This window comes from Salvelinus alpinus, chromosome 28, assembly GCF_045679555.1.
Source record: "Salvelinus alpinus chromosome 28, SLU_Salpinus.1, whole genome shotgun sequence".
Taxonomy (NCBI): Eukaryota; Metazoa; Chordata; class Actinopteri; order Salmoniformes; family Salmonidae; genus Salvelinus; species Salvelinus alpinus.
Window position 1 is genome coordinate 4,059,596 of NC_092113.1, and position 60,948 is coordinate 4,120,543.

General features: G+C 43.5%; 3 protein-coding genes and 2 pseudogenes across 11 annotated transcripts; 2 read left to right on the forward strand and 3 right to left on the reverse strand.

The window, feature by feature from the left end:
- Positions 1–11,845: 11,845 nt before the first annotated feature.
- On the forward strand, positions 11,846–31,932 carry cdh26.2 (cadherin 26, tandem duplicate 2). Of its 2 annotated transcripts, XM_071371180.1 has the most exons (17): positions 11,846–12,004; positions 14,223–14,345; positions 14,555–14,704; positions 23,930–24,074; positions 24,725–24,900; positions 24,985–25,116; positions 25,258–25,443; positions 25,731–26,053; positions 26,400–26,542; positions 26,660–26,887; positions 28,781–29,002; positions 29,167–29,288; positions 29,373–29,450; positions 29,563–29,679; positions 29,784–29,825; positions 29,970–30,074; positions 30,228–31,932. In XM_071371180.1, the coding sequence occupies exons 1-17, from the start codon at positions 11,969–11,971 to the stop codon at positions 30,435–30,437; spliced, it is 2,538 nt and encodes an 845-aa protein (XP_071227281.1). In that variant the 5' UTR covers positions 11,846–11,968; the 3' UTR covers positions 30,438–31,932. The 2 variants fall into 2 exon arrangements, with proteins under 2 accessions (XP_071227281.1, XP_071227282.1); XM_071371181.1 differs by lacking the exon at positions 29,784–29,825.
- Positions 31,933–32,001: 69 nt separating this feature from the next.
- Positions 32,002–35,148, reverse strand: LOC139556973 (uncharacterized protein SCO4629-like; annotated as a pseudogene).
- Positions 35,149–35,859: 711 nt separating this feature from the next.
- On the reverse strand, positions 35,860–37,312 carry LOC139556972 (mitochondrial ribosome-associated GTPase 2-like; annotated as a pseudogene).
- A 5,613-nt stretch (positions 37,313–42,925) lies between these two features.
- Positions 42,926–57,533, reverse strand: LOC139556979 (calcium-responsive transactivator-like). Of its 8 annotated transcripts, none has more exons than XM_071371202.1 (11): positions 57,205–57,533; positions 56,001–56,077; positions 55,731–55,815; positions 55,417–55,564; positions 54,520–54,750; positions 49,661–49,834; positions 47,870–47,971; positions 47,179–47,271; positions 46,815–46,934; positions 46,422–46,549; positions 42,926–46,200 (listed from the first exon to the last, which is right to left on the reverse strand). In XM_071371202.1, exons 1-11 carry the CDS (start codon positions 57,271–57,273, stop codon positions 46,174–46,176), a joined length of 1,254 nt encoding a protein of 417 aa, XP_071227303.1. In that variant the 5' UTR covers positions 57,274–57,533; the 3' UTR covers positions 42,926–46,173. The 8 variants fall into 8 exon arrangements, with proteins under 8 accessions (XP_071227303.1, XP_071227298.1, XP_071227299.1 ...); XM_071371197.1 differs by having other exon boundaries at positions 46,357–46,549; XM_071371198.1 differs by having other exon boundaries at positions 46,357–46,549; positions 55,954–56,077; positions 57,205–57,275.
- A 73-nt stretch (positions 57,534–57,606) lies between these two features.
- Positions 57,607–59,824, forward strand: LOC139556980 (proteasome subunit alpha type-7-B-like). Its single transcript, XM_071371206.1, has 7 exons — positions 57,607–57,924; positions 58,071–58,197; positions 58,471–58,595; positions 58,667–58,789; positions 58,943–59,062; positions 59,187–59,249; positions 59,357–59,824. Exons 1-7 carry the CDS (start codon positions 57,829–57,831, stop codon positions 59,444–59,446), a joined length of 744 nt encoding a protein of 247 aa, XP_071227307.1. The 5' UTR covers positions 57,607–57,828; the 3' UTR covers positions 59,447–59,824.
- The last annotated feature ends 1,124 nt before the right edge of the window (positions 59,825–60,948 follow it).

The following is a 60,948-nucleotide window of genomic DNA, read 5'->3' on the forward strand; positions in this document are numbered from 1 at the left end:
TGCTTTCGTTTAAGGAACTTTTTTAACAGAATCGGCACAATGAAAACACGCCTGATCCATGAGCCTCCTACGTCAATGTACCCAGAGGAGGACAGAAGCTAGCTGTCCTCCGGCTACACAATGGTGCCACTCTACAGAGAGCTGCTGAGGCTACTGTGGACCTGCATTGCAAAACAGAGTGTTTTAATCAATTATTTGGTGAGTATAGTATACTATACTCTATACTATGTTTAGTATAGTTTTTTTATGTTTCACTCTTTTTATTTTTATGAAATTCACTGAGGAGGATGGTCGACCTCTTCCTCTTCTGAGGAGCCTCCACTGGATGGGATGCTATTGTGAACTTTAACATTTGTAACAAGCATGCTATCAAGCATTCATTGTAACATCTTTGTAATTACAGTAAAGTACATATGTAATTTCACTGTAATTAGAACCCCTTCAAATTAAGTGTTACCAAATTGCCTTTCCATTTCAGCATCAGAGCCTCCTAATTCTCACTTGAAACATATTGTTTTGTGTTTAATAGGCCAAATTACACACTGTAAAAAAAAAAATGACCCCAGAAGGATTTGTTCTTGCAATTTGTAGTCTATGACATTTCAGATTTAGATATGATATGTTTTGTCACGGCCGTCTGAAGAAGAGGGAGTGGGCCAAAGCGCAGCGTGGTAAGTGTTCATGCCTTTTTTTATTAAAAACTGAACACTGAGAAAAAATATCAAAAATAGAACACGAAACAGTTCTGTCTGGTGCAGACACAAAACAGAAAACAACTACCCACAAAAACCATGTGGGAAAAAGATACCTAAGTATGGTTCTCAATCAGAGACAACGATAGACAGCTGCCTCTGATTGAGAACCACACCCGGCCAAACAACAAAGAAATACAAAACATAGAAAATGAACATAGAATGCCCACCCAAATCACACCCTGACCAAACCAAAATAGAGACATAAAAAGCTCTCTACGGTCAGGGCGGGACACGTTTTCACGAAGTACAGTAGCTTGGATGTAGTGAACTACTTTTTCAAAGTAGCTTTAGTTAAATAAACTGTATTTTTTCTGAAGGGTAGATTTCGTGTAGCTTAACTTCTTCCAGTGTCAAGTAATTAGCAGTTTGGTAAACTATGATTTCAGAGTAGTTTCCCCAACACTGGTATCCACCACCTACTGTAAATGACATGGGAGATGAATTCGCCTCCCATACAGTCAACAACCTTGTTGGTTTTGTTCATGAATGGAGAATGTGATTCAACTGGTTGACGGAGGGGTGGGTCCTTCACTCCTTTCGTTAATAATGGATTGTACTGACATATACACTTTTTCTCATGTTATGGCAAGCTATGCATTATTGGAAAAAAATGAACTGCAGCAATAGAGACAAACAGCATGGGCTTAGCTTGGGCATTTATCAAGTCTTTCATTGTCTACTTAGGGGCGTTGTGAAGAAGAAGGTTATGCTACTGTAACAGATTGGAATAGGGTTTCAGTACAGAAGATGATAGGGGTCAGTGCTGGACATTTGAGACTGAAAGAGTTACGGATCAATAGGCAACAGGTAATTATAGACAAGATAACAGGCAATGATTTACGTCAGTCAGTAACAACCAGAGAACTGCCATAGCTGTACCTGCTATGCTTCACTGCATAGAGGTCCTCCCTCTCCAAAAATGCTGCTGTGTAACTTTGTTCACTTTGACCATTTCCAGTCTTTACCCTCCCACATTTTCTGTTAGTAGCACCAACTTGGCATACTGTAGTATCTATCTATATTTGTTTTGTTCTTGAATGCTTGAACACAAGGATTTTGATTTGTTTTCTGGTTACTACGTGATTCCATATGTGTTATTTCATAGTTTTGATATATTTTTTACAATGTAGAAAATAGTAAAATAAAGAAAAACCCTGGAATGAGTAGGTGTGTCCAAACTTGTGACTTGTACTGTATATGGCAGTATAGTAGTGGCCTGAGGGCACACAATGGGTTGTGAAATCTGTTGTAAATTTATTGTAATGTTTTTAAAATTGTATAACTGCCTTAATTTTGCTGTCACGCCCTGACCTGAGATATCTCTGTTTTCTTTATATTTTGTCAGGGTGTGACTAGGGTGGGTACGTTAGTTTTTGTATTGTCTAGGGTTTTTGTATGTCAAGGGTTGTTGTAGGTCTAGGTGATTTGTATGTCTATGGTGGCCTGATATGGTTCCCAATCAGAGGCAGCTGTTTATCATTGTCTCTGATTGGGGATCATATTTAGGTAGCCATTTTCCCTTTGTGTTTGTGGGTTCTTGTTCTATGTTTAGTTGCCTGTCTGCACTACTCGTATTAGCTTCACGGTTCGTTTTGTTATTTTGTTTGTTTGTTCAGTGTTCGTTCTTATAATAAAGAAGAATGTACGCTTACCACACTGCGCCTTGGTCTCTTCCTTACAACGGCCGTGACATTTGCTCCGTTACCGAAATCTGTGATGAGTATTATTTTTTACCTGTCAGGGTGTCACGATTTCCGCCGAAGTTGGTCCCTCTCCTTGTTCGGGCGGCGTTCGGCGTCACAGGTTTTCTAGTCACCACCGATCCACGTTTCATTTTTGATTTGTTTTGTCTTCATTGTACACACCTGGTTTACATTCCATAACCATTGTTCCCTATTTAACCCTCTGGTTTCCCCCTTGGTTTTGTGCGTGTTTGTTCTTGTCAAGTTGTCTCGTTTTGTGACCTGGATTATTCATGGAATATTGTTTTTGAGTAAAGTTACGGTTATTACTCATCTCTGTCCTGCGCCTGACTACGCCTTACCCGCATCACCTAGACTTTTGACACAGGGACAGATTGTAACAAGACGCTGCAATGACTATCCTTGTGTTTGCGTATCAGATCACCACTGATATGCAAATTATTCTTCACAGACACCTGCAGCTCACAGTCCGCTCTGGCCTTGTCGTTAAGCGTATGTCGACAGACGATGTTTGACACAAAAAAAGAGAGTGTGTAAATAAAGTACAATACAGTCATGTATGTTGGATGTTGGATGTAGCCATGTGACTTGATCAACCTAGCAACAGGGCCGCATGTTAAAATGTTGTCCCAATCACTGCAATGAAAAGGGAGCCTTTATGATGCATGTGTAGCGTTGTAGTCATAACCATTCTACGATCTGAATCACTGTAACGGCAGTCTAGCTCTTCCTCCTCCGACGAGGAGAGGCGAGAAGGATCGGAGGACCAATGTGCAGCGTGGTAAGTTTCCATGATTTAATATGCACGAAAACAATATACAATTACAAAATAACTAACCGTAACAGTCCCGTGTGGCACAAACACTGACACAGGAAACAACCACCCACAAATCCTCAACACAAAACAAGCCACCTATATATGATTCTCAATCAGGGACAACGATTGACAGCTGCCTCTGATTGAGAACCATATTAGGCCGAACACAGAAACAGACAAACTAGACACACAACATAGAATGCCCACCCAGCTCACGTCCTGACCAACACTAAAACAAGCAACACACATAAGAACCATGGTCAGGACGTGACAGTGCCCCCCTCCTGAGGTGCGGACTCCGAACGCACCCCTAAAACTCAAGGGGAGGGTCTGGGTGGGCATCTGTCCGCGGTGGCGGCTCCGGCGCGGGACGAGGACACCACTCCACCATTGTCTTTGTCCCCCTCCTTAGCGTCCTTTGAGTGGCGACCCTCGCCCCCGACCTTGGTCTAGGAATCCTCACCAAGGTCCCCACTAAATTTAGGAGACAGCTCAGGACAGAGAGGTAGCTCAGGACAGGGAGGTAGCTCAGGACAGGGAGGTAGCTCAGGACAGGGAGGTAGCTCAGGACAGGGAGGTAGCTCAGGACAGAGAGGTAGCTCAGGACAGAGAGGTAGCTCAGGACAGAGAGGTAGCTCAGGACAGAGAGGTAGCTCAGGACAGAGAGGTAGCTCAGGACAGAGAGGTAGCTCAGGACAGAGAGGTAGCTCAGGACAGAGAGGTAGCTCAGGACAGAGAGGTAGCTCAGGACAGAGAGGTAGCTCAGGACAGAGAGGTAGCTCAGGACAGAGAGGTAGCTCAAGGTAGCTCAGGACAGAGAGGTAGCTCAGGACAGAGAGGTGGCTCAGGACAGAGAGGTGGCTCAGGACAGAGAGGTGGCTCAGGACAGAGAGGTGGCTCAGGACAGAGAGGTGGCTCAGGACAGAGAGGCGGCTCAGGACAGAGGGGCGGCTCAGGACAGAGGGGCGGCTCAGGACAGAGGGGCGGCTCAGGACAGAGGGGCGGCTCAGGACAGAGGGGCGGCTCAGGACAGAGGGGCGGCTCAGGACAGAGGGGCGGCTCATGACTGGCGGGCGGCTCATGACTGGCGGGCGGCTCTGACGGCTCCTGACTGGCTGGCGGCTCCTGACTGGCGGGCGGCTCTGGCGGCTCCTGACTGGCGGGCGGCTCCTGTCTGGCGGGCGGCTCTGGCGGCTCCTGACTGACGGACGGCTCTGGCGGCTCCTGACTGACGGACGGCTCTAATGGCTCGGGACAGACGGGCGGCTCCTGACTGACGGACGGCTCTAATGGCTCGGGACAGACGGGCGGCTCGGGACAGACGGGCGACTGACGGCTCGGGACAGACGGATGGCTCAGATGGCGCTGGGCAGACGGATGGTTCAGATGGCGCTGGGCAGACGGATGGCTCAGATGGCGCTGGGCAGGCAGGCAGTGCAGACGGCGCTGGGCAGACGAGCAGTGCAGGCGGCGTTGGGCAGACGGCCGACTCTGACCTGCTGAGGCGCACAGTAGGCCTGGTGCGTGGTTCCGGAACTGGTGGTACCGGGCTGAGGGCACGCACCTCAGGGCGAATGCGGGGAGCAGGAACAGGGCACACTGTACTCTCGAGGCGCACTATAGGCCTGGTGCGTGGTACCGGCACTGGTGGTACCGGGCTGAGGGCACGCACCTCAGGGCGAGTGCGGGGAGAAGGAACAGTGCATACAGGGCTCTGGAGACGCACAGGAGGCTTGGTGCGTGGTGTCGGAACTGGAGGTACTGGGCTGGAGACACGCACCACAGGGAGAGTGCGTGGAGGAGGAACAGAGTTCTGGAGACGCACTGGAAGCCTGGTGCGTGGTGTAGGCACTGGTGGTACTGGGCTGGGGCGGGAAGGTGGCGCCGGATATACCGGACCGTGCAGGCGTACTGGCTCCCTTGAGCACCGAGCCTGCCCAACCTTACCTGGTTGAATGCTCCCCGTAGCCCGACCAGTGCGGGGAGGTGGAATAACCCGCACTGGGCTGTGTTGGCGAACCGGGGACACCATGCGTAAGGCTGGTGCCATGTATGCCGGCCCGAGGAGACGCACTGGAGACCAGACGCGTTGAGCCGGCTTCATGGCACCTGGCTCAATGCTCAATCTAGCCCGGCCAGTGCGGGGAGGTGGAATAACCCGCACTGGGCGATATTCTCCAATGTGAGCCCAGTGTCCTTTTCCCTCCAAAATTTCCTCCCATGTCCAGGAGTCCTGTGTAGTTGGCCGCTGCTGTCACTGCCCGTAGCCACGCTGCTTGGTCCGAGTTTGGTGGGTGGTTCTGTAACGGCAGTCTAGCTCTTCCTCCTCCTCGGACGAGGAGAGGCGAGAAGGATCGGAGGACCAATGTGCAGCGTGGTAAGTTTCCATGATTTAATATGCACGAAAACAATATACAATTACAAAATAACAAAATAACTAACCGTAACAGTCCCGTGTGGCACAAACACTGACACAGGAAACAACCACCCACAAATCCCCAACACAAAACAAGCCACCTATATATGATTCTCAATCAGGGACAACGATTGACAGCTGCCTCTGATTGAGAACCATATTAGGCCGAACACAGAAACAGACAAACTAGACACACAACATAGAATGCCCACCCAGCTCACGTCCTGACCAACACTAAAACAAGCAACACACATAAGAACCATGGTCAGGACGTGACAATCACATTTTGACAATTGTCAAAAAAAGTGTATTGCTTACTTAGTTATCTTCATCCCGGGTGCAACATAAGGTCGCAACAATCTTCAGACACTGGAGTCTGTCTTTGGCCACAGCTTGTGCCCTGAGAGACCTCTTCTAGCCAAGCCACCACTGTTTGTCACCATGCTGTTTTTTGGCCTGCCTTGATTATGCATCTTCCGGACGGAACATACGTGTATAAAAAAGTGTATAGTTGTGTAAAATATGTGTTACTCTATGCCTGCATAAATGGACAGCACCTGTCTTGTCTTCTCAATCAAATATTATACCATCATATCACCCTCCCTATCCAACCCACATAATCATAGCACAATAGCTGAAATCAAAATAATGTAGAATGTTTACAACCCTCCGGGTTCGAGGAAGTTCCTCTGTCATAACACATCTGTTTTCTGATCTGATACTGACTCACGGTGGCTTCCTGTCTTAGTGTTTGTTTAACAGATTGATGCTTCCTGTGTGATGGGAATGGGTATAGGTGGAGAAAGGTGTTGAAATGGCTCCTGGGAAAGTATCAGACATATGCTCTGTATTGGCTCCCATGGCTTTCATCAGGATACATGTGCAACGGTCATCAAAGATACTCCAAACTTTGAGAATTGTTGTAATTTATCCAATATCTACTGAATTACAGCACAGAAAACATTTGACTGACATTGACAAATAATTAAGAACGATCCAGGTATTCAATTTCTTGTCAAATGTATCTTCTTGGAATGCACTCATATACCACTGAACAAAAATATAAACGCAACATGCAACCATTTCAAAGATTTTACTGAGTTACAGTTCATAGAAGGAAATCAGTCAATTGAAATAAATTCGTTAGGCCATCATTTATGGATTTCACATGACTCGGAATACAGACGTGCATCTGTTGGTAGGGGGCGTGGATCAGAAAACCAGTCGGTATCTGATGTGACCGCCATTTGCCTCATGCAGCCTGACACATCTCCTTTGCATAGTGTTGATCAGGCTGTTGATTGTAGCCTGGGAATTTAGTTCCACGCCTCTTCAATGGCTGTGCAAACATGCTCAATGCGTGACATGTCTAGTGAGTATGCAGGCCAGCTCCTAGGAATTTCTGTGTGTACAGATCCTTGTGACATTGGGCAGTGCATTATCATGCTGAAACATGAGGTGTGAATGACGGATGAATGCTACGACAATGGGCCTCAGGATCTCGTCATGGTATCTCTGTGCATATTGCCATCGATAAAATGCAATTGTGTTCGTGGTCCGTAGCTTATGCCTGCCCATACCATAACCTCCACCATGGGACACTCTGTTCACATCAGCAAACTGCACACGCTGTCTGCCATCTGCCCGGTACAGTTGAAACCGGGATTCACACTTCTCCAGCGTGCCAGTGGCCATCGAAGGTCAGCCTTTGCCTACTGAAGTTGGTTACAACGCTGAACTGCAGTCAGGTCAAGACCCTGGTGAGGACAATGAGCACACAGATGAGTTTCTCTGAGACGGTTTCTGACATTTTCTTCAGAAATTCTTCAGTTGTGCAAACCCAGTTTTATCAGCTGTCCGGGTGGCTGGTCTCAGACAATCCCGTAGGTGAAGAAGCCAGATGTGGAGGTCGTGGGCTGGCGTGGTTATACATGCTGTGGTTATGAGGCCGGTTGGATGTACTGCCAAATTCTCTAAAATGGCATTGGTAGAGAACATTAAATTCTCTGGCATCAGCTCTGTTGGACATTCCTGCAGTCAACATGCAAATTGCATACTCCCTCAAAACTTGAGACATCTGTGGCATTGTGTTGTGTTTAGAGTGGCCTTTTAATGTCCCCAGCACAAGGTGCACCTGTGTAATGATCATGCTGTTTAATCAGCTTCTTGATATGCCACACCTGTCAGGTGGATGGATTATATTTGCAAAGGAGAAATGCTCACTAAAAGGGATGTTAACAAATTTTTAGAGAAATAAACATTTTGTGCATATGGAACATTTCTGGGATCTTTTATTTCAGCTCATGAAACATGCAACCAATACTTAACATGTTGCGTTTGTGTTTTTCTTCAGTGTATGTGTTACAGTATTGTAAGATTTGTCACGCCCTGACCTTAGAGATCATTTTTATGTCTCTATTTTTGGTTTGGTCAGGGCGTGAGTTGGGGTGGGCATTCTATGTTGTGTGTTATATGTTTTCTTTTTCTGTGTGTTTGGCCGGGTGTGGTTCTCAATCAGAGGCAGCTGTCTATCATTGTCTCTGATTGAGAACCATACTTAGGTAGCTCTTGCCCACATGGGTTTTGTGGGTAGTTGTTTTCTGTTTTGTGTTGCTGCACCTTACAGGACTGTTTCGTTTCGTTCACTCTCTTTGTTGTTTTTGTTGTTTCAGTGTTCAGTTTATTTATTACTCTTACCACGCTGCGTCTTGGTCCAATGCTTCCTCCTCATCCGACGAAGACGAATATCGTGACAAGATTTTATTTTCTATCACCACACAGTCACAACAAACACCCTGGCAGACGGGTGGAATCTTTCTCAAGTCAACCAATATCCTTTTAAGGTGTGGACCTTGCAGTAAAAAGCAGCAGACAGTCATTACGCAATGCATTGTGCATGTTCACTGGTGTCTTACAGGGAAAACTTACATCGCTGGGGCTGAGCTCCCTGCCATCAAGGACCTCTATACCAGACAGTGTCAGAGGGAGACCCCGACAATTGTCAAAGACTCCAGCCGCCCAAGCCATAGACTGTTCTCTCTGCTACTGCAAGGAAAGCGATACACTCTTCGAGGGTTACAAAGGGTTACAAAGGAGTTCTTTGCTGGAGATAGGGTTCTACCAAGAACAGTTTTGATCAGAATAAAAAAATGTAGCAGGAAAGGGTTCTTTAATGATTCTTTGGATGGCAAGAAGGATTCTTTGAAAGGCAAGAATGGTTCTATAAAGAACCATATATTGCAGGGAGATGTTCTGAAATGTTGATTTACTGTTATATCTGTTGTTTTTGCATTGATTGGTTGATTAATTTTATGCTACACAAAGATAAATAACATACCGTTTTCTGAATTAATCCAAGTAATTGGATTTACTGCACCCATTACTGAGATGGTTATTCCAGTTTAGATGATTGAGCTAGTCTCAGTATTCAATCTTCCCTACCCTGGCAGTCATTCTGAATGCAGGTTGAGGGTGATTAACAATTCCACTTGTTGGATATTCTAGCTCAGTCTGAATTCCAAAATGAATTACACGTTACTTTGCAGGCCAGCATAATGTTACTTGCAGACCTGATGTGGCCTGTAAACCAGGAGATTCCTAACACCCCTGTGTTACGGTATAACAAGACCCTGAAAGAAAGGCCTTGGTATATGTCGTGTATTGTCATAAATCATTACATTTTAAATGGTAATAAGGCTGGTGGAACCGTGCATAGAGGGTTCAAGGACGAACCCTCCAAAGATAAAAGGGTTCTCGGTAGAGCCCTTCATAGACGGTTCTAGGAAGGACCTATGGATGATGAAATGGTTCTTGGTAGAACCCTTCATGGAGGGTTTTAGGCAGAACCATATACAGGGGGTTATTTGAAGAACCCTACATAGAGGGTTTTAGATAGAACCCTCTGCAAAGGGTTCTACCCAGCACCAAAAAGGGGTTCTGCTATAAGGACAAACTGAAGAACCCTGTATGGTTCTACTTAACATCTTTTTTTCTAAGAGTGTACCAGTCCACCAAGTCTGGAACCAATAGGACCCTGAACAGTTTTTACCCCCATAGCTACCTCACTTATTTTGTAGCCCTGCACATCGACTCGCTACTGGTACTCCCTGTATATTGCCGTGTTATTACTGTGTGTGTCACTAGAGGCTCATTGTAATGTCTGGACTGGAATGAATGGAATGGAATGGAACACATGAAACATATGTACATCCACGTTTGACTCCGTTCCGTTTAAGCAATTACAATGACCCCGTCCTCCTATAGCTCCTCCCACCAGCCTCATCTGGTGTGTGCGTGTATGCGTGTGTGCGTGCGTGCGTGTGTGTTTATGCCCGTGCAGACGTGCGTGCGGTTGTAAGTGAAAGCGAAAGCAAATTGAGTGATAGTATCAGAAATCCAAAAGCTTTTAGTGTGAGCTAGCACACACACGCAGCTGTCTTACCATACTTCTGAGGACCTTTTGAGCACCAGCAATTTATTTCCATTCAAAATCATATTCTTCTTAACCCCTAAACCTAACACTAATCCTTAACCTAACCTTAACCCCTAACCTGAAACCTAACCTTAATTCTAACCCTAACCCTAAACCTAACCCCTAAGTCTAAAATATCATTTTAACAAGTGAGTACTGACACAATGTCCTCACTTCTCTGAATTTTAGTTGGTTTATTATTTTTGTGAGGACTTCTGGTACTCACAAGTATAGTAAAAAGTACACACGCACGCAAGCACACACGCACACACACACACACACACACACACACACAAGAACAGCTCAAATAATCTAAGATCAACGACAGGATGATTTTAAGACATGACATTACCTCTTCTGCAGAGGATAAGTTCATTCAAGTGCAGTTAACTTGAATGAACTTATCCTCTGCAGAAGAGGTAACTTCATGTCTTAAAATCATCCTGTCGTTGATCTTTGATTATTTGAGCTGTTCTTGCCATAATATGAACTTTGTGTTTTGCCAAATAGAGCTATCTTTTGTATACCACCAATACCTTGTCACAATACAACTGATTGGCTCAAACACATTAAGAAGGCAAGAAATTCCACTATTTAACTTTTAACAAGGCACACCTGTTAATTGAAATGCATTCCAGGTGACTACCTCATGAGGCTGGTTGAGAGGAATGCATTTCAATTAACAGGTGTGCCTTGTTAAAAATTAAATAGTGGAATTTCTTGCCTTAATGTGTTTGAGCCAATCAGTTGTATTGTGACATGGTAACATTCATTTTATATTTGAGATTCTTCAATGTAGCCACCCTTCAAAGGTGTGCAAAGCTCTCATCAAGGCAAAGGTGTGCAAAGCTCTCATCAAGGCAAAGGGTGGCTACATTGAAGAATCTCAAATATAAAATGAATGTTGATTTGTTTTCTGGTTAACTACATGAATCCATATGTGTTATTTCATCGTTTTGATGTCTTCACTATTATTCTACAATGTAGAAAATAGTAAAATAAAGAAAAACCCTGGAATGAGTAGGTGTGTCTAAACATTTGACTAGTGCTGTATGTAGTAGTAGAGTAGTGGCCTGAGGGCACACACTTAATGTGTTGTCAAATCTGTTGTGAATGAATTGTAATGGTTTTAAAAATGTATAACTGCCTTCATTTTGCTGGACCCCAGGAAGAGTAACTGCTGCCTTGGCAGCAGCTAATGGGGATCCATAATAAATGCAAATACAAATACAAATACATACACACGGCAGGTAGGGCAGCAGGTAGCCTAGCTGTTAGAGCGTTGGGGCCAGTATCCGAAAGGTCACTAGTATGAATCCCTGAACCGACAAGGTAAAAAAATTGTTGATGTGCCCTTGACTAAGGCACTTAACCCTAATTCCTGCAAGGTTGCTGTTGATAATGGCTGGCCATGACCAACCTCTGAGGGTGTCTCAGTGGGGATATGGAAAAAAGCAATTTTCCATTTCACACATACGTACTGTACTGTATAGCACACTTGAACATTTGTGAAATAGGACAATTAAATGCACCCACCAAATTCGTATTACACACATCTTTCTGCCTAAAACCAGGTGTCAGCTTGCACCCACCTACTGCAGGGTTTTTGAATTGCTCAGCTATGTATGACATCACCCATTTCAGCCTGCGCTTGCCCTCCCGCCCATAAATGCTGTAGCCGAAGCCAGGACACGTCTCTTCAGCTGTGTTTCCACCTCAGGTGGACTGAGTCTGTACTGTATTTAGGGACAAGCCTACACTCTGTGGCATTGGAGTACCATATCAGCTCACACATCTGGATACGATATGGGGACTAGAAGTACCTGTCTGCTCATGACACTGGTAAGGTTTGATGTTTGAAGTCAATCATCTGTTGAATAGAGGGTCAATGGACTGATGTGCAGACAGACACAGTGGCTTATCATGCTCAACCATTTACTTGGATACGGTTTGGGATGGGACTTTGTGTTCATTCAGACTAGGATTTGAATAGCATATTTAAATCAAATGTATCATACTGATTAAGTAACCAGAGTTTAAGCATTTCTTGTTGAATATATAGTGCTTTAGATCTTTGGGTCTGGAAGGTGGGCGAAATCTGGAATTGTGATATTGTTTTTAGCATGGTTTAGTAACCAATATACAGTCTTACACTCATGTGCTCCTTCTCTGGTTCAGGCTGTTGAAGAGCTCCAGACTGCTTTTCAGTCACCACAGGCCTCCGTTTATGGTCTTAAACTGTTCTTGAATGTACAAAAAAACTAAATGCATGACTTTTACCACATCTGGTGGCTTATGCATTGAAAAAGTGTAATCCTACAAATACAGGTTAAGTCGGAAGTTTACATACACCGTAGCCAAATAAATGTAAACTCAGTATTTCACAAATCCTGACATTTAATCCTAGTAAAAATTCCCTGTCTTAGGTCAGTTAGGATCACCACTTCATTTTAAAAATGTGAAATGTCAGAATAATAGTAGAGAGAATGATTTATTTCATCTTTTATTTATTTCATCACATTCCCAGGGGGTTAGAAGTTTACATACACTCAATTAGTATTTGGTAGCATTGCCTTTAAATTGTTTAACCTGGGTCAAACATTTGGGTAGCCTTCCACAAGCTTCCCACAATAAGTTGGGTGAATTGTGGCCCATTCCTCCTGACAGTGCTGTTGTAACTGAATCCGGTTTGTAGGCCTCCTTGCTCGCACATGCTATTTCAGTTCTGCCCACACATTATCTATGGGATTGAGGTCAGGGCTTTGTGATGGCCACTCCAATACCTTGACTTTATTGTCCTTAAGCCATTTGGCCACAACTTTGGAAGTATGCTTGGGGTCATTGTCCATTTGGAAGACCCATTTGCGACCAAGCTTTAACTTCCTGATTGATGTCTTGAGATGTTGCTTCAATATAACCACACAATTTGCATTCCTCATGATGCCATCTATTTTGTGAAGTGCACCAGTCCCTCCTGCAGCAAAGCACCCCCACAACATGATGCTGCCACCCCTGTGCTTCACAGATGGGATGGAGTTCTTCGGCTTGCAAGAAAAGTGCGATCTTTGTCCCCATGTGCAGTTGCAAACTGTAGTCTGGCTTTTTATGACGGTTTTGGAGCAGTGGCTTCTTAGTTGCTGAGCGGCCTTTCAGGTTATGTCGATATAGTACTCGTTTTACTGTGGATATAGATACTTTTGTACCTGTTTCCTCCAGCATCTTCACAAGGTCCTTTGCATTTGTTCTGGGATTAATTTGCACTTTTTGCACCAAAGTACGTTCATCTCTAGGAGACAGAATGCTTCTCCTTCCTGAGCGGTATGACGGCTGCACGGTCCCATGGTGCTTATACTGTGTGTAATGTTGTACGAGATCTTCAGTTTCTTGGCAATTTCTCACATGGAATAGCCTTCATTTTTCAGAACAAGCATAGACTGACGAGTTTCAAAAGAAAGTTATTCGTTTCTTGCCATTTTGAGCCTGTAATCAAACCCACAAAACCCACAAATCTAAAGAAGGCCAGTTTTATTTCTTCTGTAATCAGCACAACAGTTTTCAGCTGTGCTAACATAATTACAAAAGAGTTTTCTGATGATCAATTAGCCTCTTAAAATTATAAACTAACACAACGTGCCATTGGAACACAGGAGTGATGGTTACAGATAATGGGCCTCTGTACGCCTACATACAGCCGTTTCAAGCTACAATGATCATTTTCAACATCAACAATGTCAAATACAGTGTATTTCTGATCAATTTGATGTTATTTTAATGGACAAAAAGATGTGCTTTTCTTTCAAAAACAAGGACATTTCTAAGTGACGCTAAACTTTTGAACAGTAGTGTATATAAATGTGTATATATATAGAGAATGAGATGGAGAGATGAGCTCAGCTAAATGTCTTTATGTTCCCATGGCTTTCAGTCCCGTTCATTCTTATGTACACTTTAACCGTACCGTACCTTTAACCGTACCCTTCTCACAATAGAGACAGGCTCACCTTTCAAGGAAATACCTTTTTTAACCAATGCATCTGTTCCTGTCTGGTTTGCTCTGCAGTGTCTGGGGATTCTCAGTGTGTCCTCTGAAGAGTTACTGCATCGGCAGAAGAGAACCTGGATTGTAGACTCTTTTAAGATAGAAGAGGCGAGACCCGGACCTTATCCTTATGCACTGGGGAAAGTAAGTAAAGATCACACTCTTTTGTCGAGAGGGAGATGCCTCGTTTTTCTTTGTAATCACATGTGCATTGATTCGAACAGACACACACACACGGTCGAACAAGTAGGCGGACGGACAGACACGGGTGCGTGCACATGCACACACATGCGTGCACGTGCACGCATACGCAAACACACAAAGTCATGCACTGAATGGATGTTTTGTTTCAGATTCAGGTTGAGAAGGCGTTCCGTGTGGGTTTCCATCTACAAGGTCAAGGGGTTGATCTGGACCCCAAAGGAAAACTGTCTATCAATACAGACACTGGAGATATCCTAGTTCATGGAGAACTAGACTACGAGCTTTACCAGAAGCTTAAGGTGGGAAAGAATGGAACTCATTGACCATAAAAAAAGACAATTCAAATATATTTTTTAATAACATTTACAATTGGCCAAATCATTTATTTGAAACAATTCTAATTCTATACATTTTAATTACACTGAACATAATATAAACGCAACATGTAAGGTGTTAATCCGATGTTTCATGAGCTGCAATAACAAATCCCAGAAATGTTTCATATGCACAAAAAGCTTATTTCTCTACATATTTTGTGCATATCAAGAAGCTGATTAAACAGCATGAAATTACACATTTCAGTGGGTTAACTGCCTTGTTCAGGAGTAGAACGACAGATTTTTACCTTTTCAGCTCAGGGATTCGATCTTGCAACCTTTCGGTAACTAGTCCAACACTCTAACCACTAGGCTACCTGCTGCCGCATATCCTAGTCCAGATCAAAACAATCTTGAAGCATGGATTCCGATAGGTCAGCCCAGCGTTGAATAATACCTTAGCACCGGTACTTCCTGTTTGAGGTTCTGCCTATAGGAAGGGAGGAGAAAAATGTAGTCGTGATCTGATTTGCTGAAAGAAGGGGAGGGCCTTGTAGCCATCTCAGAAGAGGGAGTAACAGTGCTTGAGTGTTTTTGCCGCAAGAGTACTACCGTCAATGTGTTGATAGGTAGCGTTTTCCTCAAATTTACTTTGTTAAAATCCCCAGCTACAAAAAAATGCGGCCTCAGTACATCTCCTTCCAGAGAGATATCAGGGACTGTAACATACTCTGTTTCACAGAATCATGGCTCTCTCCGGATATACTGTCCCCGTCCATACAGCCAGCTGGGTTCTCAGTACATCGCGCAGACAGGAATAAAGAGCTCTCCAGGAAGAACAAAGACAGTGGTGTATGTTTAATGATTAACTACTCGTGGTGTTTTAACCCTCGCAAGGCTGCCAGCCCAGACAGCATCACTAGCCGCGTCCTCAGAGCATGTGCAGACCAGCTGGCTGGAGTGTTTACGGACATATTCAATCTCTCCCTATCCCACTCTGCTGTCCCCACTTGCTTCAAGATGACCACCATTGTTCCTGTACCCAAGAAAGCAAAGGTCACTGAACTAAATGACTATGCCCCACAGCACTCACTTCTGTCATTACGAAGTGCTTTGAGAGGCTAGTTAAGGATCATATCACCTTCCCTGACAACCTACCTTCCCTGACAACCCTTTGATTTGCATCAGGCCCCAATAGATCCATAGACAATGCAATCCCTATCGCACTGCACACTGCCCTATACCATCTGTACAAGAGAAATACCTATGTAAGAATGCTGTTCATTGAATATAGCTCAGCCTTCAACACCACAATACCCTCCAAGCTCATCATTAAGCTCGGGGCCCTAGGTCTGAACCCCTCCCTGTGCAACTGGGTCCTGGACTGCCTGACGGGCCGCCCCCAGGAGTTGAAGGTAGGATACAACACCTCCACTACACTGATCCTCAACACGGGGGCCCCACAAGGGTGTGTGCTCAGCCCCCTCCTGTACTCCCTGTTCACCCATGACTGCGTGGACACGCAAGCCTCCAACACAATCATCAAGTTTGAAGACGACACAACAGCAGTAGGCCTGATTACCAACAATGATGAGACAGCCTACAGGGAGGAGGTGAGGGCCCTGGTGGAGTGGTGTCAGGAAAATAACCTCTTCCTCAACGTCAACAAAAAGAAGGAGCTGATCGTGGACTTCAGGAAACAGCAGAGGTAACATGCCCCTATCGACATCGACGGGACTGCAGTGGAGAAGGTGAAAAGCTTCAAGCTTCTCTGCGTACACATCACTGACAATCTCAAATTGTCCACACACAGAAGCAGTGTGATGAAGAAGGCACAACAGCGCCTCTTCAACCTCAGGAGGCTGAAGAAATTTGGCTTGGCCCCTAAGACCCTCACAAACTTTTACAGATGCACAATTGAGAGGCATCCTGTCGGGCTGTATCATCACCTGGTACGGCAACTGCACCACCTGCAACCGCAGGGCTCTCCAGAGGGTGGTGCCCAAAGCATCACCGAGGGCACAACACCTGCCCTCCAGGACACCTGCAGCACCCGAAGTCACAGGAAGGACATCAACCACCCAAGCCACGGCCTGTTAACCACACTATCATCCAGAAGGCGAGGTCAGTACAGATGCATCAAAGCTGGGACCGAGAGACTGAAAAACAACTTCTCTCTCAAGGCCATCAGACTGTTAAATAGCCATCACTAGCTGGCTACCACCCGGTTACTCAATCCTGCACCTTAGAGGCTGCTGCACTATGTACATAGACATGGAATCACTGTTCACTTTAATAATGGAACACTAGTCACTTTCATAATGTTTACATACAACTTTACTAATTTAATATGTATATGCTTGATTCTATTCTAATGTATTTTAGTCAATGCCACTCCGGCATTGCTCCTCCTAATATTTATATATTTCTAGATTTGTGTGTAATTGTGTGTAATTTGTGTGTGATTACTAGATTTGTGTGTATTGTTGTGACTTGTCAGATACTACTGCACTGTTGGAGCTATAACACAAGCATTTCGCTACACCCGCAATAACATCTGCTAAATATGTGTATGTGACCAGTAAAATTGTATTTTATTTGATGTCTCAAAGTTTGAGGGAGTGTGCAATTGGCATGCTGACTGCAGGAATGTTCACCAGAGCTGTTGCCAGAAAATTGAAAGTTAATTTCAATACGTCACAGTAGGCCAACGTCATTTTAGAGAATATGGCAGTACGTCCAACCAGCCTCACAACTGCAGACCACGTGTAACCAAGTCAACCCAGGACCTACATCCGGCTAATTCACCTGCGGGATCGTCTGAGACCAGCAACCTGGACAGCTGATGAAACTGTGGGTTTGCACTACCGAAGAACTTCCGCACAAACTGTCAGAAACCATCTCAGGGAAGCTCATCTGAGTACTCGTCGTCCTCAACAGGGTCTTGACCTGACTGCAGTTAGGCGTCGTAGCCTACTTCAGTGGGCAAAGGCTGACCTTCGATGGCCACTGGCACGCTGGAGAAGTGTGCTCTTCACAGATGAATCCCGGTTTCACCTGTACTGGGCAGATGGCAGACAGCATTGGGAACATAGTTCCCCATGGTGGTGGGGGTGGGGTTATGGTATGGGCAGGCATAAGCTACGGGCAACAAACACAATTGCATTTTACCAATGGCAATTTGAATGCACAGAGATACCGTGATGTGATCCTGAGGCCCATTGTCGTGCCGTTCATCTGCCACCATCACCTCATGTTTCAGCATGATATTGCACGTCCCCACGTCTGTACACAATTCCTGAAAGCTGGAAATGTCCCAGTTCTTTCATGGCCTGCATACTCACCAGACGTGTTACCCATTGAGCATTTTTGGGATGCTCTGGATCGACTTGTACGACAGCATGTTCCAGTTCCCGCCAATATCCAGCAACTTTGCACAGCCATTGAAGAGGAGTGGGACAACATTCCACAGGCCACAATCAACAGCCTGATCAACTCACGCTAGATGAGGCAATGGTGGTTACACCAGATGCTGACTGGTTTTCTGATCCACAGCACAACTTTTTTTTAAGGTACAGTTTTCGTGACCAACAGATGACTGTATTCCCAGTCAAAGATTAATGGATTTCTTTCAATTGACTGATTTCCTTATATGAACTGTAACTCAAATCTTTGAAATTGTGACATGTTGTGTTTATATTTGTGTTCAGTGTACATTCCAATGTATATTACGGAATGTATTTAAAATGAATATATAAATGTATGTAAAATGTATATCACAATATATTTTAAATACATTGGAAAATGTTTTTAATATATTTCAAAATACATTCTTAGCAATATATTTTACATATATTCCAACATGCATTTAAATGTAGTTATTATTCAAATGCATGGCAAATACAATACATTTGCCGAATCTTATTGTAACAAAATGGTGACTGTCTTTACAATTCAACTTTAGTAGGCCATTTTAATTGCAGAACACATAACACATTAACAGGCATGACAATCAGGTCTCATGGGAGGCCAAAAAGCATGAAGCCAAAGCTACGACCCCAGCCAGCCACGCCCCCAACCAGCCACACCTCCAAGTATTTTAATAGGCTACCGCCACTACAAAATATTTGGTCAAAATGACTACGAAATGATTACAAACATTAGGTCATGTAGTGACACCATGTCTTTCATGTGCACATGACAACTAAACAAAAAAACTTGACGAGAGCATTGCAACCAAAGTCCAACTGGCAGAACTTAACGTGCACTGGGTCTTTCCACGAAATGAGTCCCTTTAATGTGTTAAATAGAAATACTGCAACAATATTGCATTTTAAAAGCCTGTTATGTTACATGAAGTGCCGTTTAATATAGACCACATGGGGAATTAAATAAATCAGATTCTCAATGTGAATAAAGACTTACTAAAGTATTTAAAATTCTGCATTTTGACATCCCTCTGTACACCCTTTATTTTTTTTATTTCCCCTTTATTTAACCAGGTAGGCTAGTTGAGAACAAGTTCTCATTTGCAACATTTGCAACCCTCTGTGACACCTAGGAAGAATTTAACCCACTAACCTCCCAAAATACAATTATATAAAATATTTCATTGCTTTGACAAAGTTATTTCTGAAGATTATTTTATGTGATTAGTGAATAATTTACATCTGTCCTTCATTTTAAGGTCAACCTCTTTCATTTTAATATGGTGAAACTATTCGTTTTTAAATATTTCTCTCAAAAGAAACATTGAACATCTAATAGTCACACCATAGTGTGAAAGCAGGTGAGCAGGTTCTACTCTGTTTGGCCATTTTCTGTTGCTTTGTCATGAAAAACTGAGCGAGTCGAACATAACGCGTCAAACCTGTAACCCATAGATAGACAGGCTAGAAATGTTTTAACAAGTGAATTTTGCATTCAAATGACCCTCCCTGTTGCAAACAACAAGCTTCCATTCCCCATCACAAGGTGATTCATGGATGATTTAACTAGTAAATACCAGTTGGAGGGCCATTCAAGTGGGTTTTTTCCACTTGGTTACGAACACAGCACACCGTAACACCGCTAACCATCCACTGTATAACAATATTAATTTGAAACACAAGACCTAGACCTATACATTGACATATTGTGGAATGTTGTACGGTGTATAGTTCTTGTTTCAATCGATAAAAATGTAAATAAAAATATAGAAAAACAGTGCCCAATCTCTCATTACTTAATTCAACTGAAGAGAGACACTGGAAGAGTTGAATTCCAAAACACCAGCGGTGGAAAAAGTACTCGATTGTCATAATAGAGTAAAAGTAAAGATACCTTAATAGAAAATGACACAAGTGAAAGTGAAAGTCACCCAGTAAAATGCTACTTGGTTTTAAATATACTTAAGTATCAAACGTAAATGGAATTGCTAAAATGTACTTAAGTGTCAAAAGTAAAAGTATAAATCATTTCAAATTCCTTTTATTAAGCAAACCAGACGGCACAATTTTATTTAATTTTTTTATTTACGGATAGCCAGGGGCACACTCCAACACTCAGACATTTACAAACTAAGCATTTGTGTTTAATGAGTCTGCCAGGTCAGACGAAGTAGGGATGACCAGGGATGTTCTCTTGATAAGTGTGTGAATGGGACCATTTTCCTGTCAAAATGTACTTTTGGGTGTCAGGGAAAATGTATGGAGTAAAGTTATTTTCTTTAGGAACGTAGTGAAGTGAAACAAAAAATATATACATAGTAAAGTACAGATACCCCAAAAAACTACTTAAGTAGTACTTTAAAATAGTTTTACTTAAGTACTTTACACCACTGCAAAACACTATATATCCATTTTCAGAAATGTTGGTAAATTTGCTTTAATTGTTTAAATAAATTCTTAAAGAAATTGGTATCTTTTTGCTGTTGTTCTGGGATTGATTTGCACTTTTCGCACCAAAGTACGTTCATCTCTAGGAGACAGAACGTGTCTTCTTCCTGAGCGGTATGACGGTTGTGTGGTCCCATGGTGTTTAAACTTGTGTACTATTGTTTGTACAGATGAACATGGTATCTTCAGGCGTTTGGAAATTGCTCCCAAGGATGAAACAGACTTGTGGAAGTCTACCATTTTTTTCTAAAGTCTTGGCTGATTTCTTTTGATTTTCCCATGATGTCAAGCAAAGAGGCACTGAGTTTGAAGGTAGGCCTTGAAATACATCCACAGGTACACCTCCAATTGACTCAAATTATGTCAATTAGCCTATCAGAAGCGTCTAAAGCCATGACATCATATTCTGGAATTTTCCAAGCTGTTTAAAGGCAGAGTCAACTTAGTGTATGTAAACTTCTGACCCACTGGAATTGCGATACAGTGAATTATAAGTGAAATAATCTATCTGTCAACAATCGTTGGAAAAATGACTTGTATCAAAGTAGAAGTCCTAACCGACTTGCAAAAAACTGTAGTTTGTTAACAAGAAATTTGTGGAGTGGTTGAAAAAACGAGTTTTAATGACTCCAACCTAAGTGTATGTAAACTTCCCGACTTCAACTGTATCTAGTTTAATTATGACCTCGTACCCCTGCACAATGACTCGGCACTGGTACCCCGTGTATATAGCCAAGTTAAAGGTGCTGCATGGCCAATTCGACATCTGCATTCATACTTCTTGCACTTCACGGAGCGGCGCAGCGCTGTTGTGAAAGATGTTGTCAAGGAAGTGAGTTTGTGTTTATACAGGACCTCCTGCCCCCACCTACCGTCGACCAATCATGTAAATGCAAAACTAGTGCAAAACTTCCACATTGTAAAAAAAAATAAGGAGCTACACGGTGATGCAGTACGCAGCTAAACTTAGCCTATGCATGCCTCCGGAGGCTCCTTAATTGCGTCACACCCTCCATACGGAACCTCCGACCACATTTTCGGATCACGCATAAATGTCTCTTATCGTTACTCGTTGTGTATTTATCATTACATTTATTATTCCATGTTTTACTTTTCTATTATTTCTCAATGTTATATCTCTCTGCATTGTTGGCAAGGGCCCATAAGTAAGCATTTCACTGTTAGTATAAACCTGTTGTTTACAAAGCATGTGACAAATAACATAATATTTTTGGGGCCTTCCTCTGACACCACCTTGTATATAGGTCCTGAATGGCAGGAAGCTTGGCCCCAGGGATGTACTGGGCCGTACGAACAACCCTCTGTAGAGCCTGGGGACCCATGAAAAATCTTTTCAGTCTCCTGAGGAGGAAAATGTGTTGTCGTTACCTCTTCACAGCTGTCTTTGGGCCATGATAGTTTGTTGGTGATGTGGACACTAAGGAACTTAACTCTCGACCCGCTCCACTACAGCCCCGTCGATGTTAATGGGGGCCTGTTCGGCCCTCCTTTCCCTATAGTCCACGATCAGCTCCTTTGTCTTGCTCACATTGAGGGAGAGGTTGTTGTCCTGGCACCACACTGCCAGGTCTCTGACCTCCTCCCTATAGGCTGTCTCATCATTGTTGGTGAAGGCCTACTACTGTTGTGTCGTCAGCAAACTTAATGATGGTGTAGGAGTCGTGCTTGACCACGCAGTTGTAGGTGAACAGGGAGTACAGGAGGGGACTAAGCACGCACCCCTGAGGGGCCCCAGTGTTGACGATCAGTGTGGCAGATGTGTTGTTGCCTACACTTACCACCTGGTGGCGGCCTGTCAGGAAGTCCAGGATTCAGTTGCAGAGGGAGGTGTTTAGTTCCATGGTCCTTAGCTTAGTGATAGGTTGAGGGCACTATGGTGTTGAACGCTGAGCTGTAGTCAATGAACAGCATTCTCACATAGGTGTTCCTTTTGTCTGGTAGGGAAATGGGATGTGTGGAGTGTGATTGAGATTGCATCATCTGTGGATCTGTTGAGGCGGTATGCGAATTGGAATGGGTCTAGGGTTTCCGGCATGATGGTGTTGATGGTGTTGATGTGAGCCATGACCAGCCTTTCAAAGCACTTCATGGTTACCGACATGAGTGCTATGGGGCGGTAATCATTTAGGCAGGTTATCTTCCCTAACTTGGGCACAGGGACTATGGTGGTCTGTTTGAAACATGTAGGTATTACAGACTTGGTCAGGGAGAGGTTAAAAATGTCAGTGAAGACACTTGCCAGTTGGTCACGCATGCTTTGAGTACATGTCCTGGAAATCCGTATTTGTGAATGTTGAACTGTTTAAAGGTCTTGCTCACATCGGATAGCGTGATCGCACAGTTGTCCGGAACAGCTGGTGCTCTAATGCGTGCTTCAGTGTTGCTTGCCTCAAAGTGAGCAACAAAGGCATTTAGCTCGTCTAGTAGGCTCGCGTTACTGGCCATCTTGTGACTGGGTTTCCCTTTGTAGTCCGTAATAGTTTTCAAGCCCTGTCACCTCAGACGAGCGTCAGTGCCGATGTAGTAGGATTCAATCTTAGTCCTGTATTGATGCTTTGCCTGTTTGATGGTTCGTCTGAGGGCAAAGCGGGATTTCTTATAAGCGTCCGGATTAGTGTCCAGCTCCTTGAAAGCGGCAGCTCTAGCCTTCAGCTCCGTGCGGATTTTGCCTGTAATCCATGGCTTCTGGTTGGGATATGTACGTACGGTCACTGTGGGGATGACGTCGTCAATGCACTTAATGAGGAAGCCGGTGACTGAGGTGGTATACTCCTCAATGCCATTGGATGAATCCCAGAACATATTCCAGTCTGTGCTGAAAAGCAAAACAGTACTGTAGCGTATCATCCGCGTTATCTGACCTCTTCTATATTGAGAGAGTCACTGGTACTTCCTGCTTTAGTTTTTGCTTGTAAGCAGGAATCAGGAGGATAGAATTCTGGTCAGATTTGCCAAATGGAGGGCGAAGGAGAGTTTTGTATGCGTCTCCGTGTGTGGAGTAAAGGTGGTCTAGAGTTTGTTTTCCGCTTCTGTGCCGCTTCTGTTTGAGCATTTTCTTTTTTGCTTATGGCCCAAATGTATCTACATGTATTGGAAATACATTTTACATGACATTAAATATATTGAAATGTATTTTTTTCTGTATGGGTATTGCGTTGTGTTATTTTAGTTTGGTTAAGTTTAGTTTTTATTAAATGTATTGCTTGATTGCTTGATAGTTTGCTTGATGTATTGATTGGTGGATGTATTGATTGGTTGGTTGGTTGATTGGTGGATTGATTCACATCTTCCTTATCACATGGGACTACAGCTGACATTTGAGGCCAGAGATACATCCAATAATGCATTGGACACCCGACTGGGAGTGGAGGTGGAGATTCTAGACATCAATGACAACCCACCGGTTTTCCAAAAGAACACTTACATCGTCAACCTGAAAGAGTCTACTTCACAAGGTAAAATATTTGATTTGTTTGTGTCTTTCTTTCTTTCTTTCTTTTCTTTCTTTCTTTCTTTTTTCTTTTATTCTTGCCGCCTTCATTTTATTTATTGCCGATAAAGGAAAACCACATTTGTGTGTGTTCACTCAGAATGTTTACGATGTATTGTTAAAGTAACTGTGAAGTGTTTCCAGTGTTCTTTGAAATATGAACTATAATGATTTACAATATGAGGGAAATAGCTTTCATTTTTGAAGTATGTTAAAAAAGCAACTGTTCTGTGTTGGAATGGTGTGGACGTACCCCAACAACAGAATGGTGTGGACGTACCCCAACAACAGAATGGTGTGGGCGTACCCCAACAACAGAATGGTGTGGGCGTACCCCAACAACAGAATGGTGTGGGCGTACCCCAACAACAGAATGGTGTGGATGTACCCCAACAACAGAATGGTGTGGGCGTATGCTGGTCATTAAATATGGAGGATGACATCAACCTCTATGAGGAAATAACAAGCATTTTTGAAACAGTCTGTTTTAGATGTTTTTTTAAGTGTTTTTAAGAGTAAACATTTTGAGTGAACCTGTGGTGTGGTTGTCCTTTAACTATGACTGGTTGAATTGGGGCCTCTGAAACCATAACTCTCTGTTTCCTCTCATATCAGGAGATTTCGTGACAGCTGTAGTGGCAACAGATAAAGATCAAAGCAGGACAAACAACGGCACATTTGACCTGAAGATGGTCTCCATCACCCCTACACCCCCAGACACCCTGGAGTTCTTCCTTGAGCAAAGTGGTTCGACTGGAATCATCAAATTCAAAGGGTGTCTGGAGCACGAGGTAAGAGGTGCCTCTATTTATGTCTATCATTTTTATTTCGTTAACTTTCATCTATAGTGTGATTGTTTCAATCATCCACTTCAGAAATCAGAGAAATACACCATCCTGGTGGAGGCTAAAGATCGTGGAGAGGTGGTTCAGCTCTCCAGCACCTGTACAAACATCATCAATATAGAGGACGGAAACAACCATTTGCCTGTCTTCACTGGGCAAACGGTGGGCAAAATAATTCTATCCTCTTCACTTCATCACAAGATGTGGTGGAGGTATTTGTTCAAATATGCTAATGAATCTCCGGAACCACAACTATATCCCTCTTATAATGTTCCATCCTCCTGGGATATTATATTATTTCAGGGTGCAGGAAGCATCAAGGAGAGAGACAGCGGTGATGTGCCAATTCTTCGGCTCCAGGTTTCAGACCAAGATACCAAAGGTACTGAAGCCTGGAAGGCCAAATACACTATCCACGGAGACAAGGACCAGAACTTCAGAATCACCACTGATCCAGACACAAATGAAGGAGTCTTGTTTGTTGAAAAGGTCTGTTACCTTTCAAATAAGTTAATGCCTCCTAAATAAGATCATGTATGTCATGTGAGACTTTCAGATTATCTGCAATTTACATTTTTACTGTTGTTCTATTAATCATATTTTTGTTGCTGTTGTCGCAACCAAACTAATAGCAGACCTGTAGTATTAGTTGTAGTAGAATCTGATGAACTATGCTCATAGATGTGGTTGCAATAATCATAGCCCTGTATCCATTTGTTTGACTGAACACTAAATCATCCTTCCGTAACCCACATTCTCCCTCTGTCTCCTGGTAGCCTCTGGACTACGAGGATGGCTCTCAGAGGAACCTGTCAGTCAGTGTAGAGAACGAGGCGCCCTACTTCTCTTGTAAGGTCAAAGGTCGTCCTGCCACGGACCTGTGGGATGTGGTCACCACAGGTGGGGCATCTTTGACGGGCCTCAAACCGCCCCTGCTGCCCACCCGCCAGGTGACGGTCACGGTGGAGGACGTCAACGACCCGCCCATCTTCCCCTACGCCATCAAAAACGTGACGGTGGAGGAGAATGTGGAGGTGGGCTGGTACCTGGAGACGTTCACTGCCATCGATCTGGACAGGAGCCATGCCAACACCTTCAAGTAAGACTGGGGATGCATTTAACCCACCCTTCAGTGGGACTTCTGTTCTATCTCCTACTGTACTGTTCTGCAGCACCTCCTACTGTTTATCAAGCTAGGCTGGGAATTTAGCCCAGTTCTCCATGACAATTCTTTTGACAGTTCATTACCAGTTTATTACTCAAATTAATTTGACCTCAAACCACAGATCCTTCTTGATTTTTATAAAAATTCAACTAAAAGTCTCATACCTAGATCATATGTTGTGATGATGCACGCTCTTGAAGCCAATCAGGCCAACCAAGCCAACCTTTTGCTAGACTTGTAGCCGAAATTACATCTTACATGCCCAAACCATGTCTTGTAGGTACGTGAAAGGAAAGGACCCTTGTGACTGTGTGGCAGTAGACGCAATGACTGGCAAAATAACCACAACTAAGATCTTAGACCGAGAGTCACCTTATGTGAAGGACAATGTCTATCAAGTGACAGTGTTTGCTATTGATGATGGTAAGAACTATAAAAAGTACTATTCCAATACAGTAAATTATACCAAAATCAGTGAAATAACACTGTCATCCACAGTACCACCAGCATGTGTCAGTTGAGAGTTTCTCTGATTGACAGGCCAGCCTCCCATGACCGGAACTGGAACGCTCAACATCCACCTAAAGGACCAGAATGACAACCTTCCGGAGCTTGAGATGGCCACCATGGACATGTGTCTTTCAGATGAGCACAGCGAGGTCAACATCACAGCCTACGACCTGGATGGAGAACCCTACAGCGGACCATTCTACTTCCAACTCCAAGGGGACGATGTCAAGGGCAAGTGGAGGATTGACCCCGACAGCGGTGAGGTTTTCCTCCTCATAAATGTCTCGTACACTCTATCTGACCTCTCATTCATAATACGTTATTACATATAGCCCATATGGAACTCTCTACATACCTACAGTTGAAGTCGGAAGTTTACATACACCTTAGCCAAATACATTTCAACCGTTGTTCACAATTCCTGACATTTAATCCTAGTAAAAATTCCCTGTCTAAGGTCAGTTAGGATCACCACTTTGTTTTAAGAATGTGAAATGTCAAAATAATAGTAGAGAGGGACTCCCAGGGAGTCAGAAGTTTACATACACTCAATTAGTATTTGGTAGCATTGCCTTAAATAGTTTAACTCGGTCAAACATTTCGGGTAGCCTTCCACAAGCTTCTCATAATAAGTTGGGTGAATTTTGGCCCATTCCTCCTGACAGAGCTGGTGTAACGGAGTCAGGTTTGCTCGCACACGCTTTTTCAGTTCTGCCAACAAATTTTCTATAGGATTGAGGTCAGAGCTTTGTGATGGCCACTCCAATACCTTGACTTTGTTGTCTTTAAGCCATTTTGTCACAACTTTGGAAGTATGCTTGGGGTCATTGTCCATTTGGAAGACCCATTTGCGACCAAGCTTTAACTTCCTGACTGATGTCTTGAGATGTTGCTTCAATAGATCCACATAATTCCCCCCCTCATGATGCCATCTCTTTTGTGAAGTGCACCAGTCCCTCCTGCAGCGAAGCACCCTCACAATATGATGCTGCCACCCCCGTGCTTCACGGTTGGGATGGTGTTCTTCGGCTTGCAAGCATAACCCAGACGGCATTTCTCCAAAAAGTACAATATTTGTCCCCATGTGCAGGTGCAAACCGTAGTCTGGCTTTTGTATGGCGGTTTTGGAGCACTGGCTTCTTCTTTGCTGAGCGGCCTTTCAGGTTATGTCGATATAGGACTAGGTTTACTGCGGATATAAATACTTTTGTACCTGTTCCCTCCAGCATCTTCACAAGGTCCTTTGCTGTTGTTCTGGGATTGATTTGCACTTTTCGCACCAAAGTACGTTCATCTCTAGGAGACAGAACGTGTCTCCTTCAAGGGGTATGACGGCTGCGTGGTCCCATGGTGTTTATACTTGCGTTCTATTGTTTTTACCAATGAACGTGGTACCTTCAGGCGTTTGGAAATTGCTCCCAAGGATGAACCAGACTTGTGGAGGTCTACCATTTGTTTCTGAGGTCTTGGCTTATTTCTTTTGATTTTCCCATGATGTCAAGCAAAGAGGCACTGATTTTGAAGGTAGGCCTTGAAATACATCCACAGGTACACCTCCATTTAGCCTATCAGAAGCTTCTAAAGTCATGACATAATTTTCTGGAATTCTCCAAGCTGTTTAAAGGCACAGGCCACTTAGTGAGTGTAAACTTCTGACCCACTGGAATTGTGATAAGTGAAATAATCTGTCTGTAAACAATTGTTGGAAAAATGACTTGTGTCATGCAAAAAGTAGATGTCCTAACCAACTTTCCAAAACTATAGTTTGTTAACAAGAAATTTGTAGTGTGGTTAAAAAACGAGTTTTAATGACTCCAACCTAAGTGTATGTAAACTTCCGACTTCAACTGTAGCTTTTGCACAAGAAGGCCTAAGGCCACGTCGACATGCTCGTAACCTCAGAGTTCAAATCAATGTAAGTTATTTGCATAGAGCTTCCTATTGGTTGATTCTGATACTTCCCAAGTGGAACACTCGGAATCATCTTTCTACAACGAGTTAGCAAGTCAGAAATGTCAGAGTTTTCTATTTCCGACTCGCATGTGAATGTGGCATAAGTCTCTCCATACTATAGGCCTATACTTCATTCAGCCCTCAACTAGCTAAACTAATGCTATTGCTATCTCTCTTTCTCACTACACATTCCTCCAGGCTACACAGTGAAACTGGTGAAGGAGAACACAGTGTACGCAGGTCACCACGAGCTGCTGCTGAATGTGTTTGACCTGCAGGGTCAGGGTGCCCTCCACAACCTGTCCGTCACCGTGTGTGACTGCTCCAGGGTGGCCAGCTGCCACATGCGCAGGGTCACTGGATCCAAGATTGGAGAGAGTGCTGTAGGGATTGTCCTCGCTGCCATGTTGCTACTACTAGGTATTTGGCCTTTTGAGTCTTGTGTTTGGTGGAATGAACAAACTGGCCTACATCGCCACCTAGTGTTTATTTGGCAAATTGGCTCCCACTAAATACGTTTAGAACAGCACAGGTTAGTGTGAATGAAGATTTGTATCTAATCAAAATGTGTGTGTCCCTCCTAGGTGTTCTACTGTTGGCCCTCCTGATGACCTGTAAGAGAGATCTGAAGCTGATCCCTGTAGATGAAATCTCTGGAGAACATCTGCTCAAATCTAACATTGAGATCCCAGGAACTGATTGCAAGGTAACAACAGACAACATTACTATCACATGTTCATCTCTGGAAATGGCTTTTCTACATCATACGATGTGCTGTTTCTGATCCCAGGTGCCTACGGCTCCCATACTCCAAGTGGACAGCCAGGTGGAGACAAAAGCTGCTTTTCAACCATTCAAGAGGATGTCGGTTAGGAAACCTGCAATATTCAATCACCGTTATTCTTTTGGTTCATACTGGGCATATTTGACAAATGGAAAACTGTTTAACCATGACAAGTAAATGTTATATATTTTCCCAGGTTGTACAGAAGTCAGCCAGTATGCGAGCATCGGTACGTTCAGGATATTCCAAGTATTCCTCCTACTACCAAGAGCAACAAGAGGGACAGTTTCAACGAGGAACCTCCCTGCGCAAGGTAGGCTATAGCAATCAAATAAATCTACTACCTTTATACATTTTTGCACCTGTCAATTAAATTCTCAGTGGCACTGTACTACAGCAACATTTAACATGTTTCAGAGTGCGCCCACAAAATTACGCTCCAATGGTTATTATGAACAGGTATTTCCAAATCAAATATTTCAATTCAATTTATGTATAATTTTTTTTTTACGAGACTTTGATTTTACTAATGTTGCATTGTGTTGGTTGTACAGTATGTGTGTGTGTGTTCTGTGTAGTGATATTATGTTTCTCATCACTCAGGGGTCAATGGTGAGCAGATCAATGAAGACAAGAACAAGATACTCCTCATGGGAAGAAGATAATTATCTCAACAAATCCGGGAACTTGATGACCCTACTGAATCAGGTGACAATGTGCAACAGTCACAAACAGTCATGGCTGTAATCAATGAAACTAGTTGAACTCTTATTCATTGTCGCTTAACCTTATTGTGACCACAACTCTCCTCCATTCAATTCAATCTCGCCCTCCCTCCATCCATCCCTCCACCTTCTCCAGAGGATGTACACCCTGCAAGTTAAAGGAGAGGAGCTGGGGGACTATGCCCCGCACCCCTACGCTGAAGAGGGGGACCTAGAGACAGACCTCCAGCTGGATGCTATCTCCATCCCTGAGACCCTCTTCGACCAGGACACGCTCCTCTACCTGGGCCCCAGGTTCAACACCCTGGCCTCCTTCTGCAACACCCCAGACCTCAGCGCATCCTAAGCCCATCTTGCCCTCACCCTCTGGGGCAAAAGGCTCTGCCAGGACTGGCTAGTTAGCATTGGCATAACAGGCTAGGTCACCGGCCGCACTCCTGGATTATAAACTGGACTGGATCACTCATTCTTCAAATGAGGTAGAACAGCAAACTTGCTCTTGCAAAATCTGGATAAGAACAAGCAGTGTCATTTTTTTTAACAAAAAACATCAAATGCACACAGGACTAATGAAGATCAGTGATCAACCAATACAAAGACCAAGATGGAACTCAGTGTTGAAAGGAGAACAATGAAATCTACCACTGAGAACACACACAGAGAGAGACATGCAGTGGAAAATACTTGCATGGCATTGACTTGCTCTGTGCTTTTATGAATGTGATGGCTGCAATTTAGAGGTGAATTAACAGTGAACATACCACACCATCTCTTACCTCTTTATTCTTCAGAAAATACACTGAGTCAGAATAGTCTAATATTGTTTTCTATGACGGTTATGGTGATGGTTCCCAAATCAAATCGTATGTTTCACACGCTTCGTAAACAACAGGTGTAGACTAACAGTGAAATGCTTACTCGCGGGGCCTTCCCAACAATGCAGTGAAACAATGTATAAATAGTAGAAACATTTTTAACAAATAGTATAAAAACAATAACACAAGGAATAAATACACAAGTAATTAAAGCTTGGCTATATACACGGGTTACCAGTACCGAGTCAATGTGCAGGGGTACGAAGTAATTAGGGTAGATATGTACATACAGGTAGGGATATAGTGACTAGGCAACAGGATAGACACTAAACAGTAACTAACAGCAGTGTATGGGGTGAGTCAAAAGAGATTAGTGCAAAAAGAATCAATGCAGATATTCCGGGTAGCTATTGGTTAACTGTTTAACTAACTATTTAGAAGTCTTATAGCTTGGGGGTAGAAGCTGTTCAGGGTCCTGTTGGTTCCAGACTTGGTGCAATGGTACCGCTTGCCGTGCGGTAGCAGAGAGAAGAGTGTATGATTTGGGTGGCTGGAGTCTTTGACATTTTTTAGGGTCTTCCTCTGACACCGCCTGGTATAGAGGTCCTGGATGGCAGGGAGCTTGGCCCCAGTGATGTGCTGGTCCGTACACACTACCCTCTGTAGCGCTTTGTGGCCGGATGCCAGACAGTTGCCAAACCAAGCGGTGATGCACCCCGTCAAGATGCTCTCAATGGTGCAGCTGTAGACATTTTTGAGGATCTGAGGGCCTATGCCATGCCAAATGTGTGTGGACCGTGATAGTTCCTTAGTGATGTGGACTCCGAGGAACTTGAAGCCCTCAACCTGTTCCACAACAGCCCCATCTATATACATGGGGGCGCGCTTGGATTACCAGTGAAAGCTTGGGTTGAAAGTTTTGCGCTGAAGTCTGGTTGATTTATTTGTGTGTATTGGTGTTGGCTTTGAATGTATATTCTATATGTGTTTATTGGTATCTAAATAAAGGTAACTGTTTTACATTCATTTAGTTTTACGTATATTTTCATGCATCTCAATTCACGTTTTCAATGAAACAAACATCTTTTCAAAATATAAGTTCACTGTGATTTAATGTTCAATTCCCAACCATCCCAACTTATCAGCAGCATCAACATAGCAAAACGCAGGGACAAGTGTGCGTACGTGGAAGTGTGTGCGGGCATTCATGCACGGGCGTGTGTGTTGTGCATTCACTTGGGAATGTAGCCAGCGTGCAGGAGCCATTGGTAGGCAGAGAGAGTCCTGGGTGTGATCTCCTGTTCCAACTGGAAGCCTTTCTGTGGGTGGTCACGGATCCTCTCTAGAACACCTGGAATGCACAAACAAAGTTTACACCTCACACATAGCATCATACTCATGCCTGTTATTCCTACATTGCGTCAAGTGAAAATGGTTGGCAATGGAAAAACACTGACTTTCAGAATATTTTCATTCTGAATGCATTCATACACTCCTGCACGAGAAAGATGAGGCTTGCTGACCTGTGAATAATAATCTGACATGGTCTAAAGTTCTATCGAAAAACACACAAGTCTTGATATTGATATTACGGACAGAGTACCTAGCATGTACGTGATGAGGTCTGTGGCAGTGGCCACAGCGGGGTGGGGGCGAGGCAGAGATTCCGTGTGTTCCCCCTGGTCATGCCACTGGCGCAGGAAGGTAGCAAAAACCCTGCGCTCCATAAAGGGCTGCTGGACCAGGATCACCCTGTGGGCTGGGATAGACACATGACAAACACAATCACTAATGGGTAAATGACAAAAATACACATAGGCCTTATGTATAAGCATAACAACACAATCCCGGCTTGGCTAAAACGTGTTTCCGTGATTCAGTTGTGCTCCTCTGCACCTTAGTTGTAGAATAATGCCACACCAACAAGACTGTTTTTTTCCTCTCCATCGATGTGTCTGTAATGAGGAGAGTCTCACCTGGGATGTTATTCTCCTTGAGGAGCCTGTGGAAGCGGATGTTCTCTCCAGTGTTGGTGGCCTCTGTCTCCAGCAGTATGTTCCCCCTGGGCACTCCCATCCTCAGAGCAACATCCAAGAACACGTCAGCCTCTGGCCTCGTCCACACACCTGGACCACGCAACACACACACGAGAGACATTGGATAGTAACATACAAACACGGTATGTGTGCGTTGATGCGTGTGTGTGTTTTCTTGCATGGGCAGAAAGAGGGACAGAGAAAGACAGAAATAGCGGGAAAGATGCCCAGTGTCTTGCTGACCTGCAGTCTTGTTGCCTAAGTAACCAGTGAAAAGCAGCCAAGGAGCCAATCCTTCCAGGAAGAGGTCAGCTGACCTCTCCGCCACACGCACGTCATGGCAACCCAGGCCTTTTATGACATCACTCAGAGAACATGCATAATTATGACATAATTTAAACAGAGGAGACAGCATCGATTATTACAAAACCCTGAGAGAAAATCTATGAGTATGACATGGAATATGACATCATCGTAAGAGAGGATAGTTCATTATGATGTTATTTTTGGGTGAAGCCAGACGAGCTAATCATGACTTCCCAAAAGAGTGTAGCATTACACTACTTAAAATTCAGTTTGAATCCCATTTGAAATGTATCCTGTCAAAATGTATCTTATGTGTATATACAGTCAGATATGAAGGCTTGCCTTTTCCAGAGATTGGTACAGACAAAGGTAGTCCCACAGAACTCTGGCCCACTTACTGTCCATTCCTCTCACATGCTGCCCTGTAGGAGAGAACACACACACACTTCAAAAGCAGAACCAAATCAAATAACCATAACAAAAACGATGACACTGAATGAATCAATAGCAATACTTATTCACAGGTCAACAGTGTCCTCATTGAATACACGTGTGGAGAGGAAGTACCCTGCTTCACCTCAGGCGGATCACAAACAGAGCTGTAATGGTCCACTCCGTTGACACAGCAGCAGCATCTAGACAATAACAGCTCCCTGAGGGCAGGTGACGTGAGTCATCCTTTAAAGACAGCAGTAGCAGTGGCCAGGCTCAACGCTGCACTACACCAGTGTTCAACTCATTCATACACATAACATCATTCAGAAGCAGTTAACGTTGACATTCCATTTCTCATTTGTCCCAAGGATAAAGGCTTGGCACACCCCAGCGGCTCTCTCTCCCAACGTTCTCTCTTTTCTCCTCCATCTCTCAATATTTGATTCATGAATTAAGCAATGTTCATCCTTTACCCAGGATGCACTGCCAGTGTTCTGGCATATTAACACTCTGGCATTATTGTGAATGGCTAGTCTAAATTCTATCCAGTTATTGTCTCAGTGTAACTCTCATTGGCTAATGTACATGTCAATGTTCTTTATCTAACTGGCTGATTAGGTCTACTGCCACTTATTCAATCGGTTGGTGAGTCTCCTGTAAATCTTGTTTTCCTATAGCTGCTGACATCCCCCTCCCTTACTGAATAATTGGCCTTGCCCATTTGTATTTGACTCCGATTGGCTGAGTGTGGCTGATGATAGTGTTTCTTTGTGAAGTAGAACGAAGCGAAAGGTCCCATAGAAAGACCTGGGGGAAATAAACTTCTTCAATTGACCTCTGCTGCTGCACTGTTAACACCAAGATTTTTCCTGCTAACCTGCTTGCACACCCACTCTGGTTTAGATTGGGTGTTGTTTTGTTTTTGTCCCGAACTGGACCCAACTCCATCCACAACCTAATAAGACAGATGGTTACTTAATGCAAAAAAACTAAAGTAGGGTGGTTAGTCGGGCATATAACGCAAAAGTCTAGCAACCCAAAGGTTGTAAGTTGGAATCTCATCAGACAACTTTAGCATTTAAGCTAATTAGCAACTTTTCAACTACTAACTACTTTGCAACTACTTAGCATGTTAGCTAACCATTCCCCTAACCCTTTTAGCTAACCCTTCCCCTAACCCTTAACCTAACACCTGAACTTAACCATAGCTTCACTGACGTTAGCCACCTCCATAGGATTCCTTAACATACCATACCTTTCGCCAATTTGTACCATATTGTACGTTTTACAAATTCGTAACATATAATATGAATTGTAATTCGTAACATATAATACGAAATGGGTCAAGGACATCCACAAATTACTACATACCATATGAAACGTAACATGCTTGATGGAGTGTCTGCCCAGTTCTATTCGATCGGTAGAGGGGAGTAAACGAGGACAGAGGGAAGGAAAACGTTTTGTGGAATGAAATGCAGCCATGGTGTGCCAGCCCTGACTGCTCATCTAACTGCCTGACCTGACCCTGCTCGCTCTCAATGCCCTCTGGAAGTCCAGTCAGCAGCAGCACAAGGTAAACATCCGCTACTGTGTGTGACCCATGGTGTGACCCCGGGCACAGAGGGCAAAAGTCAGCCCAAACACACTGTTGTTGTTTTTTACCAAGAAATACATCGAAAAATCCTTTAGCGAGGGTGACATACGTGTCACTGAGAATTCCTGATATTCCTGCTCTGAAAATGTTGTTAAAATAGAAGTTGATAGTGTCTAACGGCAAATGCTAAGTGGAATCCTTGGGACGACCTTACCCTACCCTTACCTTAACCGTTTTAAATGTATTCTTCAATGGGGACACGTCAGAGTTAGACGTCCCAAGGATTCCACTTAAGACTTGTCCAACACGTACCAGTACTTGCATTTTTTATTAGAGTGTGTTTCTCGACATCCTAAAGGTTAAATGTGTGATGTTGATATTATAAGGGAAAATCCTGAAGTAAATTTGACATCACAATAACATCAGCACTGACCCCTGTAATGTTGTGATAAGTATGAGTATAGTGCATTGTGTAAATAAAACAATGCAGAATCAAGTTAAATTAAACACATTAAATCATAAATAAATACCATATTTCACAGTTATATAAATATTTCTTTAGTCCTATAATATGAACAAACTACATTTGGTAGGTGCTAAACAGTGAGGAAAAGGAAAAGGCATGGACGTCTTTCACTCCTCTTCCCTGGCAGACCTACAACCTGGTGGGCTTTTCCTCCCCACTGCCCTGTCCCTGGGTCTACAGGTAGACATCATACAGCTCCCTGAGGTGAATTATCAGCTCCTCTGTGTTCTGGCCTGTGAGGGCTGACACAGGGATCACCCTTTGGGCCATGTGGCCCCTGAGGGCGTCCATTTTCCCCCGAGCCCCAGGCAGGTCCATTTTGTTGGCCACGATAACGTAGGGCCAGTGGGAGAGTCCGGCTCGTACTGGTCCAGCTCGAAACGCAGGTGCTGGAGCTGGGTCCAGGGTTCTGGGGAGGACAGGTCCAGGACAAGGAAGTGACAGGAAGCAGGAAGTGACAGCACTCAGCGTGGCGCAGGAAGGAGATCCCCAGGCCTCGGTTCAGATGGGCCCCATGGATGACACCAGGGATGTCAGCCACCAGACATTGGGGAAAGGGAGGGATGGTAAACTGCATGATCAACCTCTGTGCCCAACATAGTATACAACAGTAGGACAAACTCCATTACCTGCCACTTGCTCATGGTCCCTGTACTTAACAATGCCCACGTGGGGTTGAGGGTTGTGAAGGGGTAGGCAGCCACAGCAGGCCTGGCATTGGAGATGGCCCACAGCAGAGATGATGTCCCTGCATTGGGAAACCCAACCTGAAGTGGAAAAACACACACTAACATGTAAATCTAAGAAAATGTTATACATTTTTGTGGGATCAAGTAACATCCCATTTATACGTCCACAATTTTATTGTAACCAGCCCACATTATCATAACATAGACCTAGTCGGAGGAGAGTGAGCCCCACTCCCATGTCTCACCAGTCCGGCATGGGCCACGGTACGCAGCTCCAGCTGGAGGACAACTCTCCTGGCCTCTCTCTCCCGGGGTGGCCATCATTGGGGCACGGTTCTCATTGGACAGGAAGCGCGGTTCCCCTTTCCCCCCGCCCCTCCAAACACAGCCACGTACTCCTGGCAATGTTGGGAGAGGTCTGCCATAGTCTCCCTTGCTCCTTCACCACCGTGCCCACTGGCACCTGCATGGTCCCAAAACACCACACACAACATTCAGTTTGATCTTCACTTTATTATACAGTCAGCATTACGGTATTTGGTATTAAAGTAATTAAAATCAATGTTCATACAAAAGCCCCTAATTCAAAGCAACACCCCGGCCGTAGCCATGAGTACTAACGCACAGCGATGTAGGTTGTGCTGGCGTGGCGTCCGTAGCAGTTCTTACAGCCTCCTGAGTGGCCCTCACCTCCTTTGTAAACGAGGGTGAACTGCGCCAGGGATTTCACCTGTCGTTCGACTGGAGTCGCGCAAATAGCAGATAGACGGAAATAGGACTTGATGTAAGCATACGAAACCTTTCTCCAATGTCCTGGTTAAAATATCCCTGCCGATGAAAAATGTTCTTCAGCCTCATTCTATCATTGTTTCAAATTTTAGGCCAATTGTGGATTTCGGCATGATCACAACGTCGATCTGAATAGGTCAACGAAAGCTTCTCAGAAGATCAAGACTTTTTAACCAGATTCTAAACAATGTATAACCAGGTCGGTTGGAGAAAAGTGCAACACTGCTGAGAGTGACCGTGTCTCTCACCCACTTTTGATGATGTTCCCACCATCTCCTCCATTCCCTCCGTCCGGTCCACCCCACTCTTTCCGGGGCTCACTGTGGAAGGTGCAGGCCCCTTTCCCACCTGCTCCAGCCAGTAGCTTCACATTGCGGTGGTCCACAAAGTGGCGAGTCTAAACAGAGTGAGAGCTTGAAGACATCTACCTGCATTCTAAAATCATATCCCACTTGCACCCTCTTGAAAACTTAACTAAGCTAATATCATTGTCACATCTTATAGTCTAATCAATATTTGCTTATCCTTATTTGAGTCAGTGTTCACTTCGTCAACAATAATAGTGACTCAAATATTAATCACACACCTATTTTTCAGTGGCAATTGACGAGACTAGATTGACTAAATTGACCCAGACAAATATATATTTCAGTTGACTAAAACGAGACAAGACGAAATGATCTGTGACTAAAATCTCACTACTAAATGGACTGGACAAGAGTTTTTGGAGAGATTGAGAGCTTTGAGTGATAAGCACATTGAATATTGGCAGCACAGAAGCACAGCGCAGTTCTGTTAAGCAGTGTGAAGGACCCGCCACACACAGCCTAGCCTACATCAGCTTGTCAGCTGCGGGGGAGCAAGCGATGAGTGTGGGTGGGCAGACACGCTGATAGGCTCCGCTCCGCCTCCGATCATACACATATTCAACGTAACTAACCAGTCACCACCAGCCTTCTAGTTAGATACCCTTTGCCTGGTTAAGAAACACAAGCTGCTTAACTAAATTAAAAACAATAGCAGCAGCATTAAGTTTAATAGTAAAACAACAGTCTAGCTATGTTTTTCTCTCCCTTGAGTATAGAAACGTTTTTGAATTTGTAGTCTCACTCAACCCTCACACTTTTCCCACTGCATTTCATAGACAGGTTCTGTAATTAACGTACCAGCCAGGTCTCCCTCTTTTCCTCCGAGAAAACGGCTTGATTCTAGGCATTACCGTTCAAAAGATATTATCCATAATACCAGCACTCACTTTTTTTCTTTCCATCGCACATTGGTGGGCCGCATTTTACATTCATAAAGCATATCACGGCCCTTGCCAAGAGTGTGCAAAGCCGTCATCAAGGCAAAGGGATGCTATTTGAAGAATCTCAAATATAAAATATATTTTGATTTGTTTAACACTTTTTTGGTTACATGATTCCATATGTGTTATTTCATAGTTTTGATGTCTTCACTATTATTCTACAATGTGGAAAATAGTAAAAATCAAGGAAAACCCTTGAATGAGTAGGTGTTCTAAAACTTTTGACCGGTAGTGTATGTTTGTCATATTTCTGCTGTTGGCAAGAGAATTGGATGTTACGCAGAAGAATACGTTGGTAGGACAAGTCTATGTATGTTTGTGCACATGGAAGACAGTGATTTATGTTTACTATAGGTTAATGAGGCAATACAAATGTGACGTGACTAAAAATGAAAGGGCATTTAGTTGACTAAAATGGCCCACTGTTTCTCATTCGGACATTAAATCGACCAAATCATTATTCAAATGACAAAAATGCAACTAAGACGATGATATTTTAGTCAAAATGATTAAGACTAGACCACTTTTTTTAATGCAAAAATGAACACTGATTTGAATGCATGAAGGAACAAGTAAGCCCTGTCCAGATTTCTCTTTCTTTGTAACCTATCTAGCTATAGTATAATCGGAAAGCATTACTTTTTTCACATTTTGTTACGTTATAGCCTTATTCTAAAATTAATAAAATCGTTTTTCCCCCCTTCATGAATCTACACACAATACCCCATAACGATAAAGCAAAAACAGGTTTTTAGAAATTGTAGCAAACTTAATTTCAGTCAAAAGTTTGGACACATCTACCCATTCCATTTTTGTTTTGTTTTACAATTTTCTACATTGTAGAATAAAAGTGGAGATATCAAAACTATGAAATAAAACATATGGAATCATGTAGTAACCAAAAAAGTGTTAAACAAATCAAAATATTCTTCAAAGTAGCCACCCTTTGCCTTGATGACAGCTTTGCACACTCTTGGCATTCTCTCAACCAGCTTCACCTGGAATGCATTTTAACTAACAGGTGTGCCTTCTTAAAAGTTCATTTGTGGAATTTGTTTCCTTCTTAATGCGTTTGAGCCAATCAGTTGTGTTGTGACAAGGTAGGGGGTATACAGAAGATAGCCCTATTTGGTAAAAGACCAAGTCCATATTATGGCAAGAACAACTCAAATAATCAAAGAGAAACGAGTCCATCATTACATGAAGCTCAGTCAAGTGCAAAGTTCCTTCAAGTGCAGTCTCAAAAACCATCCAGCGCTATGAAGAAACTGGCTCTCACGAGGACCGCCACAGGAAAGGAAGACCCAGAGTTACCTCTGCTGCAGAGGATAATTTCATTAGAGTTACCAGCCTCTGATTGCAGCCCAAATAAATGCTTCACGGAGTTCAAGTAACAGATACATCACAACATCAACTGTTCAGAAGAGACTGCATGAAATCAGGCTTTCAAGATCAAATTGCTGCAAAGAAACCACTACTAAAGGGCACCAATAACAAGAAGAGACTTGCTTGGGCCAAGAAACCAGAGCAATGGACATTAGACCGGTAGAAATCTGTCCTTTGGTCTGAGGAGTCCAATTTAGAGATTTTTGGTTCCAACCGCCGTGTCTTTGTAAGACGCAGAGTAGGTGAACGGATGATCTCCGCATGTGTGGTCCCCACCATGAAGCATGGAGGATGAGGTGTGTTGTTTGTTTTGCTGGTGACACCGTCTGTGATTTATTTAGATTTCAATGCACACTTAACTCGCATGGTTATCACAGCATTCTGCAGTGCTACGCCATCCCATCTGGTTTGCACTTAGTGAGACTATCATTTGTTTTTCAACCTCCAGGCTGTGTAAGGGCTATTTGTCCAATAAAGAGAGTGATGGAGTGCTGCATCAGATTACCTGGCCTCCACAATCCCCTGACCTCAACCAAATTGAAATGGTTTGGGATGACCTCAGAGTGAAGGAAAAGCAGCCAACAAGTGCTCAGCATATGTTGGAACTTGTTGGAACCTTCTAGACTTTTGGAAAAGCATTCCAGGTGAAACTGGATGAGAGAATGCCAAGAGTGTGCAAAGCTGTCATCAAGACAAAGGGTGGCTACTTTGAAGAATCTAAAATATATTTTCATTTGTTTAACACTTTTTTGGTTACTACATGATTCCATGTGTTATTTCATAGTTTTGATGTCTTCACTATTATTCTACAATGTAGACAATAGTAAAAATAAAGAAAAACCTGTGAATAAGTAGGTGTCCAAACTTTTGACTGGTACTGTAAGTATTCAGACCCTTTACTCAGTACTTTATTGAAGCACCTTTGCCAGCGATTACAGCCTCGAGTCTTCTTGGGTATGACGCTACAAGCTTGGCACACCTGTATTTGGGGAGTTTCTCCTATTCTTTTCTGCAGATCCTCTCAAGCTCTGTCAGGTTGGATGTGGAGTGTCGCTGCACAGCTATTTTCAGGTATCTGCAGAGATGTTCGATCGGGCCACTCAAGGACATTCAGAGACTCCAGAAGCCACTCCTGCGTTGTCTTGGCTGTGTGCGCTTAGGGTCGTTGTCCTGTTGGAAGGTGAACCTTCGCCCCAGTCTGAGGTCTTGAGCAGGGTTTCATCAACGATCTCTCTGCACTTTGCTCCATTCATCTTTCCCTCGATCCTGACTAGTCTCCCAGTCCCTGGCGCTGAAAAACATCCCCTCAGCATGATGCTGCCACCACCATGCTTCCCCATAGGGATGGTGCCAGGTTCCCTCCAGCTTGGCATTCAGACTAAAGAGTTCAATCTTCGTTTCATCAGACAAGAGAATCTTGTTTATCATGGTCTGAGTCTTTTAGGTGCCTTTTGGCAAACACCAAGTGGGCTGTCATGTGCCTTTTACTGAGGAGTGGCTTCTGTCTGGCCACTCTACCATAAAGGCCTGATTGATGGAGTGTTTCAAACATGGTTGTTCTTCTGGAAGGTTCTCCCATCTCCACAGAAGAACTCTGGAGCTCTGTCAGAGTGACCATCGTGTTCGGCCCTTCTCCCCCAATTGCTCAGTTTGGCCGGGCAGCTAGCTCTAGGAAGTCTTAGTGGTTCCAAACTTCTTCCATTTAGGAATGATGAAGGCCACTGTGTTCTTGGGGACCTTCAATGCTGCAGCAATGTTTTGGTACCCTTCCCCAGATCTGTGACACGAGACAATCCTGTCTCAGCATTCTAAGGACAATTACTTGGACCTCATGGCTTGGTTTTTGCTCTGACATGCACTGTCAACTGTGGGACATTATATAGACAGGTGTGTGACTTTCCAAATCATGTCCAATCAATTTAATTTGGACTCAAATCAAGTTGTACAAACATCTGAAGGTTGATCAATGGTAACAGGATGTACCTGAGCTGAATTTCGAGTCTCATAGCAAAGGGTCTGAATACTTACGTAAATTGGGTATGTTTTTTTAAATTTGTAATACATTCGCAAAAATTTCAAAAAACCTGTTGTCATTATGGGGTATTGTTAGTAGATTGATTGAGGAAAATGTTTTATTTAATCAATTTTAGAATAAGGCTATAACGTAACAAAATGTGGTCAAGGGGTCTGAATACTTTCGAAAGCACATTACTTGGCAATGTAAACAACCATGTTGTGCAGTGCAACTTTTCTTAGTGAGCCGAGGACAGGGGATAGCGAATCGAGCTTTATCACATTAAAACATACCAGTTTTTTTTTTTTCTGACAGTTCTTTCTTTTGGGGATTTCCTCTAAGTGCACAGGACATGGTGACATTCCTGATTCCAGTTGTTTTCCTCTGTGCTGCCAAGTGGCTTCTGAGCCCCGTCAACCAGCTGCCCTTCACCTCGTTACTAAAGCAAACGTGTGCACATATTCGGCTTATCTCTTGGACAAGCCATCTTCGGCTCTGAACCTTTGTCAATATAGTTACCATTGCAAAATAGTGAATGTCATGTCAAAGGGAGACAGCCAGAAGTGTCGCCCTGACCTCGTTAACTAGCTAAAAGTAACGTTACTATAGCAGGATAATGTGTTAGTTAGCTAGCTAACGTAGCTCGCAGACTGTGGCTATGAGCTAACGTTAGCTAGACAAGTCACTTTCGACAAGCCTACTAATTAAATCGGCAAAAAAAAATGTATATCTATCTCTAGATATTTTACAAAATCTCGCAATCTAACAACGCTAAACAAACGTGAAGCTTTTATATCAACGCTAACTGTTTGGTACAACAACTTCACTTCAGCTGCGAGCTAGCTACGGTAGCTACCGAGGTTCAAAAAGCATATAAAGTCAAAGCATGGGTCGTGTAATGGAACTTTGCTTCATACAAGACAGATACAAAACAAGGTGAAAGTAAATTTATTTTACATATTAAACAGTAACAAAAGACGAAGATGAACAATCAATGAAACATTCATATTTGGTTATGCACAAACAAACCCTTTATTCTGTCACGCACACGCAATGTATTGCATTATAAGCAAAACAGTACATATCCAATTCACAGGAAATGAATACAATTATATATTATGCAGTCTAAAGATGCCTATGATTGTCACTGTAGTTGAGTTAACATACAGTTATTGAGCTGTTTGACAGCCAGGTACCTCAGATATCCCACTTTATTGGCAACATACAAGTGTAATGAGTTGTGCTGTCCCCCTTTCAGCATTTTATAGTAAAGTTCCAGTCTGACATTACTAGGAGTATTACAGGGGATATTTACATTTACATTTAAGTCATTTAGCAGACGCTCTTATCCAGAGCGACTTACAAATTGGTGCATTCACCTTATGATATCCATATACAACAAACCAAACCATGATTTTCCTAAAATGATCAAATCGTTTGAGGTAAATAAAGACAACCACAACATATCTTTACATATTGTTCACTGTCTTAGAAATTATAAGGCAAGTGTGTTTGTGGGACAAACTTGTCTTCTATAACACTCCTAAGGACTTACCAACCAACACTTGATCTAGGATCACTTCGAATAAAGTAAATTGAGTAAGACAAATGGCAAACTTGTTTTGTTTCTGTAAACATACACCGAACATGTATGCCATATGCACTCACACGCATAGGCCAAGACTACATCACATTGGTTAGAATGTAATACTTTACAAAACATCCCTCTATATGGGTTAAGACAGTTGAAGCAAACCCCAAACACAATTGGCAAAAAATAATACTTTGGATTATGTACTCAACTAGATAGAAGGCTAAGACTTTTCATTTTTGTACCCTAATAGGCTATAGACTCAATAGTGTGTGGTATCACACAGCAAGTCATTTAAAGTCCATTATCAAGCCTACTGATAATATCATCCTCTGCTCCAGTGACTGACTGTATTGCACGTATTGAAAAAGTGTTGTGCTGATTGCTAAAAACATTCTAAAATCCTCTCCCTGTGTGTTACTTTACTTTGGCTGTTTGGAAATCATTTCTTAGAAACAACTACGATAAGTAAAAGTGCATTACAGAGAATGAGACATAGAACAATTTTAACATCTGAAAAAAGAAATTGTACATTGATAAATAAATATACCGAACAAAAATGTAAACGCAATGTAAAATGTTGGTCCCGTGTTTCATGAGCTGAAATAAAAGATCCCAGAAATGTTCCATACACACAAAAAGCTCAAATTTTGTGCACACGTGTTTACATCCCTGTTAGTGAGCATTTCTCATTTGCCAAGATAATCCATCCATCTGACAGGTGTGGCATATTAAGAAGCTGATTAAACAGCAAGATCATTACACAGGTGCACCTTGTGGTGGGGACAATAAAAGGCCACTAAAATGTGCAGTTGTCACACAACACAATGCCACAGATGTCTCAAGTTGAGAGAATGTGCAATTGGCATGCTGACTACAGGAATGTCCACCAGAGCTGTTTGCAGAGAGTTGAAAGTTAATTTCTCTACCATAAGCCGCCTCCAACATTGTTTTAGAGAATTTGGCAGTCCAACCAGCCTCTCAACTGCAGACCACGTGTAACCACGCCAGCCCAGGTCCTCCACATCCGGCTTCATCACCTGCGGGATCGTCCAAGACCAACAACTTGGACAACCGATGAAACTGTGGGTTTGCACAACCAAAGAATGTCTGCACAAACTGTCAGAAACTGTCTCAGGGAAGCTCATTTGCGTACTCATCGTCCTCACCAGGGTCTTGATCTGACTACATTTCGGCGTCTTAACCGACTTCGGTGGGCAAATGCTCACCTTTTGATGGCCACTGGCATGCTGGAGAAGTGTGCTCTTGATGGATGAATCCTGGTTTCAACTGTACAGGGCTGATGGCAGACAGCGTGGATGGCATCGTGTAGGCAAGCAGTTTGCTGATGGCAGCATTGTGAACAGAGTGCCCCATGGTGGCGATGGGGTTATGGTATGGGCAGGCATACGCTACGAACAATGAACATAATTGATCCATGCCCCTCCCTTTTTTTCAAAGTTATCTGTGACCAACAGAATCATATCTGTATTCCCAGTAATGTGAAATCCATAGATTAGGGCCTAATAAATTCATTTCAATTGACTGTTCCTTATATGAACTGTAACTCAGGAAAATCTTTGAAATTGTTGCGTTTATATTTTTGTTCAGTGTAAATATAGCATGGGAAAAGTCCCAACATATAAAAATCTACAAATACTTTTGCTTAATAAAAAAAAATGCTTAGTTAAAAAATATATATGCAATCAGACAAATTTAAAGAATTAACAAAAAAGGATTGATCATGGAAATGAATTGTACATATTACCTGTAATATTATGATGGTTGTTGATAGTTGCACTCTCTTGTCAATCCACCAGCTATTGTGTCTATAACCTTACTCAAACATTTGCTCTTCATACACAGACAGAGTGGTAACACTGAACAGGCGGTAACACCGCACACCGATCTACACAACTTCACAGTTTCAAATACAACCTGACAAGTTGTATTTGAACACTACCGACAAGTCCCATTTTCACCTTAATCAAGTTAAGCTTTACACTGAATAAAAGATGCTGAATGTATGACCAAACATTCTATTTTGTGACCTGGGCACATTTTAAATGACAATCTTAGACAGAGGACAGCACTTGTATTGTGCACCCTGTGAAAGACAGACAGAAAAGTAGGGTGAGAGAACCAGACAGAGGTTGATAGCGAGGACAGAGACCAAAAAAGGAAGACATTTAAAGGCAAGGTTCGAATTGAACATATGAGTCTTTTCAAAGCTTAAGAGGGTGCCAACGTTAATATAATAATGCTATTGAGGGTTCCCCGATTTGTTACCAGATACCCCCATAATTCAAATCATCTTAGAGGGTGAGGAAAAGAAGAGAAAGCAGAGATGCGAGGTGTTTCATGCAGGATCTCCTGAACCAGTTCACCTGTACTCAGAAAATAGTGAACCAGCAGAACATGAATCTGACTTAGTCTAGCCTGCTAATCCGTGTCTCAGCAACCTAAAAAGATTCAGAGATAAATCTAACTCATTTACTCAGAGACTGGTTTACACACGACTGTTGGGGGTTATTCACAGAACTGTTCCCTTGCCTAACTTGTCCACCAGTTTGCCCAGGAGGTGGTGCCTTATTGCTGGTAGTTTCCGTATTGACCCTAAAAGAGAGGGAGTTAGAAAATAAACATCTTTAGTCATGTCAGGTCAGCATGAGATGGGGAATACTTTTGTTCATGAATACTTTCTCATGCTTCAAAGCAACCCATGGGCGTCGCCACTGTGGTAATTGTGTGAGTGTGAGTTGCCCAATTTACCCAATGTTTTGTTGGACAGCACAGTCCTCCTCAAAACGTGGGGTTGGGGGTAGCTGTAGTTGTACCTGTTCGTAGGCGTAGGGCCTCTGTGTCTGTGCCCCAGAGGCAGCCTGGGAGGAGCGGTAGGAGCTGTACTGCTGGCCCTGACCCTGCTGGTACTGGGAGTACTGGGACTGCGCACCCTGACCTGGACCTGGAGACCAAATCAGTCAATCAACCAAGTCTTGAATCACACTGACGGATGTAACGGTGAAACAATCGTCATCTTTAAAAAGAAAACAATGTCCTGATATGAATGTTCAATTCCCAACCAGCCCGACAATCCCAACTATCAGCAGCATCAATATGTCCATAGCAAAACATAGGCATGTGTATGTCTATGTGTCTGTCACTGTATGTCTGTGCGTTCATGCAAGCGTGTGCGCGCATGTGTGTGTGTGTGTGCGCCTGTTCCTTACCGTAGCCCTGTGGCTGTCCGCTGTAGCCCTGCTGTGAGGGGTACTGTTGTTGGCTGAAGGGTTGCTGCTGCCCTGACCCCTGCTGGTACTGGGCCTGCTGCTGACTATACTGGGAGTTGCCTGGGGGTCGGGAGCAGCAATTTAACTACTTCAAGACTTACCTTTATACTGTAATCTCTCGTGGACAGATGCATGTAACATTAATAGTAATCGAGCATCTGACACAATTACGCAATATTTTACTGTAGTTCTGGGTGTGTGAGATCTGGGCCTACAGTGGCACATAGCTAGCAGCTACAATACTATCACAAGTTCACAACCTTTATGCTTATTAGGCATGAGTCTGTGTGTTTTGGGAACATACCTCCTTCGTAGTAGTGCTGTGAGGACTCATCAAAGGACCTCTCATAGCCCTGTTCACCGTAGGATGACTGTTGGTAGGAGTACTCCCCATGACCTGGAGGGGGCAGGAATGAGCACATGCCAAAACCAATCTACCAAAAAACTATGTGGCTCCTCACACATTTACAGTAGAGAGCTTGGTCCTTCCACAGTTTGTAAAAAGCTTACATACATAGGTGTGCACCCATAAGTTGACAAGAGCACAAACAGACATTTGCATTGCCTCGGACACTCAAACACACAAAGCACACAAAAACACGCTAGAATCAGTTGGAGCTCTGCCCTAAACGATTTTCAAAAATGGGAAATCTAAAACTTCAGCACACCAGAGGGGAACACTATTGACAGAGGCACACCGGGAGGAAACAGTTCTAAGACCAAACTCAGCACTTTGCCGTCAAAATCATAATCCTTCCACAAAAATCCACCGTACAAAAGACTCCCATTGAACTCCCACACGAAGGGAAAGGAAAGACAAGAAGCCAGAGGATTGGAATATGGAGTTCAGCGCTGCAGTATAACTTGAAGACAGGGCAGTGGGATGACACTGAGACGGGATGGCATGTATACGTGTGTGTGATTGAGATGTCTGAAAGGTGTGTGTATGTGTTGGAGGGGTTGTGTGTGTGAGGGTCAAGGCTCTAAATGATTACCATCAGAGTAATACTGCTGGTTTATGGGCTCGCTGGAGCTCTGAGTGTGTCCGTACTGCTCTCCGTAGAAATCGTCTTGTCCCATGTACTGCGGTGCAGATCCTGCAAGACAGGCGACACCAGGATTGGTTAATCAGCTGGTCGGACCAATGGGCCTCTGTGTTGGTGATTAAAGGGGGCTGGACCAGGGCGCTTTGGCAGTTGGAGGGGAGTGTGTGTGTGTGTGTGTGTGTGTGTGTGTGTGTGTGTGTGTGTGTGTGTGTGTGTGTGTGTGTGTGTGTGTGTGTGTGTGTGTGTGTGTGTGTGTGAGAGAGAAGTAGTGTCTTATGGGTGCTAATTACATAATGAGAAGCTTTTTTGTAAGTTCAATGACTCAAGTTCAAGAGGTCCTATTAGTAGATTTAAACTGAATAAATGATTGTGTAGGAGGCATTGTCTGAAATGTGAATTGGCCATGGGAAGAAAATGCATCATTTTGACATCCATTTTCATTTCAGAATGTTCAGCCCTATCCAAACCATGATCTGAAAAATTATAGAATCCTATGAGAATGAAATGAAATATGACTTTCTGAAAGGACCAATAAGAGTGGTTTTAGAAATCCCAGACGGGCCAATCATATGGGAGACTCTGTGGTGGTGGTGTGCAGAAACTCCAGATGCCATTCCTTCACAGACGACTGAATCAGAAACCAAATATATTTATTTCCGTTGCCAGAAGTATTGCTAGAAATATCGCTGTATCTGCAAGACAGCAACTCAGTCTCGCAAAATATGAATATCCTACAAAATATTGATCCAATAACGTAATGCAAAAAGGACCATTATCACAGCAGTCAACAGCTAGTGAACAAATAACCTTTCAGGGCAAAAGAAAACGATTCAATTCCCCATTGGGGCGGCAGGGTAGCCTAGTGGTTAGAGCGTTGGACTAGTAACCGAAAGGTTGCAAGTTCAAATCCCCGAGCTGACAAGGTACAAATCTGTCATTCTGCCCCTGAACAGGCAGTTAACCCACTGTTCCTAGGCTGTCATTGAAAATAAGAATTTGTTCTTAACTGACTTGCCTAGTTAAATAAAGGTAAAATAAAAAAATAAAAATTGACAAATATCCTTTGTCAGTGATGAACTATACACTGGAACAATAGAGTCCTTGTAGACAAGATCTAGTGATCGTACCTGGACAAGCTGGGATAAGACCAAGGTAAGCCACAGCAAACAACCCAGGGCAAGTGGCCTCTGTTTCCCTGGAGACATTTTCTCAGACATCCTACAGACGAGCTACTGACGAGTCTCTGTGAGGTACATGCCTAGTCCACGTCCCACACCAAACACAAGGGGACGTTTAGGGACTCGTTTTAGGCTCACGCTGACACCATGGGTAAAGGGATTTACAGAGACTGGGACTCCAAGTTACAACAGCCATAAATCTTCAGTCTGCCTCTTAAAGTCACAGGCAGGCAATTACTATGGGTGAGATCATCTAGGCTACGTACCTGCGATACCATGGTAACGTATGCGCATCCGTGACAGATTATATCCACCATAAATATCATAGTCTGATTTTTAGGCTCCCACCTCCTAAACACCTGCTAACCATGAACATCCCCACCTTTCAGCCAACGTCCATGTCGTCTGCATCCGCTGTGGCTACATCTTCAGGAGTTCCTCTAGTAATCATCTCCACCCTGAACCACACAGCCATTTTCTCCACATATAAACCGCAGTGCATCTGCAGCCCATGGCCAAACCGCAGCAGCCTGGAGAAAGATAGAAATCCATAGTCACCTACCTTGCTGTGTAGGTCGGTAGGTCCCCATGGGCCTCTGGCTCATCATGTTGTTGCCTTGCCCGCTCTGCCCCAACATGCCCATAGCAGCCTGCTGACCCTGGTACTGCTGCTGTCCGCCACCAGTCTGGGATGACGGGTAATGAGGTGTGGCCGACTGCTGGTGCATCATGGAGACTAAAAAGGGGGTTGGGGGGGGGGGGGGGGGGGGTCGTTATGGGGAGAGATCTTACACATTAACGCGCACAGACAATGTCAACATCTTCATCATTGTCATCAACAACATACATAACCAGAACAGAAACAGGCAGAATCATAAGAAGAAAAAAAAGAAAAAAGGGAGGGGTCATGACAGTCAGAGAGTAGCCAGAAAGGGAGGGGGTCTGTTTCAAATACTCTAAGAATCTGGGAGAGAGAGAAAGGCTTTAAAATGCTCTGGAGGAAATGGAAAAGAAGCCATAGAGGGGTCAGTGCATAAAACAGAGATAAATACACATGGACAACCAGGGAGACGAGGGTGGGCTGCAGGGCTGCATGTCAGGGTTACAGGTCAGGAGAAGAGAGGAGAGCCTGAAGCAGGGAGGTGACTGGGGCTAGACTAGCAAATACTAGAATCCAGAGGGAGGATGGGGCTGCCTACCAGTCTGATGAACTGAATGTGTTTGGTTCTTCTTGTCGTTCATATAGGACAATGCAGACATTCAGAGGTTTTGGAGTGTGAAGTTCAAGTGTATAAAGACTAGAGAAGGTTTTCTAACAGAGGGGGCAGAGAGAAGGTTATTGAGAATGATGTTGAAAAGCTGTGGAATACCTTCAGGCGTTCCTTGGGTCAGTGAATCATCCACCGATGTCCTGTCTCCTGTCTAAATCAATACAATCCTCATTTTCTAGAATCCTGGGAGAGCAGACCTCCCTCCCTATCTCTCCCTCCCTCTCTAGGCCCTACTGATACAGGGAACACTACAGTACACCCTCAATCCCAACCTCCAGACTACACATGTACAGTTGAAGTCGGAAGTTTACATACACTTAGGTTAGAGTCATTAAAACTTGTTTTTCAACCACTCCACACATTTCTTGTTAACAAAATATAGTTTTGGCAAGTTGGTTAGGACATCTACTTTGTGCATGACACAATTGGCCAAAATTCACCCAATTTTAATTCTTCCAACAATTGTTTACAGACAGATTAATTCACTGTATCACAATTCCAGTTGGTCAGAAGTTTACACACACTAAGTTGACTGTGCCTTTAAACAGCTTGGAAAATTCCAGAAAATTATGTCATGGCTTTTGATAAATGATGTCAATTAGCCTATCAGAAGCTGAGTCAATTGGAGGTGTACCTGTGTATGTATTTCAAGGCCTACCTTCAAACTCAGTGCCTCTTTGCTTGACATCATGGGAAAATCTAAAGAAATCAGCCAAGACCTCAGAAAAAAATGGTAGACCTCCACAAGTCTGGTTCATCCTTGGGAGCAATTTCCAAACGCCTGAAGGTACCATGTTCATCTGTACAAACAATAGTACACAGGTTTAAACACCATGGGACCACGCAGCCGTCATACTTCTCAGGAAGGAGACACGTTCCGTCTCCTAGAGATGAACGTACTTTGGTGTGAAAAGTGCAAATCAATCCAAGAACAACAGCAAAGGACCTTGTGAAGATGCTGGAGGAAACAGGTACAAAAGTATCTATATCCACAGTAAAACGAGTCCTATATCAACATAACCTGGAAGGCCGCTCAGCAAGGAAGAAGCCAGTGCTTCAAAACCACCATAAAAAAGAGAGACTACGGTTTGCAACTGCACATGGGGACAAAGATCGTACTTTTGGGAGAAATGTCCTCTGGTCTGACGAAACAAAAATAGAACTGTTTGGCCATAATGACCATCGTTATGTTTGGAGGAAAAAGGGGGAGGCTTGCAAGCCGAAGAACACCATCCCAACCGTGAAGCACGGGGTTGCCAGCATCATGTTGTGGGGGTGCTTTGCTGCAGGAGGGACTGGTGCACATTGAAGCAACATCTCAAGACATCAGTCAGGAAGTTAAAGCTTGGTCACAAATAGGTCTGCCAAATGGACAACGACCCATGAAAACTTCCAAAGTTGTGGCAAAATGGCTTAAGAACAACAAAGTCAAGGTATTGGAGTGGCCATCACAAAGCCCTGACCTCAATCCTATAGAACATTTGTGGGCAGAACCGAAAAAGCGTGTGCGAGCATGGAGGCCTACAAACCTGACTCAGTTACACCAGCTCTGTCAGGGGGAATGGGCCAAAATTCACCCAACTAATTGTGGGAAGCTTGAGGAAGGCTACCCGAAACATTTGACCCAAGTTAAACAATTTAAAGGCAATGCTACCAAATATTAATTGAGTGTATGTAAACTTTTGACCCACTGGGAATGTGATGAAAGAAATAAATGCTGAAATAAATCATTCTCTCTACTATTACTCTGACATTTCACATTCTTAAAATAAAGTGGTGATCCTAACTGACCTAAGACAGGGAATTTTGACGAGGATTAAATGTCAGGAATTGTGAAAAACTGAGTTTAAATGTATTTGGCTAAGGTGTATGTAAACTTCCGACTTTAACTGTATCACTCTAAGACAGGGTTCGCAAACTGGCGACCCACAGGATGATTTTGGCCCCCCAAGTTTTCTGAGCAAAACAATTTAATTATACACTGAACAAAAATATAAATGCAACAATTTCAAAGATTTACAGTTCATATAAGAAGATAAGTCAATTGAAATAATTTAACATGGCCCTAATCTATGGATTTCATGACTGGGAATAAAGATATGCATCTGTAGGTCACGGATACCTTAAAAAAAGGTAGGGGCATGGATCATGAAACCAGTCAGTATCTGGTGTGACCCCCATTTGCCTCGTGGATGGTGACACATCTCCTTCGCATAGAGTTGATCAGGCTGTTGATTGTGGCCTGTGACACATCTCCTTCGCATAGAGTTGATCAGGCTGTTGATTGTGGCCTGTGACACATCTCCTTCGCATAGAGTTGATCAGGCTGTTGATTGTGGCCTGTGACACATCTCCTTCGCATAGAGTTGATCAGGCTGTTGATTGTGGCCTGTGAAATATATCCTCTTTAATGGCTGTGCGAAGTTGCTGGATGTTGGCGGGAATTGGAACACGCTGTCGTACACGTCGATCCAGAGCATCCCAAACAGGCTCAATGGGTGACATGTCTGGTGAGTATGCAGGCCATGGAAGAACTGGGACATTTTCAGCGTCCAGGAATTGTGTACAGATCCTTGCGACATGGGGCAGTGCATTATCATGCTGAAACATGTGACGGCGGCGGATGAATGGCACGACATTGTGCCCCAGGATCTCGTCACGGTATCTCTGTGCATTCAAATTGCCATCGATAAAATGCAATTGTGTTCTTTGTCTGTAGCTTATGCCTGCCCATACCATAACCCCACTATGGGGCACTCTGTTCGCCCACCCAACGCCATACACGCTGCCATCTGCCCAGCACAGTTGAAACCGGGATTCATCCGTGAAGAGCACACTTCTCCAGCGTGCAAGTGGCCATCGGAGGTCAGCATTTGCCCACTGAAGTCGGTTACGACGCCTAACTGCAGTCAGGTCAAGAACCTGGTGCAGATGACGAGCACAGAAAAGCGTTTCCCTGAGACGGTTTCTGACAGTTTGTGCAGAAATTATTCGGTTGTGCAAACCCAGTTTAATCAACTGTCCGGGTGGCTCGTCTCAGACCATCCCGCAGGTGAAGAAGCCGGATGTGGAAGTCCTGGGCTGGCGTGGCTCTGCGGTTGTGAGGTCGGTTGGACGTACTGCCAAATTCTTTAAAACGACATTGGAAGCGACTTATGGTAGAGAAATTAACATAAAATTCTCATGCAACAGCTCTGGTGGATATTCCTGCAGTCAGCATGCCAATTGCACACATCAGTGGCATTGCGTTATGTGACAATACTGCACATTTTAGAGTGGCATTTTATTGTCCCCAGAACCAGGTGCACCTGTGTAATGATCATGCTGTTTAATAAGCTTCTTGATATGCCACACCTGTCAGGTTGATGGATTAACCTGGCAAAGGAGAAATGCTGACTATGTAAACAAATTTGTGCACAAAAATTGAGATAACCAAGTTTTTTGTGCGTATGGAACATTTTTGGGATATTTTATTTCAGCTCATGAAACATGGGACCAACACTTTTATATTTTTGTTCAGTATCCAGTATATCGTTGTGTTTTTTTATTATTGTTTTTTTGGGGACAAAAAAATACTGTAAAAACACCAGGAAATCAGCTCCAGGTGATTTTAATTTTGAAAATCTGTTCCCAAGTATTGCCACTCATAATAGAGACACGTGATCATATACAAATGAAAGCAAGGTTTAATAATATTATGTTTTAGTCAAATATTATATCTGTTTGGGCTTCTCGCGGTCATGTTCCAGCCCCACGACCATCCGCTCAAGAAAACAAATCGCCAGAGGCTGAATCAAAATGATAATCCCTGCTCTATCCTCTAATATTCAACCCTTTTGCTTCCCTTCCTCCCTGATCATCCCCCTTTCCCTTCCAGAGCTCTGACATTTACTCTAGTGGGGGCTGGCCTCTCACCCTCCCTGCTCACTTCCTGCCAATCACAACACGCTATGAGTGGACTCAACAATCGCTACCAATGAACTTAGCAACAAGACTCGCTGGAGAAAACAAAATAGAATAGCGGAATTAGCAATTATGTATTTCCAAAGGAATAGTGTTTCCAATAACGATTTCATATCATTGGCTTTGACGATGTATTCCTATGCCACTGATCCCTTGTCGCTGATTCCTCTACACCTGGCTGGCTCACCTGTGTTAGACTGCATGTTGAGGTTGCTGCGGGAGGAGGTAGAAGAGGAAGAGGAAGAACCGTAGCCTGGGCCAAGGCCCTGGACCATGCTGCCCTGGGAGGAGGGGGGCACGGGGTGGCTGTAGCCGGAGGCTGAGCCGTGGGTGCTGGCTGGCAGGCTGAGGGACGTGGATGAGGTCCCAGCCGACTGTGTCTGACCCGCCTGCTGCTGCATGGGAGCGTGGCTGGGGCCTGACGACACACAGAGCAGTCAGAGCAGCCAGACACTCAGGCACACGCAGTGCCAGCATGGTCACAGGCACCACGACAACGCAACACATCCAGTTCATCGCTACACCACAGGAGGCTTGTGGAGGACTCAGTAGGCATAGAATGACGTTTTGAATCAAGGGCGTGTATATTATGCGGAGAGACTACGAGAGAAGAATTAGTGGAGCGATAAATGGACAAGAGGACAAAGACCTGTATGGATACAACGAGGTGCATCTAAATAGTCCGAATAAGTGGCTTCCTCTCCTCGTCTCCATTACTTAATGTGCAGTGATGTGAGAGAACTGGACAGATGGAATGAAAAGCCCAGTTAGCATCCACTTACAGTATCCTGTATTCAGGGATTAGTGCAGAAGAGGAAGCCACTTTAAAATATGGAGATGCACCCATAGGATCATAGAATGATGTCTGGACAGAGCAGAGGACGAGATCAAATATGCTGCCATAGGGGAGAGGTAGACAGACGACATACATGCCGCAGACAGTCAGTTTGGCAGAGAGGCGAGCATTCAGATAGTACACACATACAGTGGATAGTGTGTGTGTGTGTGTGTGTGTGTGTGTGTGTGTGTGTGTGTGTGTGTGTGTGTGTGTGTGTGTGTGTGTGTGTGGATACGGAGGTCTCACCATTGCTCATCTGACTCTGCATCATAGCGGTAGAGGGCAGGCCAGGGGTCATGGTGTCGTTGAGGTTACTCTGGGAGTGTAGGGGCCCGCTGCCTCCGCTCTGTCCCATTCCTCCAGCACCTATACTCCCCATGTTAGGGGTAGGAGGCTGAGAGAACAGGAGGAGAGGAGAGACATGTGAATTTACAGCTCTGGGAACTGTGTTACAGTTAAAGAACAGCTATTGAGGCCAGGTAAGGGAGGGAGAGAGAGAAAGAGCGAGAAGAAGACCAACATGGGGCTCTATTGTATTGCGTAACTCCACACAGACTTACTGCAGGTAACAGTGACTGCATGTTCTGATTAGAATCCGCTATCGTGGCCAGGTAGACTAGGTTTCTGTGAAGGATCTGCTGATACCTGTCAAAGCACAGAAAGACAGGTTAATCACTAATCACAAGAGCCTTCAACACGAGGACCATCATTAAACTGCGATATACTATCTTCATGCTTAGAAACACATCTTCATACAAGTACACATCTACTATAGTAACCTACATAACATGCGTCTGTGACAACACTATGAGGACAGGTGTGACTCCTACTGTGTGCATTCTGCTGTTTTCCCTTTGCTCTGGTAATCCATGATGCATTGTATCAGATGGTGATTTTCATCCAGCATCTTGGGGAGATTAAAAAAAAATAATGTTAGGCGAGCAGCTTATTATAACAGAGTTATGACACTATAATAAAGTGTCCTGAATTCTCGGGACTTGCGCTCACGTAACCCCCCCCCCCTCCCCCTCCTCCTACTCTCTGAACAAAATTATCTGGGTCAGCTGTTTTTCTTGGAGTATATTTAACGTTGCCAGAAAGAGCCTAGGGCAGAAGAGGCTGTTTAAGTCGGACGGAGCCATGGTTTGTCTTCCTGCAACTCCAAAAGTCTTCCATTATTTTCAGCCAATCACAACACTCTGACATCAGTGACAAAAAGCGAGTGTACAAGAAAGGGGAATCTGTCCTCTATAGGCTACGATCCAAAGAAGGAGCTCTAACCGTGTATATATATATATATATATATATATATATATATATATATATATATACCCTCAACAATATGACAAGCACCAATAAGAGTCTTCCCCGTTCCTTCGAGGATAAACAAAGGTCCAATGATGTTGCACGTAAGCCCACACCTTCCATCATCATTGCCACCGATTCCAGTGCACCTGCCTCTTACCACTGTCTGTCTAAAGAATTCTCGCTAGTCTTCTCACATCTTTGGCACGGCTGGCTATCAACTATTTTTTGTAACAATAGCCTATCATATGCAGTGTATTTTGTAAAGGATAAAATGTTGCTTAAAGAAAAAGAACAACAAAAAAACACACTAAAATAACAGTTAACATGTGCATGCACCAGAATAAGCAAAAATTCAGTCAGACTCGGGACAAACTAGATTTTTTTGGTCTCGGATGCTATAGTCTATAATTAGACAACATGTGTTGTTGTTCTAACGCATAACATTGTAGCCGTTATGTCGGCTCCCATTAAAAGCCACACTGTGCAGCGAAGAGCACGACAGTAACAACGCAAATAAAAAGTAGTCTTTGATGAATGTCCATTTGTTTTCATTAGCGTCTTATGATCACGTCACTTTGTTTGGCTCGCTCTATTGTACCAGTTATGTGCTGGTATTGACTACTTTCCCACCGTTGGCACTGGCTGACTATCCACGCTCTCAAATCGACCAGAATAAAAGATTTCCTGTTAGACGACGTAATAGAGAAAGACATGGCGTTAGCCTACCTTTTGTATCGTTTGTTGTGTCACCTCCCCTTTGCTCCTTGGGCGCGCCGATGAAAATGCCACCGACATTGTTATATAAGGAAACAGTAGGAAACGCTCCTTTTATTCTAATATTTTGCCTATTATCTTGCGTGCAGTATAACATAGTTAGGTTTTCCATGTTCCGAAAAGAATAGGGGTGTGTGAACCCCTGGATTGCTCCGAAATGAAAATACATTCTAAGTACACCACTATTCCCCTGGGTGCAAATTGATACTCTACATTTGGTTCTGTTGTTAAGATTGAGAGTTGATCAGAATTCCATCATGTCTATGAAAATATCGTCTTTTTCGAGACTCACTCAGTAATGTGTTGGTATAACCCATGCAGTCAGCTATAGGCTACAGTATAATTTCTCACAGTAGTAGGGGTGTTCTTTGATTCACGACATCCAATGCGCTCGCTCGCCAACGTAAACCAACGATGGCCGCAATAAATCAAGGCCGTTGCACACTCCGGATGAGGCGCTGTGTTCAACTTGAATTTGCTGTTTCATTCAGTCGGATTACTTTCACTTTTGTTCAAGAGCGTCGGCAAGTCGAGGAGACACAGAAATCAGCTTTTCTTTACTGAAGTGTTTGGAAGATGAGCTACGATCGTGCAATCACAGTGTTCTCACCTGATGGCCACTTATTCCAGGTGGAATACGCACAGGAGGCGGTCAAAAAAGGTTCAACCGCTGTAAGTAGTCCTATCTCATATCTGTCAATGTTGATTGAGGTCAAAACAATTGGACTGTGCCGATGCAAAATGTAGCCTATCAATAGAAGCAGACCCGAATTGTGCTACAACGGGCGCAACTTCACTTGGGCCTAATTCATTTACAGGTTGGAGTGCGAGGAAAAAACGTCGTTGTGCTAGGAGTGGAGAAGAGAACCGTCGCCAAGCTCCAAGATGACAGAACAGTACGCAAAATCTGCGCCTTGGATGACAACGTCTTCATGGCCTTTGCAGGTAACTTACCGTAGGACATGACCAATAAGGCAAGACGACCAACATAGGACCAATAAGGCACACCCAAGCCACAGATGGTGTGAAGTGGTTGATTGCGAATATGTAATTAGCATGGTATAATTTATGTCGTCAACATTTGATCATGTAGGCCTACTTTGAATGATGCATTGAATTTTACTGCTGAAATTGAGCAATTTGATTGTTTGTTCATCTTGTTGGGTGAGGTGCTTAATTGGTGTGACATAGTTTATCTCCTTATCCCATGGCCTGCAGGGTTGACAGCAGATGCCAGGATCGTTGTTAACAGGGCTCGGGTGGAGTGTCAGAGTCACAGGCTAACAGTGGAAGACCCTGTGACTGTGGAGTACATCACACGCTTCATCTCCAGCATCAAACAGGTACCACACACACACACTACAGTTCAATACACATCTGCAGATATATCATCTCTACATATTCCCACTTTCAGCGCTACACCCAAAGCAATGGGCGAAGGCCCTTTGGCATCTCCTCCCTCATTGTGGGGTTTGATTTCGATGGAACACCCCATCTGTACCAAACTGACCCTTCAGGAACATATCATGCCTGGAAGGTAGGGGTGTAATTCTGACCCATACATCTGAATCATTTAAAGGTGCTTTGACAGGTTTGTCATCATCCCCAATGAATTACCCAATGTACCTCAAGTTGCAATGCGATTAAATATGAGCAGAATGTGAAAACCTAAATGTGGTTGTGTACATAGGCAAATGCCATTGGAAGATCTGCCAAGACTGTACGTGAGTTTCTAGAGAAGAACTATAAAGAGGAGCATATGGAGTCCGATACAGACGCCATTAAACTGGCCGTCAGAGCGCTACTTGAGGTGAGGTTTATGCCAGTCTAGATCCAAACTTTTGATTGGCAGCAACGACATTGCACGAGCACCTGCTATTAAGGATTGAAATCTCAGATATTCCTGTCTCAAGGTTTGCTCCATGTGTTCACAGGTTGTCCAGTCAGGGGGAAAGAACATTGAGTTGGCCATTATGAAGCGGGACGAATCGATGAAGGTCCGTTTGAAATCGTGACACCTGCGCAAATCCGTCAGAGGATCTCACCTGTGTAATGAGGCAACTTAAAATGCTCCCCTTAACGACCTCTTTCCCACTGTAAATAGATTCTGGTCCAAGAGGAAATCGAGGAATACGTCACGGCGATTGAAAAGGAAAAAGAGGACGCAGAGAAACAAAAGAATAAGAAAACATGAACACTTTGTGATTGAAGTCATGACCAAACATGCCTTCATCCATCTTCAATATTGCATCTGGAATCTCATTGTTTACATGAATTATCTCATCGTTTCTCTATCCAATGCTGGAGGGACTCCTAATGAGTGCATATTTTTGTTCTGGCCCAGTACTACCACACTTGTTTTGACTAATCCCCGGGCTCTTGTTTGGCTGACTCAGGTAGGCTATGGTAGTGCTGGGAGAGACTGTTCTGGGTGCCGAGACTAGTGTTGGGCTAAAACAAAACTACTCCCATCCTGGGAGTCCCAATGAAATGGATGGAGAATCGACCATATGAAAACTTAAGACTTCACCTTATTCTTGCAATGAATAAATATCTGTATTTAAAACCACAACGTTCAGTTACTGTCATTGAATAGAGACAATTGACAAGAACAAGTGAATCAGCAATTTCCCATCTTTGTTAGATTTGTAACAATGTAACATCACTTGTGCTCAAAATGATAGAAAACCAACCAATACATGGAAATTCATTAGTTCTGGCAGACATTTGGTCTGTAATTAAGTTATTTATAAGTATATTAATAAGTCATATTTACATTAACTGGAACACAAAAATTACCTGAAGGTATTTTCCCCTCAGTTTCATCTTCAAATTGATCCCTTGAATAGTTTAGGAAGTATGCATGTCATCTAGCTATTTATCAGAATACAGCAGAGGTTGAAAAGCACAGGCAAAAAATATATATAAAGCACTTATCATATACTTATTCAGTTGTGGGGCACCTGAGAGTGAAAATAAATTCTCAATGTTTCTTCATTACAAAACACCTCATGATGGCGAGAACAATAATGGAATACAAAATGTAATATTTTGGTTAAGTACAAAAACAAAATAATATATACACTACCGGTCAAAAGTTTTAGAACACCTACTCATTCAAGGATTTTTCTTTATTTTACTATTTTCTACATTGTAGAATAATAGTGAAGACATCAAACTATGAAATAACACATGGAATCATGTGCTGTAGTAACCAAAAAAAGTGTTAAACAAATCAAAATGTATTTTATATTTGAGATTCTTCAAATAGCAACCCTTTGCCTTGATGACAGCTTTGCCCACTCTTGGCATTCTCTCAACCAGCTTCACCTGGAATGCTTTTCCAACAGTCTTGAAGGAGTTCCCACATATGCTGAGCACTTGTTGGCTGCTTTTCCTTCACTCTGCGGCCCTACTCATCCCAAACCATCCCAATTTGGTTGAGGTAGGGGGATTGTGGAGGCAAGGTCATCTGATGCAGCACTCCATCACTCTTCTTCTTGGTAAAATAGTCCTTACACAGCCTGGAGGTGTGTTTGGTCATTGTCCTGTTGAAAAACAAACAATAGTCCCACTAAGCGCAAACCAGATGGGATGGCGTATCGCTGCAGAATGCTGTGGTAGCCATACTGGTTAAGTGTTCCTTGAATTCTAAATAAATCACAGACGGTGTCACCAGCAAAGCACCCCCACACC

Coding starts and splice junctions, on each gene's coding strand:
- cdh26.2 (XM_071371180.1), top strand. CDS start 11,969: ATGGGGACTAGAAGTACCTGTCTGCTCATGACACTG. Junction 14,705..23,929: donor AGCTTTACCAGAAGCTTAAG/GTGGGAAAGAAT, acceptor ATGGGACTACAG/CTGACATTTGAGGCCAGAGA. Junction 24,075..24,724: donor GAAAGAGTCTACTTCACAAG/GTAAAATATTTG, acceptor CTCTCATATCAG/GAGATTTCGTGACAGCTGTA.
- LOC139556979 (XM_071371197.1), bottom strand. CDS start 57,273: ATGTCGGTGGCATTTTCATCGGCGCGCCCAAGGAGCAAAGGGGAGGTG. Junction 55,816..56,000: donor AAAACAGCAGAATGCACACA/GTAGGAGTCACA, acceptor GTGCTTTGACAG/GTATCAGCAGATCCTTCACA. Junction 49,835..54,519: donor CAACATGCAGTCTAACACAG/GTGAGCCAGCCA, acceptor CCCCCTTTTTAG/TCTCCATGATGCACCAGCAG.
- LOC139556980 (XM_071371206.1), top strand. CDS start 57,829: ATGAGCTACGATCGTGCAATCACAGTGTTCTCACCTGATGGCCACTTA. Junction 57,925..58,070: donor TCAAAAAAGGTTCAACCGCT/GTAAGTAGTCCT, acceptor ATTCATTTACAG/GTTGGAGTGCGAGGAAAAAA. Junction 58,198..58,470: donor CGTCTTCATGGCCTTTGCAG/GTAACTTACCGT, acceptor CATGGCCTGCAG/GGTTGACAGCAGATGCCAGG.